Genomic DNA, 72,089 nt, shown 5'->3' with positions numbered 1-72,089 from the left:
GATTCTTGCACCTTTAGAGCTACCCTGACTAGCTATGTATATTGCTGTAACTTCATATTTCTTCACAGCTACTAGAAGCAGAGACTGAGTTAACTGTTACTTATCTCAGCTGGGGATACTATAAGCATCAGCCTTTTGCCATCTTCTGTGCACTAAAGTCTAGGTAAAAGTGAAATGCAGTGGAGTGTCAATATTCTACGTCAGTACAATAAAAAAATATCTTTATTTGTAAGCCTATATTAGCAAAGCTCAAGACAAAGATGCTAAAGATGTTTCTTAAGAAACATGTACCAGTACTTGGTTAGCACTGCTTAACTGAAAGTCTCATCATGTGAAGAGACATACAGACACAAGAATATTGGTACAGTAAGTTGTGCAAGGCAAACAACTGAAAGCAGCAGGGAATAGAATCTGATTGCTTTTGCTCAGTTTCCTGTTTGATTAAACAGGAATTTTACTAATTTAAAAAAAAAAAAAACCACAACATTAGGTATTTCCTTGCCAGCAGACAGGATAGAGGAAGGAAACTATCAATATTTCTACATGTGTTTAAAGGATATGTGCATAGCACTGCCTAATCATGCTTGAAAATGTAACCCTGTAATACAAAGCATGCTTATACGTACATGCTAGTAAACAAAACAAAGACTTTCAGACTCCAAAGGAAGGTCAGGGCTGATCTTATATTTTAATACTGAAACACCCAAATCATTTTATGAAGTGAATGCTCTCAGCTTTTGAACAGTATTCACACAATACAAATTAAAACATAAAGGCACTAAAAGAGTGCTGTTTTCCCAGATGTAGGCCCACTTGATGAAAAAGCTAAATGTTGCTGCTTTTAGCCATGTAAATGAACCAAACGACAAGTTTGGAAGTCATAGGTTTCAAATTCTTAACAGCTCAAAGTACAAGACCGGTTTTGTAGTCCTGTTTAACAGTTTTTATACAGGGAACAATAATCCAAACACCACCACATATCCAAGCTTTGAGAGAAAACTGAGCTGTTCATGACAAGACATGTTGGTAGTTCTCTCACACACACAGAGGTGGTACATGTATGTTCCTCCTCTTTCCAAAGATCTCGTGCATCAATCTTCAGAGTTGCTAGATAAACGGAAGTGGAGCTCTTCCTTCTGAAGTGCAATGTCAAAATAGCTGTATAACTCATTCTCAAAGAAAACAGGAGCAACTGCTTATTACCGGTAAAAATCAGTAAGTCCTCCACCAAACATGAGGTACCAAATTCATTGCTGTAACGCTATCAAAGTGTTACAGTGACGTCTACCAAATTGGTCAGAATGCCTTAACTGGTTCCAGGAAAGAAGTCATGTCAGGTACTGTATACCTGATGTAAAGGTGTTCAAAGTGAGCTAGAGAAGTGCTTAGTATCCAAACACCAAAAATGACACTTCAGAATACTAAACAGTGAGTACATAACCTAGGCACCTTCCCCTCTCCAACACAAGTTGGACTTAGAGTAAAAGGTTCAGGAGAAACATAAAGAAACCTAGCAGGACTGTTTAACCTGTATCCTTTCTTATGTCAAAACCAAGAAAACAGGTCTTACCACCCAATTGCTTTTTTTGCCCTTTTTTTCCCTTTTTTTTTTAAAAGGAGATAATAAAAACCTCCAAATCATGTGCATCTAATATCGATTTTTTGTATTTCATTTATACTTTTTATATATACAAGAATGTAACTAAAATCTCACTTCAGAATACTTTCTAAAGCAAGATATTCTTTCAACCATTTTTCAAGCTCACATGCGTTCTCAAGGTTGAAGAAAAAAATATATATTTATATATAGCTAAGGAAATAAAACTCAATTTCACTATATGTAGTTACAGTGCTGTAAAGAAAAAATAATTTAGAAACCATTTCAAGTCTGAAATGTTTACTATGTTCAGACTAATGCAAAGGCTAAGCCCATGGTCCAGGACCTGTTTTTCATCTGTGTGCAGAGACAGGAGCTACAGCAGCTCAGCATTTTTCTGATGGAGATTTCTCTCCACCCCTCCTTTCTTCCAGTATTCTATGACTTGCTGCTGAAGCCCTCCCTGAACCTCTACCGAAGTAGCATACATTGGTAGTTCAGAAGTAAAGGTCCACAGGTATATTACCTCTTAAGTCAGTTTTTCAGCAAGATCAAACCACTGAACGACACAGTGCAGAGGTGCTTAACCATTCATAGTTAGTCAGAAGTTCAACGGAGTACTTTAAGTTGTGTCTTCTGTAGGTGCCCTTCGCTGTCGAGCAGATTTCTGTCTACCTCTCTGAGGCGAGGGTGGAGTCTCCTGTTCAGCTTCAGTCTCGGACGGCTCGTTGTCTCCCTGTTGGGACCCTGTATCACCTATCAATTCTCTCAGGAATTTGAATTTAGACAAAAACAATTGCCAGACCACGTACCAGCCTGCAGAAGAAAGAAAAAAGGTACTGCTTAGTTACTTCATACAGATTGATAGTCAGCTCTCAGGCAAAGTATACCAGAAAAGTGAGAGAAAAATCTGATTATCTCCCATCCTCCAATTGCCAACTCTCAACCCCACCCCCCTCCACAACACACCCACTCCTTTCTAAGTCCTATAAATACCAATTCAATTTTATAAATCTCACTTCCACTCATCTGGAAGCAAACATTTAAGATCCAGGCAAGGACCTACACATTCCGAATTGTACTGCCACAGCAAGCAGTAGGTGGGTGATGACCATTGCACAGATAAGGGTCTTACCTGTCAGGAGAAAAGGAATTTCTGTGGTTATACCTAAAACATGGAGTCAGGATTCATTAAACAGGCACCGTAAAAAGGTAGCGCTAAGGTTTCTACCCTCACTCAGCAAGCACATCATTCTGAAAATTACATTTTAAAACCTGCATTACATAATCGCTATCAAACACACTTGCGGAAATCTTGAAATTAATACCATGTTTTATAATAAATCCTATTCTGTAATGCACATCTTCCTTATGTTCACTAAAAGACCACATCCCCCAAAATCAAGGTGTTCCCTCACCAAGCCTAAATCCCATTAAGGTAAAATAAACATTCTCTGGAAAATTTGTGTTCTGCTCCACTGCTAAAATGTTCCGGGTCCCAAAACTATGCAAGTAAAGAATTGAGATGGTCACATTTCTAGAATATCTCTTGAAAAATATTTAAGATCCAGCTCCTCAAGTGTTTCTATAACAGGTAGCCGAGGAACTTAAAAAAGCAGATATAAATATATCTAAACCTAAACCAGAATTTTCCTTTTAAAAGGTCTCCCTTATCTAAGCATTTAGGTCAAGACAGACTGGAGTTTTACCCAGCTGAGAACTAGTGACATCCCTTTCCCTCTAGCTAACCAGTTAAGTTTCATCATCCATAAAATAGGAATGTAACTTGTCTGTGAAATACACAGTTAAGCAGCATAAAATTTAAACAGCTATTTGAAAACATACGCTAAATAAGCATCGTTTGCAACACCAGAAACCATCTGTCTTGCACAGAGCTATAAATTAATACTCCCATTCTCTGTTCAGGTGGTCTTGCTAGCTATTCAAGCCTATACTGATGACCTATGCAAGTATTAAGAGCCCCTTTTTACAGAGCTAGGGAAACCTGTCCTCCCAATTACACAGCTGTCAGCAGAAACAGACTTCTGAGCCTGGACAACAGGGGCATATTAGGGAAGGGGAAGAAACACTAACAAGTGTAACCACAGCCCCAGTATTTTTCTTCCTCTTCTGTAATCAGAGTCATGCCAATATGAGCAGGCCACTGCTTAGGACAAAACAAGATCCCACCCTTCCCCTCCCTCCTGGAATACTTTTCACATCCTGCAGACTTTTAATTACCGTAACTTCTCTGCTGCTGAGGACAGTTGGAGGAAAGCTTTTATATGACAACCTTGTATGGTCTAAATTCATTCCTAAAGCCTACACCAAATATTTCCTTTTTCCATTAATACCTAAACCTTTAAATGACTTGTGATTAAATTGAATCTGATGTCCCACAAATGCCTCAAATCCCCCTGCACCTAGAAAAAACCTCAATGGCAGATGTCTGGTTTTGGCATCTTTTTTTTCTTTCAGATCTAGAAGTAAAAATCGAAGTAGCAACTCTTTGAAAGTTGTTTCCATTGAGGGGTATTTCAGGTCTCTAGAAGCGTCAATGCTCTGTGTGTTCTAAAGACCATAAATCAATCCATTCTTCCCATTAAAAGTAATCAAATTTCCAAAAGCCATGCTCATTTCTAGTCCACATGGGAAAGAAAATGCATAAAATATTCCAAGTAAATATAGGAAACTTGCAAGAAAGTGAGACCTAAGCAGAATACTACAAGCAATTTAAAAATGGCTTCAACTCCCCAATTTGTTGACAGGGCCAAAATTTGGGACACTAGACTTAAAAATGCACGAAAAGCATGCGGTACATTCTACTAAATCCACTTAAGCATCTGTGTGTGTGAAACTCTCAGCCACAAATCCTTTGGTTGGGTTTCTGTTTGTTTGTTTAAATATCCTACCTAAAACACCTGAAAAGTGAATTACTGTGAAACAGACACATTACTTCCAGAGAACACAGGGGTGGGGGAGGCAAAAATAAACAAGTCCTCCTCAAAAAAGAGTTATAGGGCACTTTACAGAGGCAGGACTTTAATATATTTGGTATAAATAAACACCCCATTAAGGGAGGTATTTTAACTTAGGCTAGATAAAGCCGACCACATGCTGCTTCTATCACTGCAAACAGGCCACTTAACACACAGAATTACTATTTGAGGGGAGGGGGGAAGAAAAATAGTAAAGAACATTCACACTTTATTCTCAGACACTCAAGAAAAGCAGCATTAATTTTTTTCAATGTTTGGTTTGAGTTAGAGCACAACGGTCTGAGTATCCAAAATACTGAGGGCCATAAACAGTCTTCAGAACACTCTAGCTCAAAACAAACACGACAGTGTAAATAATCAGCCAACAAGACTGGTTATAGTCGACAAACAACCAGACCAATGATAACAGACAGATGAAAAGAGCCACAATGCAGTGCATTGAAAAGAGAATTACAACAGGCTTAACCAGTGATAATAGCGGGAGGGTAACCAGGCTTGAAAACTTGAGTTTCGAAACCTCATAAGATCTTCCAGCCTGTACCAGAGACACTTAGGTATAAGGTAATCAAAGTAGAAAGATTTCTTTTTCACTTGCTCTAGTTACAGTGCCATCTTGGGTAGAAAGTTAAAAAGAAACCCCAAAACACACACACTTGTCTGAATCAAGTTAAGACCACCTCTTCAGCTGAGACTCCCTGTCGCCTCACTGTTACTAAACACTTAAATAAGAATTTCCTTGGAAATAACCAGACTACTGAAGAACAAGTTATTCTGGGCAAGAGAAACTCTCTCCAGCAGCAATATCAACTAAATACACCATTAAACAAAACCAAACACACATAGACAAAACCTGGAGGCAGATTCACAGTACTGAGTTACTTCTGAATCAGAAGACGATGCATTTCTATTAATTTTGCAGCCTCTTAAGAACATTGCAAAATGGTAACACCCAACATCATGCCATACTGAAGAACTGTAAGTTACATAAGTGTGTTTTTAAAAACAAAATAATTGTAGAGTAATTTAAAATACACAAAAAAGGAAAATGGGCATTTCCATGCATTCCTGCCTTTCCAACTCAGTTTAGTTTTGCAACTGTTTTGCTGTACAGCTCTTCCTGGACAGATAACTGACACCACCGGTTTGCATCTCAAACACTTCCACTCTGTTCAGGCAAGCCGCTCTCAAAGAAGTCCTACTGGTTTAACTTCACCACACACAAAATACTTGATATGAATCAGTCTTCCAATGCTTACTTTATTTTCTTTAGCCATTTGATTTACCTTTTCAAATCATCCTTAGTTTGAACCTGTGGAAGTCAAACAGCATACCCACAATACACAAACAAGCAGTGATGACATGCAGAGTATAATACATAATATTTCTACATTAATTGGTGAAAGAAGTTGCCTCTCAAAGACATAAGCCAGATCCAACAGTACATCATCGCAATGCAAAGCAGGGGCCCCAGCTCTTGGTGTAGCAGATACCTGAAACCAGTGAGAGCTGGGAAATCCCATCTACTACAAACAGACAGTATTTTGCATTTAGGCAAAAGAGCAGCTCCCAGCCTCCGCAGAGTTTGGTAGTCACTAAAATTGGGAGCCACTGTCTCACTTAAAATGCCACAGTCAGGTGCCATCCAAAGACATTTAAGCCACATTTAGCATTGTGCAATCAGTATGTCAACCCCTCTTAAAAATTATGATGCAATGTGTTTGTGAAGATGGGACCATGACTCAAAGCCTGTTTACTTACTCATACATACATCTATGTAATATCAGGATATTAAACAGTTTTTATTATTTGATTTGTTTCATTAAAGCTACCTTTTCTGTTATTTCCCACACCAGCTTAGTTCTTTGTAAAGGGGAAAGAAACAAAGTGATCTGACTACAACGTTACTCCCCCTCAAAAGGTGAGGGGTACGAGTCTCAGGTCTGTGTATTTCAGTCACCTTAACTGGCTTGTACACAAAAGCTGGCAGAGGGAAGGTTTTCTTTATTGGAGCACATTTTCCTCTTCCATTTGAATGAGGAATAGCAAACAAAACAAAAAAACCCAGGGCTAATATGGAGTGTTAGGGTAAAGCAACCTGATTTTTCTTATGTGAAATACAAATGAAACCAAGAAAGGAAGGAAGGTGATGTGGTAACGGCACAAGACAGAGTCTGAAGATCTGGCTTCTATTTCTGACCCTACTATAGACTTTCTGCACAGTCTTGCAAGATCACTTTACCTCTGTGTCCCTACTGATTTGAAAATAGGATACTACTACTCCAGCACACGAAGACTAATTTAGAACTGGGTTATTACCAAGGTGAATGTTGCCTGTATTCAAATGCTGAAGTGTCCATCACAGAAATCTTAGGCAGCTATAGCTGGAAAAAAAGGAGCAAGGAGCTCTGGATGCTAAGCTGAGATCTGGGAGAACAGGGTTCTACTCTGAGCTCTACATCAGACTACTTCTGTGACCATGGACAAGTCACTTTAACTCTGGGCCATTTTTAAGATGTAGATAATATGCTGCCCTAGTGGGTACCTTTGCTATGGAGGAGATCAGACTGAAGGACGCGTACACTACTCTGATATTGGAATAACAGAAGACATCAGGTCACACAGTGCTTGGTTCTGCATGGCTCCTGAAACCTGGTCCCATTTAATGCAACACTCTACCACATGCTGCTTGCTGACTGATCACAAGAAAACTCGCTCTCTTCCGATCTCCCATTTATAACAGTTCCAAAACTCAACTTCAAATTAAAGGGTATTTTCTCTTTATTGCTGGTCTAATCAAGCATGACTTTCCTCATATTTTGAAGTATTTTACAAGATTGACTCATTTAAGATAGTTACAAAAGTGTTTAAACAAAGCATTAAAGAACAGTTATTCAGGTATAATTTAGAGCTCAAATGTTTTCCCATCTGCAACTGAATTCAGACTTGGGAAGCGAACCACACACTTGTTTCAGCACTTTGAATTACGTGATTTTTGTTTTAAGGTCATGTCTCTCAAACCACATCTCATTAGCCTCTCTTGCCAAATGAGATGAACACTTCCATCTGTTCTACTGAAGGCACTTCAGCAATTTCACATAGCTCCATGCATTACTACATTGGAAAAATAAAAGAAATACACAGTGGAAAGCAGTACTGGAGTTCACCTTAGCTGGTATTTTATCTTATCCTATATCCTTGACTATGCATGAATTCCTCCCATCTGCAGAGGAACATGGAATACACAAAAGCAGCAATGAGACCACCACAGAAAGGAAATCAGAAAAGGTGGGAATAAGAAAGTGGAAGCAAGTTACCTTAGTCCCACTTTTAAAAGAGGAACTGAAAAATTGCTATGTTTACAGTCCCTCAATGGTTTCTATGTCAGATGTGATCAGTTTACAAATAGAGATGTTGCTAGCTGCAAGCCTTGCATGCTTCCTAACAAATTCACATTAACATTGAAAGCAGCAGTTGCAAGCATCCAGAAATGTTTAAAAGAAAAAGAAATCAGGTCATTTATTCAAAGTACTTTTATAGACATAAATGCCCAATTCAGGCATAAACATTTGCTTTTCACATGGCTAAAGAACTGGTCCAAATAACTTCTGATAGTTTGTGCTTTGAATTTTGTTCTTTTTGCTTTAGAAAAATGATAAAATGAAATTCCCTCCCCCCCCCGTTATTTAAGTTTTGATAGCACTTATCACATCATATTTGTGATAAGCAGCAGAAATCCACATGATGCTAGGATGTCTCCTGGGTATTTAAGTCTATTGTTCTCTGCAAGCATTCATACCAGTCCTTTTATAAGCCACTCAAAATCCAAGTTACAGCTCTTTAGGCTCTTGACCCTGTAAGTCCTTTTCATAAGGCTGTTTCAATACCTTTCATCAGATGGCTGTAAAATATTCTTATCATCAGATTAAGCTTACTCAAGTTTATATCCAGCCATTCTTGTGTCAGGTTTGTCCATTAATTTGTATGTCTCACTGCTGGCATTTACTCACATCCTGTCACACATAGCACTCAGCCTCCCTGGGAGTCTAACAGGCTGTAAGGAATAGAGATCTGTAGGTAAGAAGGTAGATAAGAAATGCCTATCACTGGCACAGATAAACAATTAAATTGGAAGTAGCTTGTATTCAGTTTTTTCTAGTAGTGGTCTTGACACTGTTTTCCTTGAGTATTTTCCATGAATAATCATGGCACAAGAAATAGAAGTGTACCAATATTAATAAACTGTATGATGGGAAAAAAAATCATTACCAATAGTGTAAATCATTCTCAAATCCTATTGAGTCACTTCTAACATGGTAACAGTTCAAATCCCCCCCAAAAAGCAATGAACGTGTCAGTTTCCCGCGTTCACTACTTTTGAAATCTAGGTGACTTTCAGCAATCATTTTATAAGCTCTGATACTGTTGAAAGTAAAATAGAATGAAGGATGCAAAGCAAAGTATTCAATAAATCCAAATTGAATGTACAATACGAAACTCCAAACTGCTAAGTATTTCTAAGCCACTTAAAAATAAAGTCATTTATTAATTACTCTTGCTCTCTTTAAGCAAGAAAGCACTAGAAATATGTTTAAGGTAGCAGGCAAAGTTAAAGAGGTCCTTAGTGTTTCAATTCCATTTGTCACATACAGTGACAGTTCTGGGCCCCACAATTTAAGAAGGACGTGAAGGTCCTTGAATGCATCCAGAGGAGGGCAACAAAGCTGGTGACAGGGCTGGAAGGCATGTCCTGTGAGGAGCAGCTAAGCACTTTGGGCTTGTCTAGTTTGCCGAAAAGGAGGCTGAGGGGCGACCTCATCGCTCTCTACAGCTTCCCGAGGAGGGGAAATGGAGGTGGAGGTGCTGAGCTCTTCTCCCTGGTATCCAGTGATAGGACAGGGGGAAATGGTTCAAAGCTGTGTCAGGGAGGTTCAGACTGGACGTTAGGAAGCATTTCTTTACTGAGCGAGCGGTCAAACACTGGAACAGGCTTCCTAGAGAGGTGGTCTAGAGAGAGACAGGCCCCCAGTCTAACAGTGTTTAAGAGTGTTTAATTTGGACAATGCCCTTAATGACATGCTTTAACTTTTGGTCAGCCCTGAAGGGTCAGGCAGCTGGACTAGATGATCGCTGTACGTCCCTTCCAACTGAAATACTCTATTCCATTCTAAAATCATTTTAATCTTTCAGCAAAAGAGTAAAGATCGGATATGCCTACTCTGAAAACACAAAAACCCTGGTAAGTACTATATTTCATCTTCTGAAAGATGAAAAGTGGCCAGACAACAATAATAAGCATATAGAAACCTGAATTAAAAAACACTCAGAATAAATATCCACTTAAATCACTGTAACAATGGACAGTACAGAACTTCCATGAAGTTTCAGTACTCACAATATTCTTTGTTAATGAGCTTGCAGTTTACTTCCCCATTGTGTAAAAGAAAACTTTTTGGTTTAAGTCTGTTGCTTGATCATTTAACTTTACGTACTCCAATTTCTCCATAATGATGAAATTTCACAACCATTCCCAGTTCACCTTTTTCATTCTACTCAGTTTTAGAACCATCACCCTTCCTCCAGTCATCTATTTTCCAGGCTAGACAGATCTAACCCATTTAGAATTTCTTCATGCAGAAATCATTACATAGCTCTCACCATCCTAACTTTTTCAAAAAAGAACTAGGATTTTTTTTTTAAATAAGGTAATACACTTCAAAAAGAAAATACACTGTTTGAGACACAGGCACATGGTAGATTCCTGTAGCAATATAATGACATTTTCTGTTTTATTTTAAACTTCTAATCTTTGATTTGCCTATTTGCTTGCTACAAAGCATTAAACAGATATTTTGGAGAAATGCTTACAATTACTTCAGCTAATCCTTTCTTTGGGATACTAACAGCTCAGTTTGAAGCCATTAGATTTCCCCACATAAATTATGCATGCACATATTTCACACTTTTTACGTACATTACTCCATACATGCTAATACTGGATTTCACCTCCCATTATCCAGTCCTTTGATATGCAAAATCGTTTCACAAAGCTTTGCCGTTTTGACCACAATGAACAATTTTTTTTAGTCAGTTGATTCTTCACTTTGCTCCCTTGGTTTTCAAAAATCACTTATAACTCCACCTGGCATTTGCTTTTTATCTCACAAGCTTTTCACGACAGGCTATGGCATAGTTCGAGTTTGGTGGTGGTGGTTTTTGGGGTGATTTTTTTTTAGAGCTCCAAGTTCAGCATGTTGATCACAACTCTGACACACACTACACTGCTGATTCCTTCCAAGAACTCCAACAGACCTGCAAGTCGTGCCTCCCATTGAAATAACCCTTCTCTCTGCATTAAAAAACAATACTTGGATCCAAACAATACAAAGTCTTGGATCCACCGAAGGAAAAAAAACCACCTCCTAAGAGCTGCTCTCAATCTATGCTAGGAAAAAGATGTCAAAAGCTGAGGAGTACCAAGTAGGAAGTTTACTTCTTCCATTCACTGGCATTTCAGACCCATGTACAAGCCGCATAGAGTGACTGCTCAGTAGTCCGTTCACTGAAAAGGCTGTCAGCTACAGATTACTCACCGAACTAAGCTCTGGAAGCATTTGAAGGCTCAAAATTATTTGGAAACAAAGAGAAGGGGGCGCTATGAACCACACACGCTCCCCCACACCCCAGGGCATCGAGCCCTTTTATTTCCTTCAGTCAATCCCGGCAAAGAGGAACCACCAGAGATTGAGAAAGCGGGGCGCGGTGGGGGGAGAGGGCGGGGTGTGAGGGTAGGGGACAATGACACTGAACACCGAAGCCAGGCCAGCCCTCCCGCACTTCCTCGCCCCCCCCTCCCCCCGCACCGAGGGGAGCGGGTGGGACTCACCGCACAGCATGAAGAGCAGCACGCAGGCCAGGGTGGCCACGATCACCAGCAAGGTCAGCCCGATGCTCTGCCACATGGCGCCGGCCACCTCCCCCCCGCCGGCGGCGGCACCGGGGGCCCCTCCTCGAAGACGCTTCCCCGCCGCGGCAGCCGCTCGGCCGGGCTGGGCCGAGCCCCACCGGCGGCCGTCAGGGCCCGCTCAGCCCTGCGGGAGGGGGGACCGGGGCGGTCGGGGCCTGGCCGGCCCCTCGGCGGGTCACCCCGCAGCGGGCCGCCTCAGGCGCCGCGGGGCTGAGGTGAGGGCAAAGGCCCGCCGGCGGCTACGGGGAGGAGGCCGTGCCTCGCATCGCTGCCCGCTACCCCCGGGGAAGGGAGGGGGCAGCTCCGCGGCCCAGCCGGGAGAGGCGAGAGGGCCGCAGAGGAGCCGGGCTGCGCCGGCCCCGGCCTCGTCTCCTCCCGCCGCCTAACAACCCGGCGTGAAGAGCGGCGGCAGAGAGACGGGGCGGGCCTTCAAGCGCGTCGTGGTGACGCAGGGCGGCGCGCGGTGCATACTGGGAGCCGTAGTTCGCCTCCCGCCCCAGCGGCCGGAGGGGATGGGCGCCCCCACCAATGGGGACAACAAATCCCGGCGTGCCCCGCGCCGCCCCTCGCGGCGCGAAACGGCGCCCGACGGCCGCGGCGGTCGTTGCCCCTCGCGCGGGCGTGTGCCACCCCCGCCCCGGGGGAGGGTAAGGGGCGGGCGGCTGCGGCTCCTCCGGAACGGGCCCGGCCGCCTCGGGGAGCGGCTCTCCGCCGCAGCGGCGCCGTTCCTAAGCAGGACAGGCAGCGCTGAGCGGCGGCGCTGAGCACAGGGTGGGCTGGGCGGGTACCGCCTGAGGGGCCGCGGCCTGTAAGGGCTGCGGGAGGCAGAGGGGAGAAGAGAGCGGCGGCCGGTGTGGTAACACAGGTGCGGCCGTGGCTGAGGCCCTCAGCTGAACAGTCAGTCTGTAGGATTTCCCGTGCAGTGATTTAGATCAGTGATTAAGATTTAGTAAGGGTGGGGCAACGTGATCTCTAGTTCCTTTTTCTCCCGCTTGTCGTTGCTGCCCTTGCTTCCCCCTCTTTGATCCATCAGGGGACAGCAGGGCTACCAGGCCTTAGCCGAGGCAGCGTTTTTACACCTGTGCCACCCCAGTGTGGTTCAAATTCCACGTGAACTGGGCTCTTGCCCTCTGTGGGCACTGTAGCGATACATCAAAGCTGGTCTTTCCCTCCTAAGAGAAACCTGAGGAGATGATAACTTCCGGGAATCATGAGATAAGTGTGAGATAATCTTGATTCTGGTATGGACTTTGCCTTCAGCACTGGAATAAGGTTATAACTTTCCTTTGTGGTATAGGAAACTCTGGTTAATGTTTCTAAAACTACTGAAAATGTGCTTAAATCCACTACTACAGAAGCATAATTTCCAATGAAGATATCACCATTGCAGTGAGATGTCAGAGAAAGCTAATCCAGTTCTCCTTTGTGTTTCTTTTATGGATTATTTAAAAATCTCCCCTTTTAAGTGAAGCTAAAACCCCTCATTTTTCCTGCTCATTGAGCATGCCACATGCCCCCTCCTTTCAAGAGACCTGTAAACCAAAATTACCTGCACATGCAGTCCCCCATTCACAGCCTTAAATTTGCTATCATTTCAACAAATCGAACCAGAGTTCTCTCTCTCCATTCCTAGCATTCTCCCAACATTCTTGGCCCCGTTTAATACTCTGCCTAACCCACTCATCATTTGCAAATATCATTTCACTTGAAACGTCGTTTCTGGTAATAACTTTGTACTTGGACATGTCTCCCAATCTTTAAATGTCACTCTAATTCTAGTCTAAGCAGTTGTTATGTGTACTTAAGCAAGATTTCTCCTGTACTGCAAACAAACAGCAGACCTGTAACCGTTACTACCATATTAACTTTTGAAAAATATTTAAGCTCCCTCCTAGCTGCACTGTTCTGTTTCTCTGATTTTTTTATTTATCATCCCCAGTTAGAGTGAGTTCTCAGGGTATGGGACCGTCACTTCTCTTTCCTGTAAAATAGCTGTCATATTTTAGGGCTATTAAAATATTTCATATACATCATCCTATGGTTCCAAACTGTTTTACTAATAGCAGTTGATTAATTCACATCACATCCCCAAGCATCGCAGAACCACCCAGCGTTCATAACTGAAGAAAGAGTTATCTTGGAATGAAGTAATTTTGGAGTGAGAAATATATATGATCCATGTATATAGATCATGGATATACATAGAGATATATATACATGGATCCTATATACATGATCAAATATACATGATACCATCCAAGGCAATATACTAGGAAATAAAGATCAAAACAGGTAGCAATTAGATTTCTTGTATTACGCTTCACAGGTAGAAGGCCTTTTAATTGATGTATGTTCAGTTTGGAAAAACTTCCTTTTATTTATTTAAGTGTCCCTTTCTCTAGAACATAAAGAAAGTGTCCCTTTCTCTAGCTCATCCACCAAGCTAGTCACCTTGTTGTAGAAGACCACCAGATCAGTTAGGCATGATTTCCCATTCATAAATCTATGTTGACTACTCCAATTGCCTTCTTGACCCTCATGTCTTTGGAGAAGATTTCCAGGAAGATCTTCTCCGTGACCTTTCCAGGCACTGAGGTGAGGCTCACTGGCCTGTAGTTCTTCAGATCTTCCTTCTTGCCCTCCTTGAAGGTAGGAGTGATGCTTGCTCTCATCCAATCTTCCGGAACCTCTCCCAGTCACCACTGTGTTTCAAAGATAATTGAGAGTGGCCTTGCAGTGACTCAGGCAGCTCCCTCAGCACCCATGGATGCCCCGTGGACTTACCTATTTCCAGTTTAAGTAAGTGCTCCCTAACCTGGCTGAGGGTAAGTCTTCCTTGCTCCAGACTTTCCCTCTGTTCTTGGTGGCCTGAGACTGCTGAAGGCCAGTATGGATGAACTACTGAAATTGTCCTCAGAACAGACAACAAGCAAGTAAAAAAGACTCTCGAGCATAATGGCTGAAGCACTTAAATAGCAGGTAGAAGTTCAAACCCCACAAGCATAGGCAAGGGGTAACCGTGGGTGTTACACTCTAACCAAGCCATGAGATAAAAGGAGAAACACTTCCTCCTCCAGCCATTTGGTGAATACAATCATTGTCAACCTATTTTTCCTCATACGTGAAATAAAGCCTTTTATTTAGGCCACTTGGAACATGTGTCAATTTAAACATATATACAGATTTCCATCTGAATGAAAAAACTCAAACATGGTATTATATGTATTTTACCTAAGACTTTTCTTCAGTCCAAAGTTAAATTATATGAACACATACACATCCATCCCGCTACATACCACTTCATGTGCTGATGTGCCAGAAATCTGTACCAATACCAATGGTGATACATTTGGGACAAGTGAGCTACAATGTGGGTATTGTTATTTTTCCAAAGCCCTTGAAATCACACAAACCAAAAAAAGATCAGTTGGATGGTTGAGGTTTTCTAGTCACTGAAGTTCAGAAATAAGGTTGTTTATACAAATCTAAGCTTGGTCTATCCAGTTCCTTATGCGTATACATGCAATATGGAGTTGCAGAATTGAATACGGCTCACCTGTTCCCTGAAGAGGATAGACAAACTCACTGGTGACATCATTATGGTCTTTTATCCGTTATTTTGCAACATTTGCTCACTGCATACTATCAATATTCTACAGTTAATATTTTTTCCTCTGATGCTCAAACTTTTCACATCTTCTCTCTCGGTGTGTACGACCACGTACGCATTGAGATATGTTTTGGGGGTGGAGGAAAGAGGATGGTCAGGTCAGCAAGCAACAAAGGGACTGCAGCACGAGACTGGTGAGCGGGCATTTAGAGGGCCTCTGCCAAACAGTGCACCGGACCATGGGTCGGGTCAAAGCAGCAGCATTTGACATGCTTCCACAGAGCAGCAAGGCCACGCAATGCTGCAGATCAGAGAGCTAAAGACTAGTGACAAGAAGAGAGATGCAGATGCTGAGGGCACAAGCCTTATTTCCAGGCTGTGAGAGCCAATGCATCTAGACTAACCAGTTGTTTCACAGCAGCCAGTTAACTAGTGTTTGTGTTTGTGTAGCAAGACAGGGGGAGGGATGTTATTATCCCTCCTTCACCAGGGAGAGGACCGAAATATACATTTGAAGTATCAACTGATTTTGGATGTGCCCCTTTGGCCTCATTTTCAGCTGGTATATGAGGAAAACCTCATGTTGCCCTTGCATTTGATTTATTTGTAGCACAGCTTTTGCTGATGTCAGGTGCAGCTGTAAGTGCTCAGCACTTTGACAAATCTACACTCGGTTACCTGAGGCAGACGGCAGAAGGAAGAATAAAATCATTGACTAGCTGTAGACAAAACATATTTAAATGATCTCCTGTAACCACATAGAAATTATGTTATATAAGGAGTGTATTCTAGTCCTGAAAAGGAACTTCAGCCACTTTAACAAGATTATCTTTTCTCCTTTTCCAGACTCTCGCATCATGCATGTCCTCCTGTTTCTTTGTTATCATCCGCACTGTGCATTGATGAAGCAGGAGTCTTGCCAAAGGCTATTATTGTAAATAAGGCTTATTAAAATAAATATGCACCAGAAGGGCAAGTTAAAGTAATCCAGGCGGTTTTTGTTCTACAGTGTCCTAATTTTTTAATCCTTCTCTTGGCACTTACAATATCTTTGAAGGTAACTGGCAACCATCAAAACTACTGGAGCAAAAACAATGTATAGGAGCTTGACTGCCTATCACTTGTACCCCAGAAGCTAGCCTGGTAGTGACAGTTCATGTGGAAGGTGCAAAGTGTAGCCCTTTCTTCTGTTCAGAACACACTTGGTGACCTCCCTCCCACTACCTTTCTTTTGGCATGAATACATTACTGTTTCCCAGGGCCGGAGTACAGAGAACAGCTTCCTTCCACCCCTTTCCCTCTGCATTACACCTTTATGCATCACCTTGAGAGCTCTTTGGGGAAGGAATCTGGTGTACGTCTCAACACAGCAAGATCATGATCCTATACTGGGACCTCCCTGTGCTACCCGAACACTACTAGTGGGTATGAGAGAGATCATTCAGGTCCATCCACAATTCACAGCAAGTTAACGCCACCAGACGCCTCAGAGATGTGCAGACAATGAGGAACAGCACGTCTAGATAGGGTCTTTTGTAACAACTCAGCTTCAGTTTTTCGTTCGGAGCCATCAATTTTTTCCCCGTTCTTGGCTGACTTAAATGAACAATACGGACTATTTATATAAAGATGATAAGCATAAGAGGATGAGAAAATTCTATTGATGTAAATTTAGAAAATACCAAACTACACAACTAAACTGTATCTGTGACTGCAGCCAAGAACTTTTCCTGGACATGTTGCAATTGCTTTCCAGCTTTAGCAAAGCCTATAAGAGTAAATACCGGCAGTATTACTTTGTTCCGAAAGAGGGTGCTAAAACATAATATTTATTACAAAAACTGCACGGCTGCGCAATTGTTCAACTTGGTACTTCCTCCAGCATAAGTTTATTGTGGCTTAGGTTTTATTTTACATGCTTGCAGCTGGCAATTTAATACAAGTTTTAGATTTAACTGTACAGACATACTACACCAGCTATAGTTTCAAAAACGAAAAGCATAGAAAAAAAGACATTATAGAAAGAACTAACCATACCAGAGAAGAACAAGAGGACAAACTTTCAAATCTGTTTTGATGAATTACAAAATCTTTTTGCTTTAGCCTGATTACTTGGATTTGATTCAACGTTTTATTACTGACAGTTCTTAAGCACTCATGAGAGTTAACAAAAATTCTGTCACATTAACCTCCTAACTTCCCGTGACGTCACTAGCAGAACTGAGATCTTTAGGGACATAACCATTGTTAGAAAATGAATGGATAGCAGAAGAAAGATAACCTCCTTCATCTGAGCTAGCTGCTCAGGGAAAGAAGAGATGTTTTGCCAGTGAGTTGGACAGATGCTACTGACAGGACAGTTTAGTGAAACAGGCAGGTCCTGAGTTTAAATTCCAAGTTTTGGAGGAGATCGTGATCAAGAGCAGTGATTGGTAATGGGAGACATGGCTGATTTCACTTTTCTTTCCCAAACTAAAACTTTATCCTGATTGAAACTTAGCAGGAGCTGAGAGTTGCCGATAGTTGGATCATCAGTGGTACCTTGTCCAGCCTGTTTCCTGCTGAGCTGCAAACCCAGTGGGACCTGGCAGCTCTGAAGTCATTGCAACTCAAAGGTGCTTTTCCTAAGATGTTCAAAACCTGACTGGACACAGCCCTGGGCAAACAGCTGAAGGTGGCCCTGCTCGAGCAGTTGGGTTGGACCAGATGACATCCAGAAGTCCCTTCCAACCTCAACCAGCCTGTGATTCTGTAAGTTAGGTAGCTTCTGATGAGGTCCAACCTACAACAACCCCTACACCAGCAGGACTCAAGGTAACTCCCTGTGGTATTTCACCGTGAACAGTAGTTGTTCTGTAACAGCATCGCCCCAGAATGAAGTCCTGTTTTAATTGCCTCCACTTACTGTCCTTGTTTCCAGGGAATTTCAGCTGGAACGAAGCAATTCCATTTTTCCACACGTTGACTTATTTTTCTGCCTTTCCTCTCAGCAGAACATGCTGTTTAGCAACCACTCAAAGCTAACGTGCATGGCAGAGGTCTACTGTGCTCAGTGCCCGGCATCCAATTAAATGTATGGCATCGCCCTCCATATAAAACAGATGAATCCAAATCCTGCCACAGCCCTTAAATCTCCAAATTCAGGTCATTAGATAGGTGTTAAAAATACCCGTAATACTATTACAGCTTCTTTTAGATGCCACCAGAATCCTATTTGCTTCCTATGTGTGACTTCATTGGAGACATTATTGTTCTGATAAAAAATAAATTGCTACTATAAAAGGAAACTACACATATGATGTGTCAGGTACAAGGGACTCAAGAAATTAGAAATGTTACATCTTTACCAAAGAATAAAGAAAAAAATGTTTTGTATTACCATGTTCTTAGGTCTCGATTTGGCTTGACACACTAACTCCAGCCTGTTTGGACTAAAAAGAAAGTGGAATAAAAATTGTGAGGCTGAAGCATTCCAATGCACTGAGTCACTACCATGTTTCTCTGTCAGTCAGCTTCCAAACTGCTCCTTGCTCTACAGCACCTAAAGAGTGGACCTTTCTTGGACAAAAAGGACAATTCTCTGCGTAGGGAACAACTTCTCTGGGGATAGAATGGATATCAAAAAGTATTTCTCGTCAATATTTCAAGATGGTCTGTTGTAACACAGAAAGAATTAAATGAATAACCTATCCAAAAAATGAATAAGAGGAAAGGCTGGCAGGTCAACCTCAGGAATTGCAGCAGTTCAGTGTAGACTAACATGCCGGAATTTGGGAGCTCAAGCAAACAAGTCTGTGTCTATAAAAGTGGGCTTGAAGTTACATGAGGACACACTTTCACGTGAAGCTTCTGGCAGTATCATTTCTGGGCAGGCAGGCAGCCCTGGGAAGACAGCCGTTCTTCCAGCCTTTGGAGCATCTCTGAATGGGAAGATGTTACCTCTCCTGCACCACACATGGTCCCCTTAGCTTATCTCCGCTGCCTGTGCCACTAAAACCGGGAAAGGCGGTTCTCTGAGTTCTGGTCAACAAAACTATGAACAGACAGAATTGAGAGGGCAGCAATGGGAGCGCCTGTAGGAACATGTCATTTTTGACAAGTTTTCATTCAGAAAATAAAATAAAAATTAAGAATTTTAATATTTTAAGAAAGATTATTTTGATTTCACATGCCAAAGACTGCTTTATTAAAAACAGGGGAAAAGAAGCAAGACATTTTCAATAAGCTTTGATAGTTTAAATAAATGTTTTATAGGAGATAAAAGACTTTGTTAGCATTGAGAACAAAAATCAGTTTTGAAGGCATGAAATTTTGTGCTTGTTCCACCAAGCACAAAGCTTCTCTTCTTCCCTGACCTTTTTCTGTTTTATGTCAGTGGCAGAGTTGTGATGGGTAAGTAGCTCCTACTCTGTGTGATTTTTGCCTCTTCCTTAGCCAACCTAAATAAACATTAGCTTATCAATTCCTCCCTAATAGACAGATCTCCAGGGAGATGCCACAGTTAGGTGGTAGGGCGACATTGATCTCACTTTGGCACAGTGCGTGGAAGATTCCGGGCTTCAGGTCAGAGTACTTCAGCTGCAAATACGAGTGCTGGGCTATTGACCAAACCCTCTGTTAAATACAACATTTTGCTGCGTCAATATCCAAGAGAAAGCAAAGGGTGAAGTAGTACATGGACAAAGAGCCTAACAGGAAGGAAGACTTGAGGGTTAGAACATCAGCGCTACATTTGGGACAACTATAGCCCATCTGTACATCAAGTACGCTTTAGTTTGTGAAGATGTTACCTGTCCTGCATCACCTTAGCCTATTTCCACTGCTAAACAGACGTCAGGATCACGGTAGCCAGCCAGTGCCCCCATCTACTCCCAGACTGGCCTGTCAATGGAGACCCCTCTGAATTGAATCTTCCCAGCCCTTTTGCCAAAGGCCAATGGCCACTACCCACAGTGTCGCCGAGGGCAGTGGTGGAACAGCATCTGCAACCCCTTCCCCTGCTCAGTCACTGCACTCCCACCTCCCGGCGGTTGCTCACCACCACCTTCCCATCCTCTTCGCTCTCCTCTCCCTCCCGGTGCGCGGCGGGGACCCCGCGGACCCCAGCGCACCCGGGCGCCGCCGCAGCGATGCCGCCGGCAGCCGGGAGCCGGCCCTCCCGCCCTGTGACCGCCGGCGGCCGGCGGGGGCGGGCGCGGCGGAGGCGGGGAGGAGGCGGCGCCTTATAGCGCGGGCGCGGCGGGCAGCGCCGGCAGAGCAGAGCCGGCCGGTACCCTGGACAGCGCCTCGCCGCCGCCCCGCCGCCATGGTGAGTGTCCCCCGGCCGCCGCCGGGGACCCTGCCCGGGCTGATGGCAGCCCAGCATCCCCCTCCCGGGGCTGACTGCAAACGAGCCGCCGCTGCTCTGCTCGCCTCCCTGGGGCCGGCTGCAAGCGGGGCCCCGCTGCCCTTCCGCCTCCCTCTCAGGCACTGCTCCCCCCCGGGACTCCTACGGGTCAGATTTGGGGCGTGCTTTTTCGGGGGGAGCATGCCCTCAGCTGATCCCCCCACCCCCACCCCACGACGAGGCACCCGGGCGGGTGAGGCGGCGGCGGCGGGGCGGGAGGGAGCCCCGGGCACAGCCGCGCCCGCGGGGAGCCTCCCGCCAGCGGGGGGAAGGGGGTCCCGGGTGGAGGGAGCGGGTGGCGCGCAGCCCCCCTGGCGGCGTGCGGGAGCGTGCGGCGCACCCACAGCCCCTCTGCCCTTCCCCGCTCCAAGCAGGTGCGTTTTTCTCTATTTCGAGGTGCGCTTGAGCATGTTACATAAACAGATTATTCCCGGCGGCATGTTAATAGAAGCTTCTGTGTTAGTCATACAATCTGTAGTGGAACACTTTCTCTTTTTCCATGTAATGAATGAACAATAGAGTTTTAGATTGCAGTTTAGCATTTAAGAGCGTGAAAGTGGAACAATGCAGTCGCCTATTTAGCGAGTAGGACCGTTTCCCCGTAGCACATCGTGTCTTTGCAGTCACAGTAACTTCCCCAAAGGCGCTCATCCTGTATATGAACAGTAACGCATTAAGTGTAACGCCGACCTTACAAAGTATCATACGGGTGTTTTGCAGCCTTAAAGTCTGAGGTACAGTGGGGCTGAATAACTTGTCCAAGCTTGTCATATGAGAAGCTTGGGACATGATTAACAACAGAACCTAGTTTTTCTTTCATACGATTGAACAACAAAAATGCTTTTTTTCAAATGTCTTTGAATCATATATAATGAATTCTGCCTTCCTTGCATAAAAATCAATTTGAAATCCCACCCTCCCCCCCGATTCAGACATGAATAGTATTAAAATAGTCCTTCCATGAATTAACCTGAGTCCTCTTCCTAACAGTCATGTATTCTTCTGCTGTCAGTTTGAATCTATTTCTTCTATTTAATGTGTTTGCAATCAGCTCAAACTTGGAATGATAAATAGGAAAAGACCCTATTGAAAAAGCCCAGAAATGGGGCAGTAGCTCATGCTGTCTAGGACCCCTAGAATGACTTTCCACTACATTACTGAATTCCTATTTCTTATCATGTAGGGTGGGACATAAATACAAAATATATGACTAAATTACAATAACTGCACAAAGCCTAAATTAATACCAGCTATTGATAATGTCTTCCTTATGATATAGTGAAGGCAGTTACAAAGACACCTGGTGTTACAGAAGGTAATGTGCATTATTTATCAATAACCGGTACAGTTAAAATCCTGATGCTTAGAAGTGCTGAGTCAACTGGAAAGAAAGTTAAAATTGCCTGAACTAGTTAAAATATTTCATTTTGACTCCTTCCAGGGCTGAGATGAAGTCAGTTATACTGGTGCAAATCAAGGAAAAATTCGTAACATAGACATTGGCAACTCTGTATTTGTACTAATGGAAATGATAGCTGAGACCTATCCTTAACCTATTATTTCTGGCTCTTAGAGCTGTTTAATTAACCTGAAATTATTCTTGAAACAGCTGGCAGCAATATCCGGAAATCACCATTCAGACCTACGCATGGGTTTCTATTCGCAAGTTTTGCTCTTCTGTCTCTCCAATAACCTTAGTGTTGAAAAGTTGCTGAGATTTCACAAGCCTTGTCACTCACACATACAGGCATTCTGGGGGAAGAATGACCAATTTGGGAAAATCCTTAAAGTGGTATAAAGGCTGAAGTTTGCTTTGGCTCTAAAAGTTTTAAAGAGTGTCCTTGGAGCCTTAGCTACCGAAAATAAAATTGAACTTTTGATGAAAACTGCTGCAATGACACTAATGAAGGGTTAAAAGTTACAGCACATCAATGTCTAGGTGGACCTGGAGCTTGGGGGCTGGGGGACACACAGACATGGGAGGATACTACTAAAGGTATCAGCAGCAAATGAATGACAAACAGAGATTTTTGGGCCAAGTAGTGGGAACAGTATTTTAGCGCTCCCTCCTCTAGTGGCATAGAAATAAGCAGGTGTACGTTGCTAGTGTCCCTTCAACTCAACTGAGAGAGTTTCCTCAGCAACCTGGGTGTTAAACCACTACTACTTGTAGAAAGTAGCATAAGGAAACATGTTTTTTGAAACTTTGTTTTGCTGAAGCAGCAAACCGTGGCCTTCGTCAGGCTTTAAGCGTTTCCTTGTCATCCCCACCGTATGAGGGCAACCACAGTGGGACGGTTCTTCTGTTTATGTAGTTCATTGCTGCTCTACTTACTCCAGTGAATCTAGGTCAAATTACACTGGCTCAGGATTTGGCTGCACCCTTGAATTTTAAACCGATTATAAATTTTGATTTGTCAGTGTATTTTCCGTGGGGTCAAATCCCACTTTTACGGAGTAAGAGAGTATATAACCTTGCACAGTGCATGGCAACTAATGCTTACAAAGAGGCTAGGTTACAATAGGTAACACTAAGATAAGCATAAACATGAGGACAGTGCGAAGCTGTATTTAATAGGTTCAAGCACCTGTACCTCTACAATAATCCAGTTGCAGAGGGGTTATATAGACAGGGGCTAGAATATTTTTTAAATTCCCTAAGAGACTTTGATAACCAGTGTGATCTGAAATCTATGGAGAAAGACACCTAACTCTTCTAAGCATTCATAAGCATCATGGCCACCATATCAGCGTATGATGCTTGATGTGGGCATACATTGTTTGCAGGACATACAGAAAGGGCCCTAGACAGCAACAAATCTCTCTTCTTTGTTGGCAGTAACCGGAAGAAAGCCCTGCATCATTATCCATTATTATTTGTTAATTGCCCTGAGCACCTCCTGAAAAAGAGCATTGCAAAGACAATGCTCCAGCCCCTTCCTTTGGAGTCCCTGGACATTGACACACAAACTGGAAGAGAACTGTAGACAGAGGTCAATCTGGCACAAATCTATGACTGACACAGGAGCCAGTGCTACAGCACCCACTACCAGCAAGATCTCTCCAGCTCCATCAGAGTGAAAAGGTAGCAGACTTCAGCAGCCCTGCCATCCAAAACCACGGCAGCAAGCCAGGGTTGTGCCAGCTGATACAAAATTAATAAACTATGAGAAAACATGCTCAGAAACTGCATATAGAACAAACAAAGGGACATAAGTACTTGCACGGAAACTCAAGAAGATGCACTGAAACTATTTGCACATGATGCAGTGACAAGGGATTGGTTAGAAAAAACCTCCAGGACCTGAAGTAAGAGTCCAGTGTTTCATTTGCATAGTTAATTCTCGATACCTGCTTATAAAAACTGGCATGCTGGCCTTGATATTGATTCCTTTCATCTCTAGAAAGATCCTTTGATTCTTTAAGACTGATCATTGTATCTTCATTACAAGCACTCTGACCTGTGAAAAGAAACAGACTCCTGTTGTTTATCAGGCACTTGATTTTACATTCATTTAGTTTAATAGCATCTCTTGATTTTATTAAAGAAAAAAGTTAATCAGACGCAAACACTTTAAAATTGAACCTCTGACTCAGTTAAAAGTTGGGGGGGGGGGAAAACAAAACAAAAACATGCAGTAGTATTTTCTTTAGGTATCAGTAAACTCCAGATTAATGTAAATATAAAGGGCTGGTTTATTCCCTGATTTAAGCCAGCTTCAAGTGTAAATCAACAGAATCACATCAAGTAGGAATCTTGCCTGATGTTTGCATGCCATGCTATATAAGAGTTTTTGTTAATCGCTGCCTCTAAAACTGATTTAGAAGCTGAGGCGTTGACAGGCATTTAGAAACAAATCTCATACAAATTGAGTCTGAAGTCCATATTCAGTGATAAAGTAGGATGTCACAAGTGCAGCCAGACTTGTAATTAAAGAAGGTAAAGGAGAAGGGAGGGAAGTCAGGAGGATGAAACTAAGCATACCACTGGTTGTTCAGAGCCAGAAAGCTGTTGGGATGAGTCTGCCTTGTGAGGCAATGATGGAAGGGCACGAGAAGCATTGCCCAGCTGCCACAGAGAAACACCTTGTGAGACTGGGGCCTGCAGCTCTGCCGCATTATAAATGGCACACTTCAGACTTCAAGCATATCAAATTTATCAGCCAGTTTGTAAGCGCCTGGCAACAGCTGAGCTTATAAATCCATTATCTGCATATACCCCCCATGGCTTGCCTTATCATATGCTAAATACATGGGCCACAATATCTGAGTGACTGCATCTTTACCCACAGGACTGCTGCACAGCTGACAAGTAGGGTTCAATATGAAATAAAATGAATACTTATGTCCTCTGTGGGGCTTCTTATCCACCTAAGTAACAGCAAAGAACACTTCAGTTTTTGAGGGCTAGTTATGCTCTAGGAGGGTAAGTGGGAAAACTTTACATCCTACATCTTCGAGAAAATGATAATTAACATTATATTGGCATTAATACTGAAAGTACTCTGATTAGATGTCAATCCAACAACAACTGAGTGATTTTTTAAAAATATTAAGTTCTTCCAGCTAATGACTTTAAAATGCATTGCATTTCCTTTTCCTCAGTCAAAACTGACCACGATAAAATAGTAAAGGTCAGATGCCTCAAACTGAAGGAAATCAAGCCCCACGTGGCAGAAATTGCTACATAAAGATGTGTAAATAGAGAATAAAAAATTAAGATTGTTTTCATCACTGTTGGGAGACATTTTGATTTTTTCCCCTAAGAAGGACAGATACGGAAATGAAACAAGAAGTACTTCATATTCTGTGTCATTGTTTGAAAGCCAAACACAGCAAGAAATGGAAGTTGGAAGTAGGGTGGGCAAGTTTTAAATTAATATCCTAAACCCAAGCATAAGGAAGCTCAACAAAACCATTCTTTCCCTAGTTCTTAAGGGCCCCCTAATGCATACCAGTCAGTAGTTACCATGCACGACAATTTGCAGCTAGCAAAGACAACGTGGTACAGCAACCTAACAGGGGGGAGTAACTTACACGCATGAAGAAAAGTCTACAGTTGGTTTTATTTCCCCTGTGTGACAATAACTGACGCAGTTTACAGACATTTTTGTATCACTAGGGCCTTACCATGCAGCACCGTCATTAGCATTTTTATTTTGTTTTGAGAAAAGCATCAGTCTGGGTGTTTCCAGTCTGGGTGTTTATAATGGGTTTAAGAGTTTTGGGCCTTCAAATTCCAGTTATATGTGGATTAAACTCTAGGATACCTACTATGGGGGTTAACGGAGGAAGGGAGCTAATTAGCTTGTCTACCGTCTTACCCCGTCCTAGCAGACTGTGCTCTATTATTGGGGTTCCATACACTTTTAAGAAGAGGTGTCCTTGGAGTTCATTAGCCTGATTTAAGGTTTTAAAAGAGGTAAATTTAGAGGAGGAGACATAAGAGAACTTCCATACTCCCTTTTTGTCTTCCTTATTAAACTTGAAAACCAACTTTCATTTCCTTTCCGCTCCTCACCCAGTCTTCTTTAATCATGAGTGAAGTCCAAAACACGAATTTGCATTTGAAATCCAGATTTTTGCCTTCAAGGATTTAAGGGAGAAATGGAAGAAAAAAAGCTAAGGACCAGTTAACAGAACAAGATGATATTTTCTTCTTCAAATGTTGTTTTGTGTTCTCAAGTGACACTTTGGAAAACAGGCATCAGATTCTATTTCTTCATTTCACTATATTACACATGGATTTTCACAGCCAGCTTGAACTAAAAAAATACTTTGTTTCTTGCATTTTGCTGTGAGCATGGATAAAACCGTTCCAAAAAGCAATGTGCCTTCAAACTGGCAGGGAATAAATGGTTGGCAAAGTTGTCGAGGGTGATTTCCATGTCAGGGAATTGGCCCATCTTTTGGTAAGGCCGTTCTGAATAATACCATCCACACCCGCTTTCTCTCCGATTGCTGGCTGCAGCCAGCCAAGTTACTTCTATTGCAATTTAAAAGGTCAGGTGTGAGGTCATGCGAGTTCTGCATCCGCTAGAAGCTGGTATTTATGGCAGAACAGTGTTTTATTATGGGGACAGTTTAATTTTTTCAGTGTTTGTCAATAGTCCATGCAATTCCAGGGGAAAACCAGGAAGTCTATTTTCATATTTACGTGCTTGTCAATCTGTTATTGAAATCTCTTTATGTACTACATAGTTTAATAAATTTGCACTACTGACTGGCTACTCAAAATTACCATCCTCCCCAAATTCAGAAGCATTTCTAATATGAAAAATATCCCGTGCAATGTTTATAGGAACAGCTGCATCTGTCTTCTCAGCTGTTAGGATTACGTGCGTTCCTAGAGTAGCATTTCAGTGTTACTTTGCTGTTACACCAGAACCATGGCTTAAAATCTTAAAATCAGACCTTCTTATCTCGGAGTACCTTCTTTCGTTGACTAGACTTCTTTCTGAGATGTATCTTTTAATATTGACAGAAAGCTATGCATGAAGCCAGACAAAACCTTCATCTTTTCAAGTTTATGGAAGAAAAAGAAAAATCCAAGACATCAGAAAACAAGCATATCAGAAAACAGTTCAGATTTGCAAAGTGTTTATATGTTCCTTTCTTATCACCTTCTACTGCTGCTGAAAGCAGAAATGAGAGTTGTCTTCCAACCTGCCAGTATGCAGGTGACTTCAATTTCAGCAGTTATCATCATCACTCTCCAAATAGTAGACACCTTTTTTATGAGAGTTACTTAAGAAATCCAAATCTCCTCCCAAAAATCAGGTCCTATTGAAAAAGGTATTAGAAGACTCTGAATCCACCCTCAAAAGCACCCTTGGAAATTTTGCCTTTTCAAATACTGGAGTTACCAGCTTTATTCCGAAGCTTGAATGATTAAGAGCCATGAGAAAGTAGCACTGAATCAGTACATTCCCAAAACCAGACAAGTCAAAGTATATCACGTCTCTAGTTTTATGGCATTCTCTTCAATTTCCAGAGCTCTCTTTTCTGGCAGAAAGTTAGTTACATATCCTCTCTAAGATTTTTTTTTTTTTTCTGATATATGTCAAAAGCATCAGCGGATGTTCCTGCTCCCCTTTGAAAGCTGAGATACAGCTTGTGATTTCTTGGTGCTGAAACAGTTTGAAGCTTGGCTCAAAAAATAGGAATTTGTGCAGGGAAATAGAAAAGGTAGCATTTAGCTTTATTCCTCTGCGAAATACCAGTAGCTCTCCATTTCAGTGAAAAGCAATATTGAAAACCTTTTGGTTTTAATGCAGTTATTCCTTACTGCTGGAGACTTTGTAAGCCTGCATTTTAATAGTATTTGCAAGAACCTTCAAAGATAAAAGAATAGATTAGAGTTATTTTGCTTACACCACCACACATTTAATGCAAAGTAAGAAGTGATGCTTCTCCTTCTTTGAAACAGTAGTAAAACTAAAGAGACTTGGAGCATCTGCTTCACTTGTTGGAAGCTTGAGCTCATGAGGATATTCGTATTCTGGAAAGAGGTACCTGATCGGTGCCCGCGATGTATATCATGTCTCAGGCAGTTCAAGCTGACCTTGCCAGCAACTCTGTTTTCCTCCAGTCCGCTATGGGTCCACCGCAGAGCAGCGCTGAACCTCATCGATATTTAACCATCGAGGGAACCAATACTTTTCCACATGATCTCTTTCTTTGTAACGGCTGTTTGCTCTAAGAATTAATTAATAATTAAATCGGTCCAGACGGGTGTGGCAGTCACTGCGGTGCAGCGTTCTCATGTTGATGTGACATCACATGGAAATTCCCAGCTTCGATGGCACTTGATTTTACAGGTCAGCTTAGGCTGATCCTATCAGATGATCTCCCCGAATGATGAAGAAAGCTGTGTGAAAAGCCTCTACCGAGAAAGCTGATCTTCTAATACTGGACATAATCAAGAAAACACAAAATGTATTGCATGACCAGCATACCCACTGAAGCAATGAATGTCTTCTAGTCGTGTTTTATTTCAATAATATTAGATATTGTGACATGCTCTTTAGAATTTTTCTGATTTTACTTTTCTTCCTTAAATCAGCAGTTACTTGTAAGTGAAATCTAGCATCAAACTAATAAATTAGAAGACAAATGTTTATTAAAACTCATAAGCTTGAAATCTGTTTAAGTTTAATGTTCAGATTTTAGATTTTATAAGCAGATATTTTGACCCAAAACCTCAGGTTTCTTTCCCAGAGTGAATTATAACTAATTGAAAAGCTTCCTGTACTGAGTTTTGTACCTGCATTCCTCACGCAGCAGTTAGACTGTTTTGTATGTGGGTAATGACCTCGAAGTGAAATTGAAAGGCATTGCATGTGTTGGAAGATTAAGGCTGAAACCTTAGAAGCTGGGATCTGGACTCTCTAATCCACAGCAGCATACTACAAACACCTTCTCGTTTTCCATTCTTTTCCTTCCCCTTATTCCACTTATATCCCTACAAATAGTTCAGGAAAGGGTCTATGTGTTTGGGCAGCAACCAGGCATGAAATGTTGTAGAAAATGACTGAAAGACAAGAACAACCTATTTCTCTAATGGGCAACTAAACACAAGCAGATTTCCTTCACCCAAACTATAAGAACAAATCTGTAAATTGAGTGCCCTTACTTCTAAGGCTGTGGCTAAAGCAGGCTACAACGTGACCTATCTTACCAGTCTCTGAATGGAGAGCAACAGAAAGAAAACATGAACGCACATACGTTAACCTACAGCACTAAGCTACTTTGCCAGATTCCTTCGTTGCAAGTTTTGAAGAGAAATTAAAATACAAAGGCTCCATTCCTGGCAGTGGGTCCAATGAGTCTGGCCAAGTGGACCATGACACCCGTGTGGAGCTTTGCTGGTCTCTTCAGCAGCCAGCACAGCATTTACCCACACATGTTGGGTTATAATTATGCAATGAACGCTCCCCCTTGTAAATCTCCTGCTTCTTCCAGGTCCATTCTCATGAGGCAAAGGAATGGGAATATGTCCTGCTTTATACCTTGTATAATTCAATAACTTGAGCAGGTTACACAGGGTATATATCAGGGTAGATTTTGATGCATTGTGCCTTTGGGAAGGTAGTTAGCCCAGTTCGACTATATGTTTATAGGTACAATTTTCCAGAAAGGAAATACAGCTAGGCAGAATTCATCTCAGAAGCTTTACATGAGGATTAAGTAAGACATTCACTAGAGGATTTGGGAAACAAAGCAAACACATAGGCATTGTTATAGATTTTTTTGTGTGGTTTTTAATCCCACTTTGCTCCTTTCTCGGTTTTCTGACTTTACAGAGGTCAGTAATAATCTTACCTTGCAGGTATTCCTTTTAAATATAATTCTAGTTTTACTGTGGCAGTGAAAAGCTTGAAAGCATGACTGTAACCTCTAGAGCGTGTAAATTTATGAAAACAAGAATTTAGTGGTTTAGCTTAGTCAAAATGCAGGATGGATGAGTTTGGTTTGGGGGATCTATACTAAAGAAGTTACTACAAAAGCCAACCAAGGATGTGAACATCTGTCCGCTCCTGTTCCAGCTGTGCCGGCAGACAAGATTACCACTCCCAGTCACACAGCACCATCCCTTTGCTGCAGGTCACTGTCCTGCACAGCTCCTCACATGAGCTTTGCATAACTTCTTTTAAGAGCTCCTATTTGGATAGTTTCAATTAACCAGAGTCACTTTAACAGAAATATGTAGCAATCGTACAACCAGCACTGCCAAGAGGTCTGAGATGGTGTTCCCAGCCCAAAGGAAGCACAGCTGAGAAGCTGCTGCACAGGAACCCAGCTCTGCAGCCAGCACAGCGACTCTTGTGGTGCCTAAAACACAACAGCCCTGTAGCTCTGATTTGGGTTTTATTTATGTTTAATAAGGAGCTCAGTGCAGTTGAATAACTGCATCAACCGGAGATGGTTTTGCTCATAAGGATGAAAGTATTTTCAGGACCATTATTTTTTTCTGAAAAACTAAGGTATCCTATGCTATAACTGTCTGTTTGCTCCTAGAAGTTTTTCTACTAAAATATTCTTCTGTACACATTTAGTAACTATGGCAATTTTAAAATATTTTAGAAGCATGAAATTAATAGTAGTGAACTTAAGAAATTCTTAATACATTAACTATATATACAGTACAGAGTTAGATGATGCAAACAAATTATGCTGCATTTCGTTCATTTTCTTATGTACAGTACCTTTAGCATAATATATATATTAGAAGCTTATTTTACCCCCTACATCCTGGCTGGGTGAATCGGTTATTGGTTTGGTTTGAAAACAGGTGTTACACGTACGTATATAGCTGTCAGTTTTGCCAACAGCTCTCAATGTCTTTCATTTTTGTTGCATGCTTCACAGGCTGTATTCAATCTTCAATTCAAGGACCACTATTGTCCTTAGCAAAAGTGTGTCTATAAAGGGAATTAGCATTGCAGGAAAAAGTCTTAATTAAGCAATTAATTAGTTAATATTTTATAAGTTGAGTTTCTGACTTGAAGTTTCTGAAGCGCTGCTGACAATTGTCTGTCAAAGAGTATAAGACATAAAGACAAATCCCTAAGGCGTTATTTTATTTTTTATATGTTTATATTTTTATATTTGATTTTCATTTCATTTATTGTATTTTAAAAAGAAAACCCCACAGCCCTACTTTTATGTCTGCCCGGAGGAACTAGAAGTGCTACCCTCACGGGTTTTCAAATACTCCTGCCTTGTCAAGCCCCGGCAGGCAAGTGCCCCGCAGCACTGGTACCAGCTGTTTAAGAAAGTCAGGCAAAACCGTTCAGTCGGGGAGAGCCCCGGTCAGGGAACACATTTTAGAAAATGCTTTTTGATCCTCCCTGCCTGTAACAGGAGGGGCGTGCAGTCCCTCACACATTAATCCCCGCCGTGGGGACACCGTGTTACGTTGCAGACATCTGGGACGGCAACCAAGAAACCTACTTCTTGGGCATAGAGTGCCCTTTGTCTTACTGCGCTGCCAGGATTGTGGGAAAAGTAGAGCTCTTGCTTTTGGGGTTGTTTTTTTTTTTTAAGGTTCATTGTCCAACAGGCCACGAGATCCTGTGCAGAGGCTTAGGGTCTTCTATTCATCTTCGATCTTGAAGTTTGTTACAGTAGAAAATTAAGAGATTTTCACAGTGCTAGAAAGGATATGTTGCCTGTTTGTCTCTATTGCTTTCTCCAGAAAAATGGCCAAACCTGTACGCCAAGTTCAAAACAAAGCCCTGCATGCATTATACTAACTTCAGAAACCAGCTTCTCAGCAGTGACAAAATCTGTCTGCAAATAGTGAGGAAAACAAAATTATCAAGATATGGCCTACTGAGAAAACTGAGCTGCCTTGTAAACTTGTTGCTGTAATTCTCCCCTACCATTTCATTTGCTCCCTGTCCCCATCTTGGTTATTCATTGTATGGGTCCAAATTTAGAATGCAAGCTTTTTTGCTGCAAAAACTGTGTAGTTGCATACATGGCACATGTTGGGCAGATGCTGTATACCCAGGCACATCTTTGGGGAATATTCTGTTTCAAAACCAAATCATCTGGTAAATCCAAAGCCTTAAAAGGGTAATTAGCCTCCCTTGCTCTGGTAGAATTATTTTCCCATGCTTGTCAAAGTGCAGCTGGCTGTCTTGCTCTTACATAATGAGAAGTGATACACTACTTCTTCATTACGTAGTTTGAAGGTAAAGGCATCCTTTACCAAGTCTAGTTGTTTGGAAGCAGGCATGTTAAGCTGTGCATCGTATTGCTGATGTAAAATTAATTCTGATACTGATCTGTCTTCTCAACCCCTTGTAAAGTCAACAAGAGCTGAGCAGACCATTAAGGAAGCAACCGTAACAGAATTAACCTCCCTGTAAAAACCTCATTGGGGTTCTTTGCTTGTAACTTAAGGACCTTCCTGCTCCAAAGGAAACTTTCTCTTATTCAAGCCAGGACCAGTTCCCAAGGATTGTTGCTTTGCCTGAGAAAGTGATTTATTCACTCAGGCTATTAGAAGGAGGCAGAATTTTTATCTACCCTTTCATTTTTGACTCCTTTCCCTTTTGTTTATTCCCTCGCAGTCATACGGTCTTGTCACGTCATCACTGATGGGAATCACGCTCTGTCTCAGGTCATACTGTCAATTTAAATCTGATTGTTAGAGCAAAGCAAAAACGAGGTCAATAATTGCTACCATTTTCTTGGGAACTGACTGGCCACATCTAAGGTCTCCCTAGAGAAATCTTCTTTAATTACAAGTTAAGCTGATGTTCCCCTGTGTAGCAGGTAGAATTGAGCAGGATTATTTTTAAAAGGATTGCACTGATCTGCTTTGGTGACAGTTTCATCTTGAAATTCTGATAACAAGCAAGAGGATGGATTATAAAGATACGGTTGTCAGGAGTGTACATGACTGACACGTACTGCAAATTGGGCCACAGCAGCCACCCTTCCTTTCTGCTCTTCTTTTAAGGCCAGATGAGTTCTATTTTGAGCACTGCCATTGCCATGTTTTATTTTAGCAATTACTTAATATGATTATAAAGAACAGAGCAAAAAAATTTGGAAATTGTAGAAGGAAAATCCTGCAAGCAGTGATTCTAGAAAGGGAATTTTTCATCCTGGAGACAATGCAACCACTCAGCCTTTTACAAGATAAAACAATGAAAAAATGTGCAGTAACCTGAATGCTTTCAAGTACTTACATTATTAGTAGATTTTTGGAAACCAAGTAAATATTAGGTTCTTAAATCACTTTCATACTATCCCATGAAATTGTAGTGAAAAAAAAATTCCAAATTCCTTTTCCTTGTATATAAAAAAAATAAACAGCTGTTTAATTTTGTAAGAACAATTTAGCTCACAATGATATATGATCTGACAGCACCATGGCTGGTGAAATAAGGCTGACCTTATTTTATGTGAGAAATTAATATTTTCTATCACTCCTAGCAGGTTGAATAGTCAGAAAAAAGGACTGATGTCTGAAATAGCTCAATTACTTACAATGGTTTTCTGAAAAATTGTTCTGCCTCTTAGGGCTTACTCACCTTTGGCGTTGATGGTGCTTCAGCCTGATTTGAGTCCTGACAGAAGCTATAAAGCAGATATTTCTCCACTTAGGTCCTTATTCCCATGTGTGGGCTAAGCGTGCGTAGCACTGAGCAGGACTACAAAACCAAGTGAAAAAGAGACCTCTTGTTAAACAAAACTAAAAATCCCAAAGCAGAAGGAGCCTAAATATTATTGCCATTTCTCCAGAAGTGAAAAGCCTGGAGTATGTTGGCTCCTCAGCTGAAAACAGCTCAAACTCCATTTCTTACGGGAGCACACCAACCATCAACCAACAACTGACAGAGCTCGAGAGAAGAGTGTTTCTCCGGAGCCTCCTGGCTGTGAAGGTCTGCCATGCAGAACGGAGGTGCTCACAAAGCGTCCACATCTGAGGGCAACCCCCACAGCCAGGCAAACTGGTTTCAGGAGTTTTACACCAAGTAAAATGCTGCACAACTCACTCTGCGTATATAACCACACTAAAGCAATACATGCTGGGTTTTGGTTTTTCTTCGTGTATTATTATAAATTTAGCAGTACAAGGCTATTCTTGCTATTCTACAGCTAGAACCTAGCATTTTCAGAAAGATGTAAGAACTATGATAGTTTGTGAAGCCTTATAGTATCAAGAGTTAAAACCCAGTCTTTTGGAGGGAGAAGAAAAAAACAAAAGCACAGTATTTTTTATCAGTTAGGAAGAGAGAATGAAAATACATACAGAAAGCTTTTACAATTTGATCTTCATTTTACATGACAATTTTTTAGAAAGGTGAAAAGCCCAAAAGTAACTTTAATTTTTTTCCTTTCATTGCATTGAGTTATCATCTATTGCATTTTCCAAAACCACCTTACGTGCAAGAAAACTTCCATAAGCTTTTGTTTTACAGAAGCATCGCAGCAGCAACAAGCTTTGCCTATAGATTCACACCTGTAAAAACCAAGAAAAAAAAGTCAGCACTGAGGGTGGATATTGCAGTTATAGATAAAGATGAGATGGATTACAGCTGACACGGGCTGTGCATCTGCACTGTGGTTCAACTGTGAGCAGGATGGAGCACAGGCATGTTGTGCGAAAGACCAAGCACAGCTCAGGTCGGTCTCCTTGGGTTGGTCTCCCTTCCTGAGGTGACCAGCTGAAGCCCTGCCTGGAGCTCAGAAACCTGAAGCAGGTGTGTGCTCCGTTCCACTCCAGGACCAAGCGCTGCAGGCAGGGAAGCCAAGCCCAAGAGGTGTTTTCCTTCCTGCTCCACCAGAGGCAATTCCCAGAAAGGGCAGGTTCACCAGTAACCATCAGGAACAGGTCTCGGCACAGAAATCAAAGGTGTTGAACCTCCGAGAGAAACGTGCACTCAACTTGGTTCTAATGCATCCTGCTAGCTTTCTGTTAGCATTCAGTACATCAACCCGGAGCTTGTTGTTGCTGTATTTCAACTCCCTCATCAGAGGGAATGCTGTAGCTGCACAGCTCTGCGTGTGTATTTTTCCACTATCACTGACTTAAGGATGGCTGGAAACTGGGCCAAGATGCAGAAGGGAGATGGGGGAACATGCTGCTTCTCCCATCGCTAAGCCCTCTTCTGCTCCTAGCATCCCCGTCCGCTCATTTAGTCATATTAAACTCAGTGATGAATGTGCATCACCACCAACAGCAAATTGCATCAGGCACCCATTTCAGTCCACATGAAGAAAGCAAGCCCCTTGCACGGCACACGCTGATTTGGGGGGCAATGAGCAAGCTCACCAAAGGGCTCTGCTTCCTCAGTGTGAGGGGGTACGAGTGCCACATGGGTGGCATGGCAAAGGCTCTGCCTTTAGTAGGCCACCGTTTCTCTTAATGCTCTCTGTGAATAATACCCTGAGAGCCGTAAGATGGCTAAGCAGGGGGTTGTTAAGAGAGCTGTGTCCTCTGACTCTTATGTAGGCCACCCAAACTCACACTCCACAGGGGAGGACACGGAAGTTTCTCAACCTTCAAGCGTCAAAGTCATCTGCTTCCCTTTCACTTGAAGGAAAGCACTTTTACGTAAAATACTGAAGATAACACAGAAACAGATACTGAAGGATGGGGTTGGCTTTCTGCTACTAGCTGCTTTAGCAGAGAATGGGAATTAACTCAGGGCAGGTCTGTGGTAAGCCCCTTCTGGCCTTACTCTGTGGAAGCCTCTAGGGCTGCCCATGGGAGCTGTTGGTTTGAGACTCTCTGCTGTTCCTCTACCCTGGGCAATGAGGAGGGATGTTTTCTGGGTCTACAGTTCCTACTGCTTTAATATTCCAGTCTGGTTTGGTGGGGGAACACCCACAAGAAGTACCATCAGCACAAGTGGAACTGCATAAAGGTGGCATTATTCACCAGAGGTACATGGAGACCACAGGGAAATTTGCTTTAGGTGCACATTAGCCAAAAGACCAGTTTCTAACTCCCCAAAGAACAGAGGTATATTATCAAGAGGAAAGATTTCTGCTGAACTGTTGCAATCAACTCTGGCAGGCAGAGTCTATTTTAATATTGAATATGAGCTTGGGATCATGTGAAATAATGAAGAAAACCGATACAGAAGAAAGAGGCACTCTGAAATACTATTCCTGAACATTCAGGGAGCAGCTGGTGGGAGAAACAAATTGAAGAGCTTCACCCTTCCTTACATTGAGCATGTTTAGGACTGCCTGCCTGCCTGTACTCCAAGGAAAAAGTAGAAGATTTCAAGATTGCCACTGCTTAAACATATAGTGGCCACACCTCTAAGCCTTCAGGCCCCAAAGAAGCCCTTTCCTTTCAGAGAGACATGCAGATACCTTCCACAGACCTCAGCATGCTGGGACTCACCCACAAGCTATGGGAGGCAGCATGTGGAACTCTACTCTCCTTGCTATCAGGGAACATAAGGATAAGAAGAGATCTGATAGCAAATTGCCTTTCCCGATAAAATTAGCCTGAGAATCAGTAGTCTACATAGTGCCACTGAAGGCACTATGCAGGGTGTGTCTGGAAAAATTAGTGGGAGAAAAGGGGTAGGAGGGGTTCCCTGTACAGCAGATCCCTAACATCAGTCCTTGCAGTCTGCTACTGAGCACGGGCATGCTGAGAATGCAATTTTACAGTACGGGACGACGTGCTATTGTCCTTATTTTCAAACACTAACAGGCACAAATGCTGCGGTCCTCAGTCCAGACTGGAGCAAGGAATATTTTTTCTGAATCCTCTTCATGGATCTCACAGAGAGATTCCTGTCTGTTTTAAGACTTTTCTACAAGCCTAGGCCTAATGAAGACAGCTTGCAGTAAGGGTAATTAATGAACACAGTAGCAACCAGTTTGGTGGTTTTTTTGTTTGGTTGGTTTTGTTTTTTTTTTTTTTTAAACTGACTGCAACTGCAGGATGGAAGCAGCAGTTTGAGTGATGCTTTTGTTTCTAGAGGTAAAGCAGAATGGCTTTGAAAACAAAAATACAGCAAATGGCTAACATTAAGTCAAAGCAAACCAAGAAAAAAAACCATTTATGGGAGGCTAACATTTAACATTTATGCTTTGAAGTGCCATTTTTCTGGATTCCTTTTAAAAACTGCAGTTTAAGTCTGACACATATCAGCATCATGACACTAGATTTTCACTTGGTTGAAGCACATATGCTAGGAAACTGCTGAGACCTACAGAAATGCTGACAGAGCAGGGGTGGATGTGAAGGGAGAACTAGATGCACAGGGCTGTTTGTTGGCTTTATTCCTTCAATCATTGAAATTCTTTATCAGATTATCTATGCTCAAAATTTAGAACCCGTCTGCCACATGATGTTGGAGGCTCCTAAATTCTCTAGTTGTTCATGTTTCCAGTAGTAACAGCACCTCTATTTCTGTATATAACTATAGTGGTCTGAGTTCCTAAACCCCAGGAGCGTTCTTGAGCCATGCCTTCCTTGCCCTCCCTCCCCTGTGGGACATGGTTTTCTAAGCCTGGATTTCAGATTGCCACATACAGACCAAAACTAGGTACTTGTGATGCCACCAAGCCCACTACCTTATCATTCCCATTAATCCAATACGTATGGCCCTCATCTGTTTTATGGGAAACCAAGCTTCAAACTGCTCTTCTACCTAACTTGAACTCATATCTCACATCTTTTTATGACTTCCCTAACCACTTGGACTGGCACATCCCCCTAAATTTCTGACCACAGTCAGCCATCGCTAGCTCAAAGAAAGGGGAAAAATTGGAACTGAAATCATTCATCTCAAGGTCTGGATTCTAGTCCTGGCTCAGGCATATACTGAAGTATTTCCTAGGGAGACAAGAGCTGAAGAAAAATAAATTCCAGAGTTAACTGCTAGTCTAAGGCTCAGGCAAATGGAGGATACAAGCTGAAAGCCCACTGACAGTTTAGGCAGAAGTGTGAACACCAATATCACAGGCACGCTGGCTGCTGCTTGTACACAGGTACCACTTTCTTATCTTGGCTGTGTTTGCAAGGGGAAAGACTTGTGTGGATACCCAGCTCCAGAAACAGTCACTGGCTGTAAACTGCAAGCAGGGGGAGGCAGCCAGCTGCTTAGTCACCACCCTCCAGAAAGGGAGCTCCCGTACCCTCTGCAAGTCCATCTGTCCGCACAGCGCAGGGAGCCACGTGCCCAGGTCTTGTGCCTTGTGTAGGGACCTTGGACATCTCACTTGGGACCATGGAGCTCATCAAGACATCTCAGCATCATGCACCACAACATTACACCCCAGACCTCTTTGAAGATTTAACCCTTCCTTGCAAGCTATGCTCGAGCAGAGAGAATGCAGAACTAAAAATCAAGATGAAATAGAAGAAATTCAGTTTGCCGGTGCAAGTAGCATCATTTAGCATGCTCCTGGTAATTTAAGCAAGTCAAATGTTCTGCTTCAGGCTTGGTGCAGATACTGCTGGCAGCCTACCCCTTTTCTGTAGGCATTGCTAAACCACATGGTGAATTTCTCTGAATAGCAATAAAATAAGAGAACCTTTAGACACAAGTGCCCTCACTTCAAAATTACAAGAACATAGGAGAAACTATATATTTCAGGAAAAAAAATCTTATCTATTGTTCAAAGTAAAGCCACCTAGACAGCCCAAAAGCAGTAACTACAGAAGATAAAACCTCTAGCTACTTTTAGCTGTGTCTTTCCATGCTTACCAAACTTTACATCCTCCCATTAATTTTTCATATCAGAAATTTCTAGCTGGTCTTCTTCTTGAGGAAGCCACTGACAACACAGCATTTTCTTCCAGGCAGTGTAACCTGAGCAGCTGCTGAAGTAAAATCTGTGAGCCTCCCTTTCCTTTGCTGCCACCTTCCCCTATCTCTTCACCCTCAGTAACCCCACCATCAACTCAGCTTTTTCTGCAATGACTAAATCAGCACAGGAGAAGGTGTTCAGCACTTTTGGCTGTAATCACTGTTCAAACAGCTGTTCTCAATCCCCTCCAGAGAAAACCAGCCTATTTGATGAATCGGCTCCCCCACTGACTTACTCTGTCAGACAGCAGGCAGGCCTGCAAGCTACCAGCCTTGCACAGGATGCCAGCCTGCAGTCAGTAATTTTCCAAATGTACGCAAAAATAACTCTCAGCTGCAAAGATATTGCCCTTTTTGTCACAAAAAGTGCTGAATTTGGTAATACCAGACATTTGCACATGTGCATGCAAGCTTTAGCAGTGGAATGGAGCATATATTGCATAGTATGAGAAAAGAATAGGAATAAAATATAATCTGAAAATTAAATAAATTGTTTTCAGACCAGACATGTCTCTTACTGAAATCTTTTAGAAATACTATGTGTTTCTCAAGTATAAGCAGTGCTATTCATTGTTACCTTCAAAGCTGTTCTTGAAGTCTTTTAAATAATTTACTGATCAGAATAACATCATCTTTCTCTCCTGGAGTGCTTACAGTTTATTGTGAAAGCTTTTAGAAGAAAGGAAATAGGAAGAGAAATATATGAAGACCGTTCATTTTTTATTTTCTGTGTTAAAGCTGGAACAACCTCCTTTTGTTTTTGCTCCACCATACTGTATTTTTCAAACACAGATTTTTGCATTAAATTAAAATGTATGATACAACTTGCATTTCCAAAACAGAGATACAGATCTCTTTTCTCTTGGAACTCATAATAACTATATCTTTAGATGGAGTCATCAGTGTTCTTTCTATTAGCTATTCTTAGTTATCTTCCGCAAAATAGGAGCATTACCAAACATTGTTCACATATTATATGGGCACCTCACTGGACCCGGACCACTAGCAGAACTTCCCTTGCTGCAGTGCTGCTTAGCTTTGGTCGCTCCCGTCACAGCAAATTACGCGCCTTCTTAGGACAGAGCCAGTTACAAACGTCTGCTGGCTTCGCAATGCCGCTTCTTAGGAAGGAACCAGGCAGTGAGATTGCTACGCTAGCAAAAACATCCCAAGTGGATGGGGATGTTGACATGGGCAAAAGAGGCCTTTAGCCAGCCCAGTTTACCACAGTCAGAGGGCTGTGCTTCTACTGGGAGCTGTGGCAATATAGCTGTGCTGATTAAGGCTTTGTAATGTAGCTAGCCCCTAATCTTGATCAGCCATCGGAGTTGAAAGAATGTCCCAGAACATGAGACACAGAAATTACGATATCAAACAAGGAGTCCCGTTTCTGTTTCTTGAAATGATTAATCTGAAATGCTGAAAAAGAACTGAGACAATGTCCCTTCTAGCTAACTTTTTTCCTTCCTTCCCTCCCTCCCTGTACGTCCATGGGACGCAGCGGCAGTCTCATCACCCAGCTAATTGTCTGTTTCTCTCATGAACTCACTCCAGCTTGTTCCTACTCTCAGTGAGATTATCTAGCAGTGAGTTCCATATATTAATTATAAATTACTAAAGCAACAGTTTATTACCAACTTCTGGATGTCCTGTCTCCCAATTTCATTGAATATCCCCCTTGTTATAGTGACACAATACATAGCAACCTCTGGCTTACCTTTCTGCCTTCAGCTCCATCTTTCTCTGCTGTTTGTGTATAATAATCCCTAAAGAAATGCTTTGTTTATGGATTATTATACACATATTTCCCCTACAGATATAACACACAAATCATAAAAGATAAAGATGACAAAAACCTAAAAGGTGGTCTGAAACAATCTGTTGATGAAAAATTGTCCTCCATTGTACATCTTTGTTCCAGATTAAATCCAAATGCTCTGAGCAATAAAAAGCTAAAAAATTAATTTTATGAGCAGTTATATGCCACAGTCCTGAGATTTAACTTTGACTTCCCTTTGCTTCATTTCATCCCCTGTTTCAGCCATTCTGGAGCTGACACTACAGTTTTCCAATACTTCTTTAATATTTGTATATTCAAATATGTGCAGCATCTAAAATTAGTTTATTTAGGCATACTGATAAATTCAGATTAATTCCAGTACTTCTTAGACATTGACTATATATGGAGGAGAAATTTTCCGGGAATTAAGGAAAAGTTGCCATCTGTACACAGAAGGAAAAACATGAAATACACGTTAATCTTTAGCCTTGTAACTCAAATGCCTTCATTGATAAAGGCTATTAGAGTGATTTGCCAGAGAGAAGTGAGTTGTCTGAGCATGTGGTTTTGTTCAGGCTGTTTTTATTTGCTTTTCTTTAGAAATACAACAGATCATGTTGAGCAAGACATTTACATCTAATCTGCCCAGAGGCATTATTAAGGACATGTTCTAAAACCCAGAAATACAGTGTGGTCTCTTGTAGCGGTGTTGACAGGAAGGTGACAAGTCTAGTCACACAAAATGACCTATCTTTTCTAAAGTAAGAATTTTTTTTTCCAAACTACTAGTACTAGTATTAGATATATAAACAAATGTATTGTCTTTAACAACCTTGTAAATCTGTATCTTGTAAATCTCTATTTTTGTTCCTGTAAACTAAGATAAGCTGTAAAAAAGCTAAAAGGGAGGCACATGCTGGGACACTCTTAAGAAGTATATTTGTTTCTTCTGCTGCACCTCCTAGAAAAATTTATACTTTCAAATTACCAATGAAAGCAAACCAGGCACTGAATGGATCTAGTGCTAATTAAGATAGACCGGAGCAGGGTTGGGAGCTGGTACAAGTCCCCACTGTATAATTTAAGCACATTTAAGCACATAAGGAGGTAGATTTAACTTTAGACTGGCTCATCTACTCAGCATGCTGTCTGCTCATCCTAGCCACGTGTAAGAGGTCAACTGTCACAAGTTGGATCAATGAAAACAGTAACCTGTGCAAAAAGCAAACTTGGTATATTTTGCAGATGATACCAGGTTGGGTGGGAGTGTTGATCTGCTGGAGGGTAGGAAGGCTCTGCAGAGGGACCTGGACAGACTGGATCGATGGGCCGAGGCCAACTGTATGAGGTTCAACAAGGCCAAGTGCCGGGTCCTGCACTTCGGCCACAACAACCCCAGGCAACGCTACAGGCTTGGGGAAGAGTGGCTGGAAAGCTGCCCAGAGGAAAAGGACCTGGGGGTGCTGGTTGACAGCCGGCTGAACATGAGCCGGCAGTGTGCCCAGGTGGCCAAGAAGGCCAACGGCATCCTGGCCTGTATCAGAAATAGTGTGGCCAGCAGGAGCAGGGAGGTGATCGTGCCCCTGTACTCGGCACTGGTGAGGCCGCACCTCGAATCCTGTGTTCAGTTTTGGGCCCCTCACTACAAGAAGGACATGGAGGTGCTGGAGCGTGTCCAGAGGAGGGCAACGAAGCTGGTGAAGGGCCTGGAGCACAAGTCTTGTGAGGAGCGGCTGAGGGAGCTGGGACTGTTTAGTCTGGAGAAGAGGAGGCTGAGGGGAGACCTCATCGCGCTCTACAACTACCTGAAAGGAGGTTGTAGCGAGGTGGGTGTTGGTCTCTTCTGCCAAGTAACTAGCGATAGGACGAGAGGAAATGGCCTCAAGTTGTGCCATTTAGAGATTTAGATTGGGTATTGGGAAAAATGTCTTCACCGAAAGGGTTGTCAAGCATTGGAACAGGCTGCCCAGGGAAGCGGTTGAGTCACCAACCCTGGAGGTATTTAAAAGATGTGTAGATGTGGCTCCTAGGGACATGGTTTAGTGGTGGACTTGGCAGTGCTACGTTAACAGTTGGACTCGATGATCTAAAAGGTGTTTTCCAACCTAAACAATTCTATGATTCTATTTTTTTTTTAAGTCTTCATTCTGCTCTTTCTCCTTAATGATTATTCTACAATTATAATTCCTCCATCTAACTGTTAGAAGAATTCAGTCCCTAATTTCCATTTCAATACAACCGAGAGTAGATTTGTCTACAGTATTTTAATATAAAAGGAATATACATGGTTTATTATTTTGTTCTTGACATGTAAGATTTGTTTATATAATGTAAGCATGAAAGCAAGTAGCTTTGCACGCTCATTCCTACAAGTCACTTGAATCCATTAAAGTATTTTTTCCAAAACCATCAAGCACAGGAGTAGCTCTGTTTCAAATTAATACAGCAGGTGGGCACATCACAGACAAACAGCAGTGTGGCATTCCCCAAATGGCAGTACCTTCATCATGAAATAATAGCAGAAAAACTGCATAGCTCAAGGATGTAAAAATGGAAGCAGATCTTTTGCACAGGTTCTGCACCTGGAAACGGAGTCACCTCCTATGACAGGAGAAGCCATCCTTAGGCTGCTGAGGAAGTTGTCTGAAATTGAGAAAATGCCTTTCTCCAGGGGCAGTAGTCAGGACCCTTTCCTGAAAGCTAGTTTAGTTTCCTCAGTGCTGCGAAGTATGAGAAATCTTTTTGTATCATAATCATCAGTTTAATTCCCCCCTTTTTCAGCGCAAGTCCTTTATTTTTTTGTTAAAAAATATATATATACTTTTAGTTTCAGGGTTGTTGTTGGGTTTTTCTTTAAGATAAGATGAATACAGCAGCATCTTGCAGACAGATCTTTAGAGCCCGGGATGCTGCAAAACCTCTTGCTGCCACATATTCACACAAAATCTGTCCACTTTGAACACAAAGGGCTTGGGAGTGCCAGGAGCTTCTCCCTGCCCAGACAACAACCCAGCCCCAGAAGGGGAATGCAGAGGTCAGGGCTGGACCTGCCAGGGTGCAAATGTGGTTCTTGACCAGATTTGCCTCGTGATGGTGACTGCAGCCCAGGCTGGTGTGGAGATAATCTGGCATTCAAAGGCGCACACAGCCCTTGGCAGCTCTTGCCCTGTGGAGATGCTCAGCATCACTCTGTGTCTTTCTCCTCAGCTCTGCTGCATTTGCTCAGTGCTGAAATTAATTCATCAACCACAGCAGGGCATTGTTGGAAGGAGCAGAGGAAGAACCTGGCTGACCTCAGTCTTGTGGCAAAGAGTTGTTCAGGCACCGGCATGCAGGAAGCCACGGCCCAGAACTGGAGTCTGGGAAGAAGTATTTTAGAGAGGCCACCATGTCCGACTGAGGGAAGGACTGTGTTGATCATGGCTTAGCTCCCAACTCAGTCACAGACAGACACAAACTTGCTAAGCCTGCCAGTTTAGCAGCTTCATTGACTTAGACCTCAAAACACAGTGTCTCTGTAACGTAGCCCTCCTCTTCCTGCCTCCTCTTCCTCCCTCCCTACATGGCCTGAACTTCATTACTGGAGGTCTGAGTTCTCCTAGAGACTTTTTTTAGGAACACAGTACCTGATTTAGAGAAATCTCAATTGGCTCACCGCAAAAGTTTCCTTCTTTAAGAGTAAAGCATCGAGATATTCAGCTGATGCACTGTCACTAGGCTGGTTGCAACCAGGCAGCTTTGTGAAGCTCACCAAAGGAATCACCAGCTCCTCTCTACAAAAAAAAAATTATTTCAGTTGAGAAAACATAACAAAAAGAAACAAAAAACCATTTTTATTAGAGTGAAAACGACATCCATTACAGATAGGTTTGCTGTGATACTTGTTCTTTTTCATTTGTAAAACCTTAATTTCGCTTCCTAAAGAGTACTGGTTTAGGCAGCTTCCAGTAAGGAGGCCTTTAGTGTTATCTAGACCACAATCTGCCCTAAATTAATTTTTAAAGAGGTTTGGGTTTTTTCAGTAGACATCATGATGTGTACTTTGGAAATACTTGAGCATGACATGCTCTTTGCCAGTTTGTTGGGGTTTTTTTAATTGTACTCTTTATGTAAGCCGTAAGATAATGTCTTTGTCACATATCCTTTTTTTTTTTTAGGAGCACCTGAAAGCTTTTGACCGGGAAGTAAATGCATTTGTGGACTATATGTTTGGACCTCGAGGTAAGCTGCTCCACGTATAGCCTTTTTAGGAAATAATACCAATCCAGATTACCACTCAAAAATATTCTAAAAAATAGAAGCAGTCAAAATCTTCTATCTGAATAATTTCTCATTGAAAAATGTGGACTAGGCAGAATCACAGCGTTTGCAGGAACACACCATTGTTGTAGGAAATCTATCAATGCACTGCACTGCATTTATAGAAAGCCAATAGATTTTTGTTTTGACTGTTTGACGTAATATTATCTGTAATACAAATTAAAAGCAATCACAGATTATACAGAAGGTGAAAGAAGAAATGAAACCAATTTTTTTTTTTAAACTTAAAAAAAATCACTAGATTTGAGATTCCTTTGTTTCTGAGAATATCAAAGGATTTCAGATTTACATCCTAATGTAGATTAAAAAAATTGAAAGCCTGGATTTTTCTGAAAGATCTGTTTTGGGACTGATTCTCATTCATAATCCAGTTATTGTTTGGTCCAGCTACCTATCAAATAGCCTAATTCAGAAGGATGCTCAGAGCAAAAGCAAGAAAGAGCTTTTAGCACCCCACAGGATCACATCCAAAATTGCAGTAAACTAGTAGTTGGGGTGGGAGAACAGATGCATCTTTCTACTTCCTATTCTTGCTTTCTAAAACAGTTTGGACAAGAATAACTTGAGTAACTGTAGCTTGGAGGTGCCTCATGGTTTGTTAGGACTGAAACAAGTTATAGTCAAAAAAAAAAACCCCAAACCTGAGGCAGGACTGCAGAAAGAAAGAGAAAGGCTTCGGCAAGGTGAGGACAGAGCATCAAAGTCAGGGAAAGCAAGCTGTAGCATTCTTAAAACCAAGAAATTCTCATTTTTCTTAGCTGGCTGGATGGCTACAAAATCTTTTCCATTATCTCTGCAGCAGATGTGAAGCTGGAAAGAAAGATTTCTGGTGAAGAAACACTGAACAGCTTGGGAACTGCAGCAGAAGTGATTGAATAAGTTTTATTAATAGCTTCTACAATAGTGCATTTTAATATTAAGAAATGTGATCACAAGCATAAAAGTACTACTATTTTTTTTTTTTTCAAATGGACATGATGTTGTCCTTCATCCCTCTTTCTGGTCCAGAACAAATTGTTTGAAGGAGTGAACTGTAGTTTAATTCAATGTAGAATACCACACAGATCCCTTTGGGCTTTTAGAAAGCACTTTAGTTAAACAAGTATTATTTGTATTTGTATTTGCCAAGTACATCACCATCCCTCTCCAGACATCAATGCTGAAGATAGCGTTTGTTTGTCTGTACTTCTTTACTATGATCTTTAATTTAATGACACAGTATCATAGATTTCATGAATAACATAGCTCCCTCCAGTGTGTTTATACACATAAATAATTCACAATAAACAGCAAACAGTTTTCAATTAAATAGAATGACCCCAAAAATGAAAATCTAATGAATTCTTGAGAGCTTCCCCAAATGTCTAAAACCAACAAACTGTTCCCCTTCTTTCTCTCCACTAATTTTCATCCATAGTGTACACTTTGTGTACATCCATAGTGTACAGCAGCAAGATGGCTTAAAAGGATAGATAACAGTGCTCTATTCTTTTAAAAATCACTCCTATATTTATGGTTTGTATTTTAGATAGTAACTCCTGAAATGCTGGTATCACCATACTAGTTTTAGTCATCATTACCAGCTATGGCTGAGGGCACGAGAAGAGCCAGAAAGCCACACACTAGTTCCTGGAGGCAATCTCTAATCACGTCGGTAGTACCAGGTTAATACAAGCTGCAGTACTGCACTACTAGAATAAGGGGCGTACTATCAAAGTGCTGAATTTGATTTATATATAGGCATATTTTGTGCCTTTGTTCACTGGTGTTAGCTGGACTTTGTAGACAAATTTACCTCAATGTTTGCTTTTGAACTAGCAGACCAAGTCCTTTGAATCAGGGAATAAAAGCCATATACGTGCCCAGCAGTTGCATTTCTTAATAAGAAACGGTCTTACAATTTGGTGTTGGTCCATATTATTCTGGATAGGAGATTATCTAGGCTCAATGCAAAATGAGAAACAGTGAAATAGCTATATTGTTCTGTAAGAGAGCATTTTTCCAGGATCGTCTTCATCTGCAGAGTATTGTTTGGTGTTATGCAAAATTAAGGAATATTGAATTGCAGGAGCTAAATCTAGTTAATTGGTTGCTTGTTTTATCTGTGAAAGAAACAGAGGTGGTCAATAGATATATTTTAATAAAGTTATGATAAAGTAATCAGCACTCCTCCTTCTCCTCAATTGAGTATGAACAGTAGCAAGGCATTGGTGCAAAAACATCTACCCTCTGCACCTGAAAAGGTCTGAATCTACTCAGACACCAACTGGCCAAAGCTGTACAGAAACCTGAATCAAAATGTTTCTAAACTTCACTGATGAAAGGCTGATACCTTTAAAGAGCCTGGGAGGCCTGCCACTCATTTCAAAGGAGCCAAGATTTCACCCCAAGGGTCTGGCACATCGTGGCCAGTGACCATGAATGAGCTTATTCACAGAGCAATCAGAGCTTGTGGGTGCCTGCTCCTTCCCCTGCTGTAGTCCAGCTTTCACACTGTGGCTTTATTCACTGCCTTAGTCTCAAATTCAGATGCTGTGTGGGTTCAACATTGTAAAAATAATCCTTTCTCCTATTGACAGCGTACCTTTATAGTACTTGAACATGGAGATCAAACCGTCAGTCAACAGAAATACTTTTGATGTCTCCTTCTTATGATAACTTTTTTTGAAATACACTCCCTTTCCTCTCCCTTCCTGCCACACAAAAACCTCCCTCTTCTTGTCATTCAGGGGTAAGTGTAAGTGGAAACAAAATAGTCATGTTCCTTGGCTGCCGTTTGTAAACCACTTTCTGCCAATAACTGTCTTACCCTTCAAGGTACCAAGGTTGGGGTGGAAAATAATGAGTAAGGGTACAGGTTTTAATAATTTCTCTTGAAATGGAAATAGTATAGATCTTAAAAATACTCGACACGCTGACCTGAACAAGCACACGAGTTCTGCTTTTGTGTGGATCAGCCCACATGCTTGTGGCCACTCATAACAGAGTGAAAACTTTGTGAGGGCGTACTGGGGCAGCATTTAATGCTGTTTAGTTTAATTTGTATTCTCATCTCTTCCAATTACTTTTCCTCTTTGAGCAAATGTGCTGTTTCGTTATCTACTGATGCCAGTTGGCCTTCGTGCAGGTAGCCTTTATGCACCAAGTGTTGCAGTCCTTGGATGGGGAGACCCTTCTTTACACAGCAGCCTTGCTGACATGACTGCTTTCTACATCTTCATTTAGGATACCAATTAAGTAAATTAAATCCTTATGCTCCTAAAACATACGCTAGATCAACACTTAGACGCACAACCTTTACGTGTCCTATGACTCCTGTACTCTGTTTAGAGCCCATACGGGAGGAGAACCTGTTCGGAGCTCACATGGGAGCAGAATCCCCTCAAAAACATCCGTTCCAGAGCTTCACATGTGGCTTGTGAACTTTGAGAGGGCTGTTGGAACTGTTTTACTCTCACACTGAGGCGATTTTAAATAGGTATTGAGATCTGAAGACAGAAAACAGGCTTTCTAGCTTGGTAATGCACAGCAAAGCAAAGCCACCCTAAAGGAAGGACGGTGCTTTGTCATAGATGGTTGTGCTGTCGTGACTGCTTTAATCCTACACTTCTCCTCTCCTAGAGGTTTTTGGGAGTCCAGAAGGGAGAGTCAAAACCAGGAGAGCACTGGACTTCCACAGTAACTTAGGTCTGGTTGGAAGTCTTTCCTGCAAAAGAGCTAATACCCCATACGGAGCCCAAATCCCAACAGACGAGTGTTACAGCCACTGTGATGGAAGCAAGGTGGGAAGTGGAGGGAGACTGTAATGAGAAAGAAAGCTGATGTTCATAGCCCTGTTCATAAGCAGATTACTCTCACTAACTTAAAATCTCACTTTACCTATACCCGTATGCATATATTTCTGAGGAAACAACAGTCGGAAAGAACACAGTACAGAAAAATTGCAATTGGTAACAGTTTGTTAAATGCTTGGGCACATTTGGTTTGTGCATCATCCATTGCCCAGTCCTTTCCAAATTCAACACAGGCAGAAAAATAGTAAAAAGTTTTTTTCACACGCTGTGAATACCTTTTCTTCTTTTACAAGTAATTTAAAACAGTTTCTAAGAGCAGAAAGAACTACTGTGACCTGCACATTAGCTTCTCACTGACTTATTTCTTCACTTACTCCATAAATCGTGACAGATTTAGAGTAACCTTTTTGAAAAACTAGCCATAATGCCCCTTGTTCTTTTCATAGATAAATGTCTGAAGATTGTTGTTGTGGAAAATTAACTCTAAATTTTGCTCCGTCTTGGGGGGGGGGGGGGGGCAGGGAAGAAAAAGAACAACACACTCCTTTCGCTCATGAAATCCAGTTGCTCATAGGACTACGAAGCGGTGCCTCCAGATTGGCATATAGGATTAGGCTTTGCTCATATACACCGAACTATCTGATTACTGCCAATGGGATTACTTGTGTGAATAAGGCAAGCAGGATTTGACCTTAATATTTCATTTCAGGACCAGGCAACTGGGACAGAAACTGTGAGAAAGCAAGCCCTTGCCTTGCCAAATATCTTTGATAACCATCAAAGTAAACATTTGCCATTTGTTTTTCTTATTTAATGCTTTTGAAAAATCCTCCCCTTGTATAAATCTCTTCTAGCAAATGTTAATATACCTTCATACTTGCATGGCAAATGCAGAATTAAAATAATATATGAACTGGTAATTTTACATGCATTCTTTGTATTTAGTATTATCTGCAAACTGTCCCTTGAGCAGATTAAGATATGATTTAATTAAATACTAAGTTAAAATATTAAATTAAATTTTAAAAAGCATACAGGAATGTTTTCTTCTTTTCCTTTTCCCTTTCCTGTTAAAACGAGGAGATTTAAGTGACCTTAAATTATTAGGGAATTCCATGCAGTTTTCAGCACACATTCTCTGAATTAGTATGCAGTTTGAGGGAGGTAAAAGCAATGGATATCTCTTGCGAGCAAAGCATGGCAGATTCCCTCTCACGCTTTTAGCAGACTTTTTTCACGACGTGATCTGCCTTATTTTAGCAACACTTCACCATAGCCTTCTTAATTGCCTGCTGCATGTGTTTCTTTTCAGATGCCAGGGTTAGAGGATGGTTCCTTTTGGACTCTTACCTTCCCACATTTTTTCTCACTGGAGCATACCTACTCTGCATATGGCTGGGCAAGAAGTTCATGAAGGATAGGCCTCCTTTCTCTCTCAGGGCTCACCTCATCGTATATAACCTTGGGATTACACTGCTCTCCTTGTACATGCTCATAGAGGTAAGTGTTCTTCCATGCAGCGAGGCTGAGAAAGGTGAGCAATATACAGTTTTTAGCAGAAATATCTTAGCAACAAGTAGTTTTGCTAGGAAATTTAACATCAACAGCAAAGTAAATTTAAGATCAAGAAGAGTCCCTTAGCAACTGGACAGTGAGTTGTACAGTATCTTCTCAGCTTAGATCTCGGCACGTTTTAACTGTCCTTCCTGAGCTACAGTCCACACCTGGGGACAGCTGGCTGCTACCAGGATAGTGTCTACAAGCGTGAATTTGAATGTGCAGCAGTCGCCCAGCTCAAACATGGCTACACCTCATTCTTCTGCACCCATGAATATGCCCATGGATTGGGTTTTATTCGTATGACTGTCTATAGAATGATTTTTCTATGTACAAATGCCCGTGTTTAAATGTGAACAGATTTGTAGATGAGAGAAAGTACTGATTTATTTATGGTATTGGCAATTCAATGTTATTTTTCTGCTCTCCTGACTAAGAAGCTTTCCTCCTATAGTCAGACAGTGAGAGACAGATGTTAAAAACCTGCCACTTCAGCCAAAAGCAAGTGCTGTGGGACTTGAAGGCTGAATATGGTCACACAGATTATTCCCCAAGTACTTATCAGGAAGGAACACGCTCACAGAAATCAGGATCCATTCAGAACCAGAAGAGAGGTTTGAATGCATCTGACAATTTTGCAACAGCAGAGGACTCAAACAGTGCTCCTCAGCAAAGATGTGTGTTTTCACCTCCCCAGTAGGGAGCAGAAGCTAAAAGTCACTATTTTGATATTATTATCTCAGCCTTGTGATAATTGAGGTACTTTTAATATTAAAGTGTTAACATGCATCACTTGTGGCCCTAAAAACCAAACGTTAAAAGACAAAAACCACAAAACGTTTTCTGACTTGGCTTAAAAAGTGACCCCAGGCACGAGAAGCCCTGCTGAAGGGTGTGCTTGATTTCACGGTGTGACCTGCGGAGGTGTGAGCTGACATTGCTGCCTTGCCTGCACAGCCTCACAGCATTTCTTGCTCCCTGGGCTCCCACCCACAATAACAGTTTCCACAAGAAAAATAAGGACCGGCTGTTCTGTCAGCTGGACAAGAAACTTGGCAGAAGCCAAACAGGACCCCAAAAATTTTGAGTTTTAAATTAATTTGAGCTAAACTCCAGGTGACTGGCCTGGTCAAAAGGCCATAGCAAAGGAGAAACCAGCACAACTGCTGGAAGGTTTGATGACTCCATACTGACTGTCCTCCAGAATTTAAATTAGCACTTTGATGTTTAAATCCCCATTTTGCTTGAAGGTATACAGATAACTGCCTTCAGTAGCAGGACTCAGCAAAAAGGATTAACGGAACAGAAAACAAAAATATTGCTCCCTTCCCCTTGCAGGCTGATTTGGCCTGCCACAAGTGAATGCATGAACAAAGGGAATTTTAACAGGTCTCACTTACATGAATGAAGCAAACTTGGTTTTTGCCACCTTCACATCCTTGTAGGAATTGTGTTGAGCCAGCTCCCCTTCAGTGCCCTGTCCTTGCTGAGGCTAACTTTGCTGGAGACAATCGCTGAGTTGCGTTAGTTCTCAGATTAGTCCCTGTAGAGCTTGATTCTGTAGCTGGAGGCTGCTGATTTATGCCTCCCAGACTGCAGCTGGGATGGCAGTGGCTCGTAGCTCCACATTCTGCATTTTTCAGGAACCCGAGGGACATCACGACTGATCTTCACTGCCAGCTGTTTTACTGCAGATTTCACTTTTAGCTCTGGACTGTCAGCCAGGCTGGTTTTACACAGTACAAAACACTCTTCCATAATAGCGGCTCTGTATTTTTTCGTAGTCTACTTGCCTGGTTCCTATCACAGCTTCTGAGAAGGAGCAGAATGGAAATTAAGACTTGCAGACCTGCCTGAGGTAGCTTGTACATCCCTGCTGAAGGAAAATAGGCAAATGGGGGAGCAGAAATCATCGTCGGTACTGAATAAAGTTATGGTGACTCAGCATTTCAAAATGTCTCATTTCCGAAGCTTCTCTCTGGCCCTTATTCTCTCTGTCTTTTATGGACAGTAAGCTCTTTAAGGGAAGAGTTACCTATATGTAGAGCATTCTGCACAGTGGTTTCTTATGTAACCACAGCTGATCCCTCCAGTGGTTATGATTCAGGATTAATTCCTAGTTAGAGTCATGTATAACAGCTGTCTTATTCCTCCATCCTCCCACTGCACCTGAACCCCTCTAGTCTCTGTAACAGAGATAAATCACAAAATATAAGCTCCATAATAGAGATCAACAACAACAAAAAACCACAACTAGTTATTGGCATTGCTGTTCTTATCTCTTCTTTGTTTTGTTTATAAGGGCCACGCGCCTTTTCTTGTGATAGCTCCAGAATGGAGTGGGTGCTTCTTAGACATTCAAAAGAAAAATATCTCGTTCAAAAGAAAGGGTGTATTTCCAAATGCAGACTGTCCCACATGATGGCTTTAATGAGAAACATGGTAAACCAGCTGGTGGGGGTACCTGTGCTGCAATTCTTCATCTCCTGACCTAGGTTAACTGTCCCTTGGCTACAGTTGATTTGTACAACATCAAGGCAAGAAGACAAAGGTTATAGCAAGGAGTCAGAACAAAAGGGCTGTTTTTAAATCTCTAAGGGCAGACTCCTCTTTTGAGCCAGAGCTCCATGCACTGCACCCCATGCACTGCACCATGGGCATGAAGTATCTGGGAGCCGATTTTAGCTCCATGAGCTTTGAGGTCAACCAATCCCTAAAGTACTTGGAACAACAGCTCCAGGACAACTCTAAGATGTGCCATTAGCATAAGGTCAGATACCTCTACTATCCCTGAGGGACAAAGTCTAAAGGAAAACAGCTCTGCCCAGCTGCCTACTGAGATGTCTCAAAATTTTTGTGGCGAGAAAGAGCTAGGTGCCTTTGAAGGCCTCCCAGAAGGGCAGTTTGTTAGACCTTAATTTAGACTCCTGAGTTAGGCAAATGAATTTTCTTGAAGTCAAAGGCACCTACCTCTCCCCACTGAATATAATGGAGAAGCGGGGCACTTTGCTTTGGAGCATGGCTTTTTCAAGTACCTGAAGCTTAGACGCAAATCCTGTGCTTAAATTAGGCAGGCTGCAGGTGCGCTGCCGAGGGGTCAGAAGACAATTCCCTCCACCCTTGCCCCATAAGAGAAACCTGCATCAGAGGTTTGTTATTGGTTGTGTACTCTTCTGTACCATTAAGTGTTCATAGACCCAGATCAAGACTACTGATCCAACAATTTCTCGTAACATTACCAAAAATCTGCATAAAGAAAAACAACCACCACCTTTTTATTTTAATAAAAATCAAAACTTTTAGCAATTTCACTGAAGAGAAATATGCCTTTCCTCTACACAAATCTCTGCCTAAGATTCTAAAAGTACCAACTATGAGCAGAAAACCAGCTTACTGTGAAAAGCAAACAGGTCTTTGCATATTTTAAAATTATTTCATGCACAAGTCAACTCACAAACCACACTCCAGGGATGCAGTCTGAGGTGCTAGACGCCAAGATAAGGTTTTGAAGTTCACCGCAGGATAAAACTGTCACAATTCCAATGATAAATTAAAACTGGAAACAAAGGAGACCAATGCTGATCTCTGAATTGTGAAATTACTCAGGTGAGAATACTCTCTCTCATTACATAATCTCTACCATGGTCTTAGGCTGCTTTCCCCAGCAGTAAGTATCACCTCTGCCCTATTTAAATTAAATGTCAGCTAGTCATCAAGCTCTCACCCAAGTCCTTTTGTTGATTAGGCACTGAGAAAAACAGGACACTGGCACCATCTGGATCAGATTAAAAAGGAGATCTAGAAGTATGTGTCATTAGCATAGGGGTGGCGTGATGCCTCAAGCTGCCTATATCCCCAGGTAGCTTCACGGACTTATTACAAATCCGTAGGATTTGTGAGCAAGCAGCAACATCCATGTGGGGAAGCAGGACTTGCATGTGAGGACCCCTCGATTCAGAGCAAAGGGGAAAGAGCAGAACTGCACAAGTATTGCAAGCCCACAAGTATTGCATTAACCTTTTTAGCGAAGCCAGAAGAAAAGTCTTTTACCTTAGAGGATAAAGAAAAAGGAGTAAATTACCTTCACTTTACCTTTTTCTAGGAGCTGAGAATTCACCCCACAGTAAGTCCAATTTCTGAATTATGGTAATGACTTGCAGATCCACAGGTGCCAAGATGATGTGAGGATTCCCAGGAGTACCAGAATTGCCTTCTCTGTATCCTCTGATAGCAGGGAAAGGTCAGAAGCACAATGCTGGCACGATCAGGGCCACCAGCAACCGTTTTTAGCCCTACACATTGCAACTGGGATTACATCTGACAAATTACTAGAAAGCCCCAGTATAATGCCTAGATTTGGGATAACAGTGGGCAAAATAAAAGGAACAAGCCAAAAATAGAAAGAGCACTTAAACTCTGTTTTATTCCATCACTATAATGGCTGACATCAGAAAGATTTCCTTCCTAACTGTGCAAGTGTTAAAAAGATAGAGCTTGAGTAGCAGAAGGTCTAAGTAAAGTTTTAACAGTGTAAGTGATGAGGAAGGGTAAAAAAGACATAGATCCTAGCTGATTTGAACTGTCCTGGAATTTTACTATAGAAATCCAACTTCAACATAATGATTTTTTTTTCTAAGATTGTAATAAATGAGTGTTTACTCCTTCATTAATTGTTCAGAAGTTAGCAAATGTAAATATAGCAGAGAAGTAAGGAGTGATTCTAGATCCATAAGGACTGGTGCTTGAAGTGAAAGCTTCCTTTGAAGTAATTGTTTAATTAGGACAGAAAGACTGTTTAAACCTTAGAGGAGCAAGAGGAAAAGAACAAAGTGAGAAACTAGAAGAGATCAGATGCACTCTTCTATCATTTGGAAGAAGGGAGAAGTGAGGAAAAAAAATTAGACAGCAAAAGGTCATTGAGAGTGCAGTGTAAGGCAGTGAAATGTAAGGACAAAAGCAAACAGCTTTTTTAAGCAAGAACTTTGTCTGAATAGAGTTAAATTCCCAGGTGTTCTTCTATCTTAATCAACTGATTTGTTTGGAAAGCTGAGGAGCTGACTTTGCTGTCCTTGCCTGCAGTTATTCTAGCTGGACATGTTGTCCTCACTTCTCAGTTTTCATCCTCTGAGTTCTCCATGTCTTTTCCACTGACCCTTCTAAGCTCTGCATTTAGGTAGAACATTTAGCCTGTTCACCAAAAAGGCAGTGCTCTGGATCTCATCTGCACATTCAAACAGAATTCTTTTGAACTTTATTGGAAATCAAAAGTGAAAATTCATACGATGAGGTTTTTCACATGTGCAAAGCTTCTGATTCCATCACTGGTACCACAAAGTAACATATGGGAGCTATTCAGAATAGGAGATGTAATCAAAGATTCATGGAAAATAAGCCTAGAAGGGATTTCTTTTAGCCTATTCCACTATCCCAGACAACAGCAACACACAAAAGAATTATCATTCATAACTAAGTTCCAGTCATTTTGAAGTCCTTAGTTCACTAATCCTTCTAGCAGTCTCCCATTTACTTAAGGGGTATTAAATGGAACTGGCTGGGAGTTTCTCAAAACATGGCTTTACATTTGAAAGAGTTTTTGTTGACAAAAAAAAATAATTCAGACATTTATTAAAACTTCATGTTGGAAGGGGCTCTTATTTTTGTCACTGTGATATGAACTTTCTGACCTCAAAATAAGAAGAAAGCATGGGACCACTTACTTCCTCTGCTCCAGAATAACCAGTATCCTTCTAGTTAGGATGCTCCAGCAGGATAAGAGATCCAACATGGAGTCCAGCTGTACATATTGCAGGTCAGGATAGCAAACCCCAGTCGGTGTATTACAGAATTAGTCAATCTTTTTCGGGGAACACCGTGCATGCAATTATTGGACCTCTAACTAGACCCATGGCGAGATGGAGAGCCTCACCAAGAGGTAGCCCAAAGCATGCTCTTTACATTTTTGCCCCCATAAAAAAATACCTCGACTGCATCATAAAGAGGGACAAAAAATATTTTAATTGTGAAAAATCCTGTGGGGTATTTCCTATTCAGCACCTGTTTCCCGTTTGACACAACACTGCTATTAAGTTGTTACATTTGGGGAAACCGAGGCACTGACCAAGTGGCAGGGCTGGGGCTAGGCTCCTGGAATCCCCCAGCCCTGGGCTGAACAATCTAGCCCACTCTGCTTCCCTGTGGGGTTTATGGTCTTGACAGACTACAGCGTATTTGAGATCTTCAAGTCACAAGAGCAGCAATGTGGAAACGCAGGCTGTTCTACATCTCAGCTATCATCTAAAATCTGGGTTTATACCACAATTCTTGGAAGCTCCTCTGAAAATAGACAACCTATACAGAGAGATATTCTTCAACAAATACTATTCACAGATCATTTTATAATTGAACGTCCTAGCCAGAAAACCTGCCTGAAAGCTTTCTATGTATTGTTTAAGACTGATTTAATGGTAAATCAAGGATGATTAACTGTACCTTCCTCTATTCTTCTACTTATCATGTAAAAGTGCAATGGCCTCAGTAGCATTGCGGCATGCCTTCACTCCAGCCTCTTAGGGATAGGAAGACAATTCAGATGTTGAATGCTTATGGAACTGAGCCATGTTACAGTCAAGGAGCTGATTTCTCCCTTTAAAAACTAGAAAAGGAAAGTCAGATGAGATGATGAATATCTGGCCTCTGTTTTTAGACACTAATAATCTTCTGAGGCATTTCATTCCAAAATTCACTTAAAATTAAAAATGCAAAGAAAACAAAGTCATTTCTCTCTCCTTCCTGAGACACTGTCCTGAGTGTTTGCTTAGACATCTTTTCCTTGGGATGTGGCCAGCAGATAACTGCTTTTAGGACTGTTTTGTCCAAGTCTATAGATCCAGGGAAATGCTGCCATTCACAAGGACTAACACAAATCTCCTCCTACGGCCAAGGGAAATAGGTGCAAGTTAGACCCTTCTTTCACTACATAGACAGATTAGTCTCCTTACTTACTTTAGCAAGACCTCCATTGCTTGAGAACAGTGGTCAGATCAAGTTGTTTTAATTGGTCTGAGGGCTGGAGTCCCAGGGAAAACCCAGTAAAATCTCATACACATAATAATGTCAAGAGGCTTCTTGCTCCATTTTTTCCACAAGAAGGACACTAGTGTTCATCCTCCCGCTCTGAACTTTTGAGAGGAATTTCCATTATTTGAATACTAATTCCATTATTAGTTTTTGGCTTCCCCTTCTGAACTGTTTCCGGACAGACAGACAATATACCAGATGGACTATTTCAGCTGGAAGGGACCTACAACGATCATCTAGTCCAACTGCCTGACCACTTCAGGGCTGACCAAAAGTTAAATCATGTTGTTAAGGGCGTTGTCCAAATGCCTCTGAAACACTGACAGGCTTGGGGCATCGACCACCTCTCTAGGAAGCCTGTTCCAGTGTTTGACCACCCTCTCAGTAAAGAAATGCTTCCTAACGTCCAGTCTGAACCTCCCCTGGCACAGCTTTGAACCATTCCCACGTGTCCTATCACTGGATACCAGGGAGAAGAGGTCAAGAGATTTTTGAAAATCAGTCTATTGCAATCATATACAAACCAGAACGTTTGTGAAGCAGACTAATCCAAAGATTTAAAATAGCAAATGTTTCTAGCAAATTTCTGTGAACCTGAATTTCACCTACTGTAGCAGAAAATTTTATGAGGGTTAGGCATCTTCAGCAAAGAAAAAAAAAAAAAAAAGAGTTAGTTGTTAAAGGAAGAGAAAAAGAAGTTGAAAGAGTAAAGTGTTTTCGCAATTAGAACCTGAAAAAAGCAGATTCCCAAAGATACATTAAAAGAGAAATGAACAAATTTGACCAACTTAAGCATAAGCAAGCTATGAATTTACAGACATAGAATGCAATAAAATCAATCCGGTGAAATTGTTTTAATTAATCTTGAAAAAAAAGTTAGAAATTGCATATCTTTCATAAGCTAAAATTGTTTAAGAGCTTTAGATTAAAAAAATGTTATAGGCACATCGCATCATAGATCTAAGCTACAAAACATCATGTAAAGTGTGAATACAGCAAAACGCAAACTTTATCTCTTACCTTAACAGAGCAATAGAGTGCATTTGCAATGGCAACTTATAGTTCCTCAGTAAAATCAGGAGAAAGAGTCCTCCCTAGTCTATGACATTGCCTTGCACAAGAATGGAAACGCAGTCGTCTCTTCTCCTTCATTTGTTTTCAGGGTTTTGAGGTTTTGTAGGTACCGTGGTTTAACCCCAGCTGGCAACTAAGCCCCACACAGCCACTCGCTCACCCCCCCCCCCGGTGGGATGGGAGAGAGAATCAGAAGAGTAAAAAGTGAGAAAACTCGTGGATTGAGATAAAGACCATTTAACAGGCAAAGCAGAGGCCATGCGCACAAGCAAAGCAAAACAAGGAATTCGTTCGCTACTTCCCATCGGCAGGCAGGTGTTCAGCCATCTCCAGGAAAGCAGGGCTCCATCACGCGTAACAGTGACTTGGGAAGACAAACGCCATCACTCTGAATGTCCCCCCCTTCCTTCTTCTTCCCCAAGATTTATATGCTGAGCATGACGTCATGTGGTATGGAATATCCCTTTGGTCAGCTGGGGTCAGCTGTCCCAGCTGTGTCCCCTCCCAACTTCTTGTGCACCCCCAGCCTACTCGCTGGTGGGGTGGGGTGAGGAGCAGAAAAGGCCTTGACTCTGTGTAAGCACTGCTCAGCAGTAACGAAAACATCCCTGTGTTATCAACACTGTTTTCAGCACAAACCCAAAACATAGCCCCATACTAGCTACTATGAAGAAAATTAACTCTACCCCAAACAAAACCAGCACAGTGGGTCATGATTTCAACTCCCTGCAATCACAAGGGCTAGAGATGGTCTCACTATCACCACCTCTCACCTATAAAGCCAATGAGGGTTTCATTATAGTTAACTGAGAAAAATAAAACAGCAAGAGGCAATACCATTTACTTCCTGCTCCGATTAGTAGGAGAGGTTTCTGGCAGAGCTGTTAATGCTCGTGTTTGAGGCCATGCCTTACCAAAGCTCCCAGATGTCACCACTGCACCCTGCTGGCATCCAGGATGCTGCCTCCAGATGAGCTCCTGATACTCCAGCACCGTTTGACCATACTGCTCCCAGCCAAGAACAAGATGACAATTCCATTTGCTTTAGCATTTCTCAAGTAACAAGGCAGAGTCGAGAGCAAATCTTCAACAACAGCCTGTCAACAATGCTGTACCTGCCTATTCCAAATGTCTCGGTTTGGGGATCACTCACTCACCTCTCATTTGGAGAGAAAATCCAAGGCAGGAGAGTGCACAAAGAAGGCACTGAGAGGAGCTACCCAGAAAAGCAACCATGCAGTAACGTCTCCCCATCCCTCATGAAGCTGCTACCTATTACCAGCTATAGCATCGGCACAGATCTGGGGACCAAGGACATGCCACAGGAGGGACAGCTGGGGAACTGCATGCCCTCTGCCCCCTACTCAGAGAGCAGAAAATGACCCCTTTTCCACTCAGCTGCTTTTTGAAAGATAATAGAGAAATGAAGTGGCATAATTTGCTTTTCTCAAGGAGTTTTCACTCCCTTCTCTTCATCCCCTCTGCAGGTTAAGTTAGTTGAGAGGTGCAACCCATGCCTCCCCTTCCCACCCACCTGCCACAGCAGGGAAAGCAGAGGAGCCCACATGTCCCAGCCCTGCGTGCTTGCAGACACAGCACCCAAGCAGAGGCCAACTTGGCAAGACAAGTTATGATCTCAGCTGCACTGAGTAGTTCTATCAGGATCTCTAGCTGGGTTTTTGTTTTCCCTTGTTTTTAGACTCCAGTCCCATTCTGTTTGGTTTGGTAACCTCTGGCATACACTGTAGGCAAATCCACCAAAACACAAGCTGTTCCAAAAAGGAGTGGGTTTGTTTTGGTTGTTATATAGCAGTTATCTGCAAAACACTCATTTATTGTCTTTTCATCTCTCTCTGCAATCTCTATGGGTTATTTTGGCCACACACATCAGCTATGTTGGAGTTACAGGGAGAATCACAGGATTGCAATTCAGAGGAAAAATAATAGAAGACCCTGGCTCTCCAGGTTTTATTGCTTTTTAATGTGAATTTATAACAAGCATTCTGGGCTATTTGCTGATTCTCCAGGTAATATTACTAGTAATCATTTTTTTAATGTATTTACTATAGGAATTAATTTGGTTTAATCACTGAGAATATCTCTGCTTCACTTTTGTATAGACTGTCACACATTCAACACAGGAGACCACTTTTCAGTCTGAAGTGGAGAGAAAAGTCTGTACAGACACCTTCCCTGTGAATGTAGTGCCAGAGTTAAAAGAAACCCACTTCTCACAGCATCTTGCAATTCTGCTTATCGCGTAACTTTGACGTATTTCTTCCACCATCACTCACTGCATCCTCTGTAGAGAGGGAAACAGACCCCAGAACATAAATTGCTTAATTTGGCCCCAAACCCCACTCTTCATGTATTCAAGAATAAGCAAGACCTTTTTAAAACCAATGGACTCTACACAGCATTTATAGACAACAGATTATACTCCCTATTCCAAAAGGGCTGCTGAATGCTTTAGGTGGTCATGACTATAAAAATATTCCACATCAAAAGTCACCATATGGCTTTCTAGAAACCTTCTGCTCCATCACAGTGTGGTAGCCTGACATTTCACTGCTTTGTCTGCTTCCCAGCATGACATGCGCTAAATCTAAGAAATGACCCGTGTGTCTATTCATGTCTCCATTCAGCACTATGCCTGCTTTCCTCTACTTCCTCCTGCATTTAACAGTGTAGGATAAAGAGACGTGTATGGCATTAGGAAATATTTCTCCCATGGCACTACTTTGGCTTTGCCTTCTGTTTGCTTGCTTGGCATCAGGGAATTTTTCTCAAGGACGGTTTTGCACAAGTAGCTATGTTAAGCTCTGTTCATACTGCTTCAGGACAGAGATACAATATTCAAACACGAGCTTTGGAGTGAGGATCTCTGCACTAAGTAATGAGAGATTTTAATGGATACCCTGAAGACTCTAAAGATAGAGAAATGTAAGAGGTATACCATTTCAGTGTGCATCTCCAACACAACCCGATGCCTTTTCCATTTCAAAACAAAAGATATTAGCAAGTTGTCTGGTTTAGGAACATCAGTTCATGGAAGGAGTGGGAACCTACCGTACTTCTGTGCTGCTTTTTTCAATAAACACAGAACAACTGCAGGGGTAAAAGCAAACTGCTACGTCTGTTCATGAACATAATTGCTGTGTTTTCTGTTCCAGCTCATCCTTGCCACATGGGAAGGAGGCTACAACTTGCAGTGCCAGAACCTCCACAGCGCAGGGGAGGCCGACATTCGGGTGAGACACAGCAGCAGCTCAGCCCCCAGCATCCGCAGCAGTCCTTCCCTCGCATCCTCGGAGCGACACTTCTGCCTTCACGGCAATTACAAGGATGTTACTGATGATATCTTTAACATGAGGGTTTTAATCAAGATGTCTGACAGCTGGTAGCAAACAAGAAGTGTTATCTTTCTGATTCAATACAGATGCATCCTTGCTGTAGAAAGCATGACAGGGAGTATTTTGAAAAGCCATATATCAAGATCTGTGATCAAAACAGAGTTGCCTGGCTATTAAAAGAGAGAATACAGATCATTTAAAAACTTGGAACAAAAATCAATCATCTAAAATGTAACGCTTGTTGGGCTGTAGCTGGAAATGGATTTAAGCCCAACTCTAAACTCTGGAAAACTGCAGAGACATTTTGCTGGCTTGGCTCATCTCTAGTTTCAACCCTTATTTCTGCATCGCAGCAGTTCTATGTATTAACCCTCTGTCATTCCCCACATCAGGCTTACTTTCCAGATAACATCAGAGCTCAAGGGCAGAAAGATTGGTTAACTCATATAATTTTCCCCAACCCTCAAAATTTGTCTATGTTATGGCAGGGAAAAGGTCAGTTAAATACCTTTTCCCATCAACAAGGTGTTTTCCCCCTTTCTGTTTTAACTGTCTTTAACTGTCCTGGGACATATCCTGAGCTCTGATAAAGTGTCTCCACTCTAGAGAAGGGTATATTCCATTGTGTTGAGTGTCAGATTTGGATTATTTAGAAAGAAGCATCTGCCAGAATCTGTTCAGTGCCATGAAAGTATAAATGGTAGCACTAAAAAAATAAACAACCCACAAAACCACCCACAGACTGTATTTTTGCTGAAAAAAACAACAATTAGAAAACCCTTCCTCAAAGTTTATATATCTTAAATTATATTTAGATAATTAGATATTTATATAATCACATTAAAATTGATGCATTTTTTCTAACCTGCTTCATAAATAAAATTGAAGCCAGAGCTTGTGCTCCTCCTTTAATAGGACATTAATGCCTTTTAGGAAGTTGCATGCCTAGGGACTGATGAAGTACAGCAATACTTAAGCCCTTTTATGGACAGATATTGATCTTCTGCTCCTTTGTTCTTGCTTGTGCAGGTAGCTGAGGTGCTGTGGTGGTATTATTTTTCCAAAGTAATTGAATTCACGGACACTATCTTCTTTGTACTGAGAAAGAAAAGCAGCCAGATCACCTTCCTTCATGTGTATCACCATGCCACTATGTTTAACATTTGGTGGTGTGTTCTGAACTGGATACCTTGTGGGCAAAGTAAGTCTGTGTTTGCTTCATCACCTGGGGTATAAGTCACCTGTTGCTGGAGAAGAATTACATCACCATGCAAAACAAGTGTATCACTGACAGCATCATTAACTTTCATAGCCTTTCAGAAATGCTGAACACCTGCAGATCGCAGTAAAATTAAAAGCATGGTTAAAAGTTCAGGGCAAAAAAATATTTGAGTGTTAGGCCCTAGGTTTTCCACTTAGCTGCCACAACCCCTCATATTTACTTCTCTTCAAACCACTTTTAGACAGGGTAACACTGGTTGGTAGTACACGTGAGCGATCACATACAAGACCTACTCCAAGAGCAGATGTAGGAGGAAATCATGACCCTAGTAAAGACAGCGTCAATCACGACAAATGAACTCAATAGCATTTTTACAAGTTTGTATGCATCTATCTAACATTCTGTTTTAGCAAGATACTTTACTTACATAATCGCTAATTAAAACACCAGTTTGAGTTTGTTCTGGTTTAAATGAGAACACATCTCATTCAAGTAGTAGAACTACTGGACAGCCAGAACTAATCGATACGGTCTTACATTTCATATCGAAATAGCAGAAGTAACAGCAGCCTTTGCCTTATTATATTTTGCATTCAACGTGTTTCACAACAGTAATCTCTAAACAACGTGGCTCTTAGGAGGATATTGCAACTGTTGTCATCTCCTGTGTTGAGGTGGGGAAGATGTTTGGTGCCACAGGCTGCTCACTTGGCATTTGTATACTAAGTCCAAACAGCAGAGAACTGCTTCAGGTGTCTCACAGGCACGCTTTTCCAAGGCTTTGTACAGCCAGAGGCTTCCTATGGGATTGCTATCAGAGTTGAGAAGAAAATCAGTTTTCTTACTTTGAGCTTTTAAAGGGAGTCACCTCAGTCCACTGTAAGATTTTGTAAAGCAACTTGTTGCAGGTGTTTTTCAGAACAAAAAGCAGAATTCACATTTGTTGACACTTATTTTGGACAGCACAAAATCAAAGTAAATCACTGTTATAGGTAGAAGCAGAGAGCAAGGATTTCATTGCAATTACAAGCTATTTCTAGAGAGATGTAAACAAATTAGCAGGAGTTTGTGCTTTCTATTGTGTCTGAACATATTCCCCACACTTTGCACTAGCTTTCCACTATCATAATTAACAGAGTGGAAAAATCAGTAATTAAATAATTAATCAGTAATTATTAATTAATCAGTGGAAAAATCAAAACAATTGGTGAGACCATCTTGTAGTTGTCAAGCATTGCCAAGCACATGAGCATACAGCAGATAGAGTAGTGCTGCTACTTCTCAATAGTCTGTAAGGTACAGAGGGCAATTCATTTGCTCTAGAATTAGTATTTACTAAGTGTAGGCAATTAGAGTGGCAAGGTATTATCTGGGGTGAAATTCTGGAAATCTGCATCTAGCAGAAGAGCCACTGAAGAAAATGAGCGCGGTGCTCAAACACAGCCACACTAGGCTAGTTTAATTCAGAGTAAAGCCCTTACTACCGCATCAGGGAGCAGGAGAGCGGGTGCCTCCCAGGGCCCTAAGCACCCACAGCAGTGTTTAAAGCTTGCAGCAATAATGGAGAGACTCATGCAAAGAAGAATGTTTAGGAGGGAAACAAAAGCAATAACCTGTAAGCTACAGAATGGAAAAGTGGAGAAAACGAAAAATACAGGATGAAAATACAATATTCAGCATGAGAAAAATCCTATGGGAAGTATCATGCAGTTTGTCAGTTGTCCGTAGGACAGCATCTCTTCACATCAGGGATGTCTTTAGCAAAGGATAAGCACGGAGGGAAAACTTACCGTATGCAGGAGACATTGCTAACAGTAATATCTTCTCTCACTTTTTAGCAGTTGGTATATAAAATGTTTCCCTTGTTGGATTTTTATAGGTTTCTTTGGACCCACTTTGAATAGTTTTATCCACGTGCTCATGTATTCTTATTACGGACTGTCAGTCATCCCTTCTATGCGCAAGTATCTGTGGTGGAAGAAATACCTCACGCAGGCACAATTGGTATATATCTATTTTAATCTCATTTTTAACAACCAGAAATCCTTCACAATACCAGAGTTGAATGATAGATAAATATTGTCATTTGCAGAATTAAGCCAGTTAGAATTCAAATATAACAAAACTATCATACAGAATAAGTCACTAGTACAGCTTATATAACTTCATAAAGGAAACTATGCTCAGAAATATTTTCTACGATACAGTAGAAACTCTACAGTCCATAAAATTCCATTATTTTTGAACTCTTGCATAGACATTGCTTAATCACGGCAAATGGACTGATTAAAAAGTTATAAAAACTGTCTGACAGAGCCAGCTTCAGCCGCTCCAAGACGGACCCACCGCTGGCCAAAGCTGGTGGCACCTCTGTGTTAACGTATTTAATAAAGGGTAAAAAATGCTGCAGCTGAGAGAGAGGAGTGAGAAAATGTGAGAGAAACAGCCCTGCAGACACCCAGGTCAGAGCAGGAGGAGAGGAGGAAGGGCAGAGATTCCCCTGCAGCCTGTGGAGAAGACCATAGTGAAGCAGGTTGTCCCCCTGCAGCCCGTAGAGGACTACAGTGGAGCAGATATCCACCTTGCAGCCCGTGGAGGATCCCACGCTGCAGCAAGCGGACATGCCTTGAAGGAAGCTACAGCCCATGGAGGACCCCACGCAGAAACAGGCTCCTGGTGGGAGCTGTGGCCTGTGGAGAAGAGCCCACAGGAGCAGGTTTTCTGGCAGGACCTGTGGGGGCCCCACACTGGAGCAGTCCATTCCTGAAGGACTGCACCCCATGGAAAGGGCCCACGCTAGAGCAGTTCTTCAAGAACTGCAGCCCATAGGAAGGACCCGTGTTGGAGAAGTTAATGCAGGACTGTGTCCCGTGGGAGGGACTCCACACTGGAGCAGGAGAAAAGCGCAAGGAGGAAGGAGCAGCAAAGCCAAAGCAATATGGATGGACTGCAACCCCCATTCCCCATCCCTCTGCACCACTTGCAGGAAGGAAGTAGAAGAGTCAGAAGTGAAGTTGAGCCTGGGAAGAAACAGGGGCTTAGGGGAAGGTGCTTTTAGTTTTGTTTTATTTCTCACTATCCTTCTCTGTTATTAATTGGCAATAAATTAAATTAATCTTCCTGAAGTCAAGTCTGTTTTACCTGTGACGGTAATTGGCAAGTTTTACCATTTACCTTCCTGCCTTTATCTCGGCCCACGAGCTTTTTCATCTTATTTTCTCCCCCTAGTCTGCTGAGGAGAGGAAGTGAGAGAGCAGCTGGGTGGGCACCTACCACCACACCGTGGTACAATTACAAAATGCAAAATGATGTAAACTAACTCTTAGACAAGGCAGAAGTGGTCTAACTTCTAAAAGTCTATCCAGCAGTTGCTGTACCCAAAGAGCTGAGCCACATCAAAAGCTTCTGTCAACAAGATATAAGGCTTGATGTGAAATAAAGTTCCTTTCACTTTTTTTATCTTAGGCCCTGTTCATATTATTTGGGAGTTCCGATGTTTGCAGTGAGCTTAAAAACGCCTGTGTAGAAATGTGTTTAGCAAATGCTTCTTCTCTGAGCTGAGACCATCCCTGCAATTGAAACACACTGCCCTGTTTGAAATGCACCTCAGCACGCTGGATTGAGGACACACTCAGCTGGCTGGGCAGAATCAGAAGCACCAGTGTTGGCTATGGTTCACAGTCCTAAATACAGCCAGCCTTCTGCAATTCCTTCTCCATCTCCTTTTTGCTTTATTTGTCCCCATCTTAACTCTGTTAATGCAAATGCCAGCCTACCTGAACTTCTCCTCGGACCTGGGTTTTCCATTTTCTGTTCAGACCCTGAAGCCTTCAGAGTTTTCTCGAGTTTCTGCCCAGTAACAGAGACAGCGCTGTACCTGGCACAACATGGTCTAGAAGACAGAACAACCCCTATTAAAAAAAAAGAAGCTTTCGTTTTGCCAGCTAGGCCTATAAGTTCATTTTTAGAAATCTCTGACCCCTTATGTTTTTTTTTATTTCATAAGAGCGCTATTTTAACTTAACCCTCACAATACATTCACAGATTCAGAAAGGGATAGTTTTCAAGAGTACTCAAACTTTCAAAGAGCAGGACTAGATGACATTGTTATATCTGATTTAGCTAGCACCGACCCTTTCTCAGCAAGTACTCATGCATGATCTTTCCTCCACAGATCCAGTTTCTGCTCACTATTGTGCACACACTCAGCGCAGCTGTGAAGCCATGTGGATTCCCATTTGGCTGCCTCATGTTTCAGTCCTCCTACATGGCCACATTGGTCGTTCTCTTCATAAACTTCTACATTAAGGTAAGCAGTCTTCCAAGAGCTCTCTGACGAGGGTGGGGGAAAAAAACAACTTTTTAGATAGTCTTGATGAACTCACATGTAGAATGAGCATCAGTACTTAAAATATGTTTGTATTAAAAGATATACATCAGTTAAGAATGATAGATACAGTAATGTCTTCAAGAGACAGTTATTCAATAATGATGACCTCCCCATTGCAGACCAGCTCCTCTGCACTTGTATAGCAAGTCAGGTACCACATGCAGGACTTAGGAGGTCTGAATTTGCTCTGTTGGGCAACTTTTTGAGTCTTCCTCCCTCCTTGGGAAAAAGAAACAAGCAGCTCTGTCTTTGCATTGTTTATTTCAACCTTTTCTAGCAGAGACTGCTCCAGCCTGCCTGCATACATAAAGCTTCTAGTGAAAAGGGCTTAAAATCTCTTTTGACATCACGAAGTATTTTAGTAATACTAATAAGGTAATATCACCCACAGCAGTAAAAATAATATATTTCCTTTAATACAGTCTGAAGCAAATATATACATCTGCATCAAACACCACCAGACAGCTCCATTTTACAGTCAACCATAAGTAGTGTTGGGGGGGGGCACTAAATAAATCCAAGTATTTACTTTGGATTTTGCTTTTATAGACATACCGGAAAGCACCTGCAAGAACAGCCATAAAGGAAACCCCTGTCACAACAGAAATCAAGAACGGTTTCCATAAGGACTACTTTGCTGCTGCCAATGGATTCCTGAACAATAAGAAAGCACAATAATTATAGTATTTCCCATGATTTAAAAAAAAAAAAAAAAAAAAGAAAAAGACTGAATTACAAGCTTTAGCTTAAAACCTGTTTGGTTACGTTTATCAGTTCTTTGTACCAGACACTTGTTAATGTACTGCTATTTAGGTTTTAACAAAACTAGTAGAATTACTTGTCCTGTCAAAAATCACCATCGGAACAAAGGCGGCCAAGATCTTTCTCATATGAAAAAGAAAACCTTTCTGATCTCTAATGCTGACACAAAAACGCCTTATAAAACACTTGATGCATAAATCCATCAATGCCTTCAAAAAGTTAGGACTCTGTTCAGACTAACACGGTGAGCACTTTTGGTGCATGTGGGAGGTCTTGAGGCAAGGCTTCGCAGTGCACCTAACACATTCAGCTAAACCGTGGCCAAGGTCAGGAAAAGGAAGGGAGGAGAAGAAAAAAAAAAAAAACAACTGTGAGAATCATATCTTTTCCATCACCATCCCCCTCTTTGCTTCTTCCCATCCATTCCCCAAAGCACACTCCCTCCCGTGAACACCAGCGAGGTGCAGCTGTCCCTTTGGTCCTGTAGGAGCCCTGGGGAAGGACATAACAGAGGGCAGAGCCCAGGTGCACCATCCCATAGTTTGCAGACAGACATGCACTGTGCTCACCTGCTTTACATTTGTGCAACCTGACTCAAACAGCACGAAGGCTGGCAGGAGCTTGCTATTCCAGGGGGCTGGACTGGTAGCACCTGGGACTGCCCAGTACGGTATTTAGAATACATAATATCACTCAGTGATATGGGATTTTGAGCTCTAGTCAGAGCAAAACAAGTTAGATGTGCTAAATCACTTTAGATGTGCTAAATTAATAGGAGTTCTGAGTAAATGGATTTTGAAAGAAATAGGAGCTCAGAAACTTAATGAAGATAAATCCTTTGAGTGTAAATGTGCACAAAGTTAATCTTATACAAACACTGCTAATCTGAAGCAAACTGACATGCCATATATTAATAGACTGGAAGACGCAGAAAATCTTAAAGTGAATTCAGCAATGAGCAAATCACATTATATAGGAATTACTATGCTAGGTGGGCCTTGTTCAGACTGGTCTCCAACTGGATAAACAGATGGGACTGAGGCACAATCCTCTGTAGGGAAAGCAAGGAAATGTTTGCTGTCTGCAGCTGTAACGGTGTGTCTCTGACAATAGCCAGTCACCATCTTCTCTGCTTCAGTTAGCTGCAATTACCTCCCACTTAAATGGTTAGAAATGAAGAATACCCAAGGTTAGCTTTGAGGATCTGTTCTCGCCCTTTTCTCATTTAGCCCACTTCAAAATCTCTACTAAAAGCCAACACGGCCTTTTTCCTCTCCCTTTTTCACAGTGAAGTAGTTCTGGTCTCTTCCAATCTGGTGTGTATGAATTCTCTCAACAAAAACACCTTTTGGAGTCTTCCCAGCCCAGCAAGCCCCCGGACTGAAGCAGTTCTGTAAAGGGACCGTGTCCTCTCCCTCCCGTCACCCCATGGGGTCCCAGGGCAGGAGGGGACAAACCACGTGCGCAGCCAGCACAGAGGGACCAAGCCGCCGCAGAGGAGAGGAGGCTGTCCCAAATCCTGCTCCTCCAATTCTTCTCTACCTCCCAGGTCAGTTGTCCCCTCTAGATGACCTAGATGTCATCGGGGGGTCTCGGAGGCTGCAGGAAGGTTTGTCCCAGGGAGCGGTGCGGGGCAGCCAGCCTAGCTGGGAGCAGCCGGAGAGACCGCAGCCAGGAGGGCTCGTGGATAGGAAGGGAAGGGGCTGAGGAAGTGGTACAGGATGGGGGAAGAACACACTGTTTTGTCCAGCAAAAGCAAGAGGAGAAAGTGGCATGGAGAAGGGCGTCTCAGGTCGGAGTTGAATTTAAATTTGTGCTTGGAAGTCCCATCGGATCCCATCTGCCTCCAGCCGGTTCCTGCTCCATTACAATGTGGATAAAACCTTTCCAGCAGAAAACTGAAACCCCCACAGTGCTGCAGCACAGGCAGTACATTTGAGCAGCCACTAAATTGCATCGTCGTACACTGGGTAACCAAAATAACTGCAATATTCAAACACTTTTGACAAGATAGCGCGCAAGGCAACTAGCTGAACAATTCATCTAAGGCAATCTACAAAATGGTCGTGTGGCCCAGTGTGGATTTTAGGCTGAGCGGAGTCCATAACCTTTTGATGGCAAAGCATGCATTTGACTATCAAGGTGGACAACGTCAGCATGCTAAGTGTTAAAGTTTACTACGGCAACCAAACCCACAGATATTGTCTTTTGTTTTGTTGAAACCTCATTTAAAAGAAAAAGAAATAAATAAATGCCTTACTTGAAACTCAAAGGGCTAGGGGTGGGGGGGGAAGGAAAAAATGAAGATGATCTCACCTTGCAGATCCAGACTGGCCAGGAAGGCTGGAATCAGGTATGTTTTAAATTATTCAGATCTGTCTTAACATCTTCAAAATGCTGCAACTTTGAAGAAAGAGAAGCGTTGACTTTTTAAACTGATTTTCCTGTAATACATAACACTGTAAATAAACAAATTTTACTATCAGGTTGTCTCCATTCCCCTTTATTTAAGGCATCAAATTGCTGGGAAGTAGCTATGCGAGACCACTTTTGTTGTGAAACTTTTTCAGAAAATTCTTAGGACATTCACCTCAGACTGAGAAACAACTTTACACACCAACCCCATGCACACCAATGTAAAGCTCCCCTGTGTTTTTTGTACCACTGTTGGCTGTGCTCTGCCCTCCCCATTGACTGGGCAGGTGGTATTTCTGCATATTGTGCTCACACACACACACACACACTAATCAGGGTGATAGGAAACAGTTTTCTACAGTGTGCAGACACAGCATGTTTACACTTTCTACTTGAGATACCTTTCTTTGGTAGACTGAACATCCCTGTCCCTCCCAGGCAGTCCTGCTTCTTAACAGTGGCTCGACTGGCTCCCACCTTTGCTCCTGGGTTTTATTTCAGATGCGTGAAGTAGATGATGCAAATACCTCATACTGAGTTTGCCTTTTCCAGCACAGAGAAAAACACTTCCAGCCCAAACTTCAGTCCAGACAGACTTGTTAAAATTATCCTGTGTTGTTCTGCTGCCTCCCTGTTCCCAGGCTCTCTTGCCTTGCAGATTTGGGCTGGTGAGATTCTTTTGATTCATCTATTATAAATAGTTAAAAAGAGCAGTCTTGACTTTGACAGAGGAATATTTCCAAATACTGCATGGGAGGAAGACCATTGCATCCCACTCATTAATTCAACTGAGTTTGACTCCCAGTTTTTATTCACATTTAATTTAATGCACTCTGTAGTGCCCCACACACAACACCAAAAACATCTCTAGATTTTGCTGTGTGCGACAGCGAGAGGGCACAGTGCAGCATAACCAGAGCATCACAGTTGAGACATGGTGGAGATACAGTTTACAGAACATCAGCTCTCCAATCAAACATACCTAGCTGGGCCGAGTGACCTGGTTTACCCGTTATTTGCCAAGATGCGGAATCCTGTCAGTCAGTCACGACTTCCTTACTGGCAATGCAGCTTCTTGTGCCTACTGTTTCTGCTATATAAAAGCTTTAAAATATCTCATCTGGGAATTCTACCTGACAAGAATAAGTAAATAAATCAGCAGTCAACACAGCCTAGAAAGAAGCACGTGAATTTACAGCAAATCCTGTGCAGATTTGGCATCTATGAGAGGCTTTTAACTGACACACATCTGAAAGATGGAAGATACTGGGTTTAGTTTGTTTCACCAAATAAAAGAAAGGAAATCAGGTTTCTCCACATGCCACATGAGCAAGCTAATCACTTAGGCAGCAAGAAAAATAAAAGCATCATGCAGCAATCTTCCACTTCATGAAGAGAATCCCACTGAAAAACTGTTTCTGGATTGGACTGTTCAACTTGCCAATAGTTTCCAGTCCATCAAATGCAGAAACTGCATGCAAAGG

At 42.0% G+C, this 72,089-nt stretch overlaps 2 protein-coding genes across 4 annotated transcripts in view; one reads left to right on the top strand and one right to left on the bottom strand.

Moving 5' to 3' along the window:
* The window catches only part of SMIM13 (small integral membrane protein 13), a 13,223-nt gene extending 1,273 nt beyond the window's left edge, over nt 1-11,950 (bottom strand). Inside the window, exons 1-3 of one of the 2 annotated variants that reach the window (XR_012672488.1) lie at nt 11,480-11,950; nt 2,124-2,413; nt 1-1,158 (exon numbers count right to left, since the gene is read on the bottom strand). The exon at nt 1-1,158 is cut by the window's left edge and continues 1,273 nt beyond it. Coding sequence is in view for 1 of the 2 variants with exons in the window: in XM_075142684.1 (XP_074998785.1) it covers nt 2,220-2,413; nt 11,480-11,555 (270 nt within the window). In the remaining variant the exon portion in view is untranslated. The other variant, XM_075142684.1, reaches the window with a different exon arrangement.
* Nucleotides 11,951-20,377: 8,427 nt separating this feature from the next.
* ELOVL2 (ELOVL fatty acid elongase 2) lies at nt 20,378-70,674 on the top strand. Of its 2 annotated transcripts, XM_075140704.1 has the most exons (9): nt 20,378-20,478; nt 44,799-44,862; nt 47,541-47,692; nt 50,068-50,255; nt 61,637-61,714; nt 62,846-63,017; nt 64,918-65,042; nt 67,213-67,347; nt 67,978-70,674. In XM_075140704.1, exons 4-9 carry the CDS (start codon nt 50,166-50,168, stop codon nt 68,104-68,106), a joined length of 729 nt encoding a protein of 242 aa, XP_074996805.1. In that variant the 5' UTR covers nt 20,378-20,478; nt 44,799-44,862; nt 47,541-47,692; nt 50,068-50,165; the 3' UTR covers nt 68,107-70,674. The 2 variants fall into 2 exon arrangements, with proteins under 2 accessions (XP_074996805.1, XP_074996804.1); XM_075140703.1 differs by lacking the exon at nt 47,541-47,692 and having other exon boundaries at nt 20,418-20,478.
* Nucleotides 70,675-72,089: the final 1,415 nt, after the last annotated feature.

Source organism: Calonectris borealis, chromosome 2, assembly GCF_964195595.1.
Source record: "Calonectris borealis chromosome 2, bCalBor7.hap1.2, whole genome shotgun sequence".
In the NCBI taxonomy this organism is placed as follows: Eukaryota; Metazoa; Chordata; class Aves; order Procellariiformes; family Procellariidae; genus Calonectris; species Calonectris borealis.
This window is presented reverse-complemented; position numbering and strand designations above follow the sequence as displayed.

Bases quoted from the DNA above. Each gene is read 5' to 3' on its own strand.
- ELOVL2 (XM_075140703.1), top strand. The intron at 44,863-50,067 runs GTAAGCTGCTCC...GTTTCTTTTCAG, and splicing joins CTATATGTTTGGACCTCGAG to ATGCCAGGGTTAGAGGATGG. The intron at 67,348-67,977 runs GTAAGCAGTCTT...TTGCTTTTATAG, and splicing joins TCATAAACTTCTACATTAAG to ACATACCGGAAAGCACCTGC.